The sequence below is a fragment of the Carya illinoinensis genome, chromosome 14, assembly GCF_018687715.1.
Source record: "Carya illinoinensis cultivar Pawnee chromosome 14, C.illinoinensisPawnee_v1, whole genome shotgun sequence".
Taxonomy (NCBI): domain Eukaryota; kingdom Viridiplantae; phylum Streptophyta; class Magnoliopsida; order Fagales; family Juglandaceae; genus Carya; species Carya illinoinensis.
The window spans coordinates 10,301,257-10,373,345 of record NC_056765.1 but is presented as its reverse complement, the minus strand read 5'-3'; the positions used below and the strand labels follow the sequence as shown (position 1 = coordinate 10,373,345).

The 72,089-nt window shown below is 34.7% G+C and overlaps 5 protein-coding genes across 10 annotated transcripts in view; 1 reads left to right on the top strand and 4 right to left on the bottom strand.

Moving 5' to 3' along the window:
• Nucleotides 1-1,215, bottom strand: part of LOC122295023 (probable protein phosphatase 2C 4) — a 3,598-nt gene extending 2,383 nt beyond the window's left edge. The window contains exon 1 of the mRNA XM_043104029.1: nt 1-1,215. This exon is cut by the window's left edge and continues 666 nt beyond it. Coding sequence (XP_042959963.1) covers nt 1-1,014 — 1,014 coding nt within the window. The 5' untranslated portion in view covers nt 1,015-1,215.
• Nucleotides 1,216-17,077: 15,862 nt separating this feature from the next.
• LOC122294881 (fasciclin-like arabinogalactan protein 4) lies at nt 17,078-20,479 on the bottom strand. 2 transcript variants are annotated; one of them, XM_043103865.1, is made up of 2 exons: nt 18,795-20,479; nt 17,078-18,548 (listed from the first exon to the last, which is right to left on the bottom strand). In XM_043103865.1, exons 1-2 carry the CDS (start codon nt 20,063-20,065, stop codon nt 18,536-18,538), a joined length of 1,284 nt encoding a protein of 427 aa, XP_042959799.1. In that variant the 5' UTR covers nt 20,066-20,479; the 3' UTR covers nt 17,078-18,535. The 2 variants fall into 2 exon arrangements, with proteins under 2 accessions (XP_042959799.1, XP_042959800.1); XM_043103866.1 differs by having other exon boundaries at nt 17,078-18,487.
• A 27,812-nt stretch (nt 20,480-48,291) lies between these two features.
• LOC122294398 (mitochondrial import inner membrane translocase subunit Tim9-like) lies at nt 48,292-49,840 on the top strand. The gene is made up of 2 exons (XM_043103098.1): nt 48,292-48,481; nt 49,414-49,840. Exons 1-2 carry the CDS (start codon nt 48,387-48,389, stop codon nt 49,598-49,600), a joined length of 282 nt encoding a protein of 93 aa, XP_042959032.1. The 5' UTR covers nt 48,292-48,386; the 3' UTR covers nt 49,601-49,840.
• Nucleotides 49,841-50,003: 163 nt separating this feature from the next.
• LOC122294396 (CAX-interacting protein 4-like) lies at nt 50,004-52,732 on the bottom strand. The gene is made up of 3 exons (XM_043103097.1): nt 52,578-52,732; nt 51,246-52,241; nt 50,004-50,424 (listed from the first exon to the last, which is right to left on the bottom strand). The coding sequence occupies exon 2, from the start codon at nt 52,217-52,219 to the stop codon at nt 51,263-51,265; it is 957 nt and encodes a 318-aa protein (XP_042959031.1). The 5' UTR covers nt 52,220-52,241; nt 52,578-52,732; the 3' UTR covers nt 50,004-50,424; nt 51,246-51,262.
• A 4,037-nt stretch (nt 52,733-56,769) lies between these two features.
• LOC122294899 (non-functional NADPH-dependent codeinone reductase 2-like) lies at nt 56,770-71,476 on the bottom strand. 5 transcript variants are annotated; one of them, XM_043103885.1, is made up of 8 exons: nt 71,110-71,476; nt 70,782-70,953; nt 70,413-70,649; nt 58,877-58,922; nt 58,062-58,434; nt 57,662-57,905; nt 57,380-57,559; nt 56,770-57,239 (listed from the first exon to the last, which is right to left on the bottom strand). In XM_043103885.1, exons 1-8 carry the CDS (start codon nt 71,421-71,423, stop codon nt 57,015-57,017), a joined length of 1,791 nt encoding a protein of 596 aa, XP_042959819.1. In that variant the 5' UTR covers nt 71,424-71,476; the 3' UTR covers nt 56,770-57,014. The 5 variants fall into 5 exon arrangements, with proteins under 5 accessions (XP_042959819.1, XP_042959818.1, XP_042959820.1 ...); XM_043103884.1 differs by having other exon boundaries at nt 70,413-70,592; nt 70,710-70,953; nt 71,110-71,475; XM_043103886.1 differs by lacking the exons at nt 58,877-58,922; nt 70,413-70,649; nt 70,782-70,953; nt 71,110-71,476 and adding an exon at nt 58,729-58,870.
• Between the last annotated feature and the right edge of the window lie 613 nt (nt 71,477-72,089).

Sequence of the window (72,089 nt, the reverse complement as noted above, 5' to 3'; positions counted from 1 at the left end):
AGTCTGTGATAGAACAGGGGAGGAAGTGGCAGGGGCAGAAGTGATTGTGCTCGTCGCAGATCCAAATCCGTCGTCCCACAATAAACCCTTGAGCTCCTTGTGAACGGCAGAGTATAAATTCGATAGCAAGTAGTCGGGCGCGTCGGGGCCGTTGAATCCATCGTAAATCCCAACGAACACCCAGCCGCGCTCCTCCGAAACGACGACGTGGACCCGATCCTCCCCTGCTTTTCCTTGAGCCCAATGGAGATTCTGACTTTCGAAGTAGTCGTCGTCTTCTAAGCTACCATCGCTACTGAAATTCCCACTACTCACCGTCAAATTCTCATTGTGATGCTTCTCCGGCCCTAAAAACCAATCAGGCTCTTTCACGACGCCGCCTTTGATCGGAGCAACCATCGAGTTTTGCTGCCCCCGAGACATGGCCTTCGATATTGCTCGCTGAAGGACACGAACCAGCTTCCCCTTTCTCGAACTAGGTCTGAAAGCGAAACCCCCATGGGACAAGCTCCTTGGGAACTGATCAGAGTAACCCCTTTCGATTGGACCGGAGTACAGCCCGGGATCAACCGGGCCGGACATGAAGCTCCGCTCAATCGGGCCGGATAGGAATCCTCTTTCGAGGGGGCCAGAGCCTGGAACTCCGTACAAGCTACCAGAAATCGGGCCCGAATTCATCAGATTCCTCGGGATTGGTTGGAGAGGAATCGATGCGAACGAGGTGGAACTCTCGAACGTCACCGCTCGCTCGATACCGTTGAATGAATAGTCGTCGACGATAGCAGTGGAAAGAGGAGTCCAGGTGTTGGCGCTCACTGAAGCACCGGAGATAGTTTTAAAGGTAGTTGTCTCTTCGGAGTGGACCTTGGAGGAAGAGAGTCGTGTCGGGTCAGGTCTTACGTAGCAGAAGGAGTGGCCCTCTGGACCCGAGAGTAGAACAGGTATCTCCTGCCTCCGGCGAGCCTCTTCACCGCACGTGAAGCAGACTGTTATCTTTCCCAAGCCGTTTCCCATCGCCAAAAAGAATGAAAAAATTGGAGTCTTTTTTCTGTTTGAGCAACCCAAAAATATATATCTCTGTGACTATTATCTCATGGCGGTATCATGAGAAAGCCAAAGGAAGCCGAGAATGGGAAGAAGAAGAAGAGGAAGTTGAAGACAGAAGCGCTGACTTTGAAGCTGGAGCTTTTGAAAAAGATTGTAGAATTAGTAAAAAACAATCTTTTTTCCGTTTGTTTTTATTTATATTTTAAATGCTTTTGTGTTGGGTGAGGCGTTGACTAAGGGGTACGGTTTAAATAAACTCATGGGTTTAGGTCCAGATGAGTAGATTAAACCTACGAGCCCTACGTGTCACTTGAGAGCGTGGACCAAACTCTTCGTTTACAAGTGTCCAAGATTTAGGCGGTTCTGTTTCACGCCCACAAATAGCGCGTGTAGTTAGTGTAGGTGTCATTTATTCTGGTGGGGAATCGGGGATCGAAAAAGTCAAAGAGCAAAGCCCAATGAGCATGACTTGAGGTAAGCATGCCGTAATCACCGTTGGATCGGGCGGAGGAGATTTCATTAGAGCAACGGTTGACTGACACGTGTGCGAACTTATTCCCTCCCGTGTTGTCCATTTGTCAACTCTCTTGGAGGTTTCCGGAGCAGCAGCTCGGCTTGACTTTCCTTTTTTGTTTTTCAGTTATATTTATATAAAAATAATAATAATTATAATAGAAAAAGATTTTGGTTGGGTTTGTAAGATGGAGTTTTTAATTGTGTGATAAATAGAGTAAGGTCGGGGTGGTTGCACGTTACTAAATATTCATATTTTACATTTATTATTGCGTTCGACCTCTCTTTTAAATTTTCTCATTGTAATTAATTATTTCATCCCAAGAAATGTTATTATAAGGCCTCTCGACCACATATTATTCACATAATATAATTTAATCTATAATATTCAAATTTTAAGATTTATATTTCAAATCAAATTAAGTCATATTGATGATGTCTAGTGTAAAAGTCTCATAATAGAATTTCTATTAGACTCTATTTGTAACTTGGACTGAATTGAAATCAACTTAATTCAATCTAATTTTAAATTAAATTTAACATCAAAACATCCAACTTTCAAATTACTAAATTCATTTAACATCCGAACATATCTAAAATCATCTTAAGTGGGTTCTATAAAACTCATTACATTATCTCAACTCAATGATATTCATAAAAAACTCAATTCAGCTCAACATTTAAACGGAACATTATTCTTTAACTTATGTATAATAAATTATTATTTAAATAATTTTTATATAAAATCACCTATAATATATCATTAAGTATGATTGAAGATAATAAGTATTAAGATAAAAGGTAGCATTTTAAATAATAGTAGACAAAAATCAAAAGGCCTCGTTTTGGTGAGTTTAGAGTTGTATATAATATTAAGTCCATATTTTGATGTACTAATTTTCTATATACAGTAGAATAGAATCAATAGATCTTCATTTACATTAAAAAAAAAAAAAATTGTTTTCAACTATTTTTTCAAGACTTCTATCCAAAGTTTTGAATTGACAATTTGGATTAAGATATTGAAATAAAATATTTTGATATCGATACCATTTTAGAATAGATTATATATAGATAAATTAATTATATATGTATAAATTATATTTCAAAATAATATCAATATAAATTTTAAAAAATTAAAACACATATTTATAAAACTCAATAATACTTCTAAGTTATCAATCCAACTATTAAAAAAAATCACTCATCTTCATCACAAAAATGGAAGTAAGAAATGATTTTCAATTCTCGGGAAAAGATGATTAAAAAAAATTTAGAAAATAATCTTCAATTGTTAGAATTGGAATGAAAATTAAAAAAAAAAAAAAAAAGTTAAGATTTTTACATTAATTATAAAAAATACATTAATTTCAATTTCAGCCGGTACATTAAAAATAAGTCAATATTAACTTAAACGCAACAATACAACCAATATTTAATCTGATATGAAACATCTATCTCTCATGTGACTATTACTATTAGCCTATTTAGACACGGTATTGAAAACCTTGCTTCCATGTTTTCTCTAACTTTAATCACAAGGATTTGGTTTCATATGTTTTCTTACTTACGCGTTGGAATGGACCTTTTTTGTTTTTTCTTCCTTGACAGCTCTAGATCTAAATTTATATCAAGATCGACCAATCTTATTGCTTGTGATCACACGGGCTCGGAAGGAAAAAACAAAAACAGCCAAAATATATTTGAAATATAAGGTAACCCAAGAGTTTATTCTCCTATCATTATATGCTGTTTTTGCCTCAATGTGGGTTGTTGCCGCGTGGCAATTAAGTCACCTAGAAATATCATGAGACAAAAGTAAATGGTTTTAGTTACAAAATCTCTTTCAACGACACCCAAAAAAAAAAAAAGTCTCAAATTTTTATTCGAAATTGAGTTGATCTTCAAGTAATATAAAATAGTTATTTTGATCAATTATATTAATAAAATATGTAAAAATATATAAAAATAGTTATATATAAAAAGTTAATAATAATAATAATAATATCTCGAATTCAAAGCAAACATCATTGAATGTTGTAAGTGGAGAAACCTTGCTAAGCCACCATCTCCACGATCCCTTTGCTTGCCCCCACCCACTCTTTCTATCCCTTATCTTCTTGTTTTAACAGCTACTCAACCTTGCATTATTAAATATAATAATCTAAACTACTATCATGAGTTGCACACTAACTCACTTGATTTATTAATTTATAAAACTTCATCATTTTTACATAATCACTCAACATTTAAAACAGAATTGTAAAATAAATATATGTAAAATAGATTACATATATATACACACATTGCATGTAGGGGTGTCAAATCGTGTTAACGGGTCGTGTTCGTGTCGTGTCAAATCGTGTTAACGGGTCATATAGGTCAACCCTAACCCGACCCGTTAAGCTTATCGTGTCAAAATCTCAAACCCTAACACGACCCATTAACATAACGGGCCGTGTCGTGTCAACCCGTTTTGACCCATTAATAAATATTATGAAATATGTTTTTTTATAAGTAAACAAATAAATTAAAAAAATATTACGAAATAGGTTAATACGACACAATACAACTCATTTTAAACTATTTATATAAATAGGTTGAATAGGCCTGAAATTAACCTTTTTAACCTGATTAAATTTAGCATAATTTTATATAAATGTTAAAATTACAATATTTATAAAAATTATAAAACCAATTATAAGTCCAAAACTACAATCCAAATAATAAAAATATCGAAATTGAAATTCTAACAATTTTATTTTTAAATATAAGGGTATAATTGTAATTTTAACTTTCTTAACGTGTCATAACGGGTTATAACGGGTCAAAACGGGTTAACCCATTATCAACCCGTTAAGCAATCGTGTCTTAACGGGTCAACCCGTTTTGACCCGAACCCATTAAGGCTAAACCCTAACCCGCTATTATCATGTCGTGTTCGTGTTGGGTTAACGGGTCGTGTGACATATTGCCACCCCTAGTTGCATGTCTTTATTGCCTCTCAAAGATATAATGATAAAAAGTAGGTTGGTAGAAAAAGAAATTTTACAAAAAGATTTCAGAAAATTAAATTCGTTAATTGAGATGATTTTATATGATATATTAAATTTACAATAAAATTAATTTTATAATCTAACATACTGCATCAAGTTACGTCAATTTGCGAATTTATATTTAGAGCGCTAGCACACTTTGGGATTTTTATTTTTTGGTTCTTTTTTTCACATTTTTTTATTTATTTAAATATTTTTAAAAAATAAAAAAACACACCAATGCACTTAAAATTACTTCCTTAATCATTAAATAAAATAATAATTTTGATGAGCGGTCACGACAGCAAAGTAGTGTTTTCCCTATTTTTATGATATGTCTTTGTTATTAAAACATTTCTTTGAATGAAGATTCTTAATTTACTATTTGAAAATTATATGATTCAATATTTTTGTTAGTAAACGAACGCTTGATTACATATAACAGAAGATTTCAAAATCTTGGGCGAAATCATGAGTGACTAAATTATTATATAGATTAATTAAATATTAGATATATTTAAATAATTGAATCAAGCCAAGAGACTTCCATCGTGTGTGCTGCTTTGAATATATAGTGGCCATCACATTCATAATTTTTCTTGGCAAACGTCATTGCCATAGCTTTCATAACAATTTTTTTATTATTATTTTAATTAAGTAGCTTTTCTAACATTAATTATAGATGAAACATCATGGGTGGATGCATTGACTCTCATCAACTTGAACAAAGAATAATATTGTCTGTATTTCTTTTTTACCAGATGCTCAACCTCACATAATAATATAGTGTAGCACACTATTTATCGATTAGACATTACTTAAACGACTCTTTTTTCTTTGATAAATGTCAACCGTTAGTAAAAATATTTCTTAAAAATAATCTCATAAATTATTTTAACTTATAAATTAATAAGATCTCACAATATACGAATGAGTTCTGTTACGTATAGTTATTTTTATGTATTTTTTATAAATTTTATTGATGTGATTGATCAAAACAGTTATTTTATATTAAAAAATATGACTCAATCAATTACATTAATAAAGTATGTAAAGAATACACAAAAATAATTACACATGATAAAACTTTTGTATACGGGATTATTAACAAGTAAATAATTTTTTTTCTTTCTTTCTTTGTTTATTTTCTTTCATGGTGGGAGATAATGTAATGAAACCCAAGAAACTTGTATGGCACGTATGATCCTGAGCAAAAGGATTTGCACACCCAAATTCATCTTTTGAATTAAGCATAAGTTGAATGACTTTTTAATCGCTTCTAGATGAAATTAAAATAATGATCCAATGCATTGACCCATCAACATGATCATCAAGAGAATAAAAAGATTAATATTGCTTGGGATCCCCTAAAAAATATTGACTTTGATATAATAATAATAATATCATAAGCTGTAAGAGTGGGTGCTTTCATCTTTTCAAAGCAATAAATCTTAATCTGCAAGTAACAAAAAAAGAAATTAAGCCAAATTAATGAGAGATATTTTAAAAGAAATGCTAATAAATCATATTTTAATTAGATAAAAATATTTAGTGTAAGGCTTTCTCGTCAAATTTATGGAGTTTTAAACTGGAGATCAAGAGAATGCCGGCCACTGAGCAAACACAATCCAGATAGTTTGACTCAAAAAAAGGAATTTATCAGCCACCAGGGTGACTGTCATTGGCAATGCCATCACCAAAACCACCACAAATTACCACTTCCCAGGCACACAGAAACCAAAAGTTGTCGGAAACCACTGACTTTATGTACCATTTTTTGCCATTTATATGCACATGATCTTGGACCTTCCGCCCATATTGCCAAACTTTGACAACAATGCTTGCTGTGAATTCACAAACAACTCGTTGATTTTGATGGATATTGCCATTTTGTGCTGTGTAATATTGTTGATGCAATTGTAAGGCTAGACCGGTGAAGATCCTCTCTTTGCAAAATAAGAAAATTATTATCGAGATATTTATTACATTTTGGAATACAAAAACACATTAGTTAAGTATGTAAAGAATACCTAAAAGTGACTATTCCTAAAATGATTTTTGTTACATATAACATGGTAAAACTCGCATCTTGACTAGATCTCGATCTCATACCCAATGCTTTCATCACCATGCTGAAAAATGCATGGATTTGTGTCAAAATTTGGACTTGTCAAATTTCTGAACCAACATCTACGTAGTCAACATGCTTTTCATGTTGTCATTTGGCTTGTGCATGATTTCATACATGCAAATGGTCAACTGATAATTTTCTTTTCTTTTCTTTTCTCATTGCAAAATATGTGATCTCCACTGTGTATTATCCAGAGTTTAAGGGAAGTCATGAGAACGTACGCCATCTTTGTGGTATATATAGTTCAAAGTTTGAATGAGTCTCTGTCTCTCTTTTTTCAACGGGTAATAATACCTTTTGTTTGCTCAAATTCCCCAACTTTAGAGCCAATTCTCACTTTCAATGTTTTTCATTTTTAATCATGGTTTGGTTACATAATCGCCCATTTCAAACTCAACTGAATTTATGAGATTGACGATCACATTTCAAACCGAGACGTCAAGTTTTAAAACCTGAAATAACAAATGCGTCGTTGAGAAATATTGTTTTTCATTCCTAATTTTATCATTTCCGGTCATAATAGTAAGAGTTTTGTCATTCATCATCCATACATATTACTTTCTTTTATTCTTTTTAAAGTAATTAAATCCTTCTATTCATTATTCATATATTACGTATTTGATAAAAAAAAATGTAGAAAGTGTGATGGTGATTTATGAGAATGATAAATAGAATTTTTTTAATGGTTAACGTGACACATCTGAAGTGATTTTCCATCTAACAGTGTGACATATAAAATTGTTTAAAATGTATCATATAAGTCAATATGACTCAAAATGATAAAACAAATAAAAGAGTAGCATTACTTGATACGTACGGGACTCCAACGCGTAACGCCGTAACCTACATTTGTTGACCAACATTTTCCCACGACCAAATTCAATAACCACAGCAGAATGGTTGCTGGATTGCACCATGAGTTGGTTCATGTCTCATCCACTCAGCTGCAATTTTTTCCTTGAGTCACTTCTACGTTTAGATTGTCCAATTTTGTATATATTGCACATCTGAACATTCTGGGATCAGGATCTTCGTATGCTACATTTGGATAGTAAAGTGGGTCACTTTGGTTACACAAAATAGATAAGATGAGATAGTTTTTAAAAAGTTAAATAAAATATTGTTATAATATAATTTTTTTAATGTTAATTTATTTTGAGATTTGAAAAAATTAAATTATTTATTAGATTTTGTGTGAAAATTTGTAAACGTTGTAATGATGAAATAAGATGAGATATTTTTTGTAACCAAACAGGATGATCTGTAAATAATAGTGAAAAAGTAATAATGAAATATTGAATAATAGTGGAGTGATTTGACTATCCAAACACTGTCTAGGGCATTTGGATTGAAAATATTCATCTCATATCATTTCATCATTTTAACTTTTACAAATTTCTACACAAAATGTGATAAACAATTCAGTTTTTTTAAATCCTAATTCAATTTTTTCAAATCTCTAAACAATAATAAGATTAAAAAATATTATTTTAATAATATTTTATTCAACTTTCTACTTTCATATAAAACTCTGTCATCTCATCTCATTTCACTATCTAAACAACCTCTTAATCTTTCAAGTCTCGGGACTATAGTCACCACTTTTATTAATTATATTGAATTGCCTCTTAATTTCAAGAAGAACTTAACTTTTCAAAATGAAAAATGTTTTAGTTACAAAGAGATTTTATAAAAGTAAACCCACAAACTGAAGTAGTTTGATATGATATGTTAGATTGTAAAATTACTTTTATTATAAAATAAATCTAACGTATCATATAAAGTTATGTCAGTTTTTGGGTTTAATTTTGTGAAAAGTATAGTAACTGTAGCACTTCTCTATCAAAATTAAAATCAAACTAAAAAAAAAAAAAAATTAAAAAACAGATTTGATGATCAAGATTTGTAAGTTTTACCTAACAAAGTGAATGGAAGTAACGAGAAAAGGGCAAAGAGTAGTTTGATGGACCTGAGAGAAGCTAAAAGCAGGAGGACAAATTCAGATGCATCTAGGCTGTTTTCCCTCTTTGTCTCTTGCGTGATCTGACCAAGAAAACAAACAAAAGAAACACAAAGTCAAATGAAATTATAGACGAAAGTGATCAAGGAAAAAAAGTCGAAAGTCCAGCAATTAATAGGATAATGGGAAAAAGAGTTGTATCTTATGTTAAACTAAATCGAAAGCAATGTTGGGAGCAGAATTTTCCTGATAGTGATGGTTGAGATGTGAGCCAATAGCCATGCAAGGGCTTTAGCACCAAAGGCCCACAAAGAAACATATATGTTGTGTGTGAGAAGTATATAATATGCATGTCTATAGCCATGGCTATGTTTTCGTGGGCTATATATATAATATGCAAATGGGCTCATTAACATTGAGGTGCACATCCCAAGTCTTTGCACTTTGCCTTAAGAAATAGTTATGATAGCATCTTAAACTGGTTACGTATCGAGTGTTATTCTTTAATTTAGAGAAATAATATTTTTAACTTTAAGATATACAAATAAAAAATAGATAAATTTAAAATTTACAGAAAAAAATTATTTTTTTAATGGTAGATTTTATTTTATTTCAAAAGAAGTACGTAAAGTTTATTTATCTTAAAGTTGTATCTATCATTACTCTTTAACTTATGGTTTTAAAAAAAATAAACATAAAAGATTTTAATGTTGCTTTTTTTTCTTATTTTTCAAGTTATCAAATGCTAAATCTATAGCTCTTAGTCCACCAATTCATTACATGTTTATAGGAGTGTGCATTCGGATCCGTATCCAGATTTTTAAAAACTAGTGGACTGGTTACAACCTGCCAACCTGGCCAAGTAACCGATTTTAGAACCGGATGTCCAAGTTGTAACCGGTATCTAATTTGAACTTTACTTTTTTTAACTTTATTTTTTTAATTATAAATTTTTACATACAAAATGAAGTCGTTTTGAAACAAAAATTATGTTTTTTAAAAAATACATGGTTATGAATAACCAGATCCAATACGGATAACCACCTAGATTTTTGGGATTTAGACCCGAATGAAAAAAAACAAAAAAGTCCTGGTGTGTATGCACACCCCTAGATGTTTCAGTCATCTGCACGCGCACCTTTGCCCCCCTTCCACCATTGGCCGTCTCCACCGTCCATCCTGTGGGCAGCCACATGCTCTGTAAAAATACTTTGGTTTACAGCTATTTTTGACGTGAATGACTTCTAAATGGTAGCAACTTAGCGTATTGATCCTGTTATGTGACAGTCACACACGCAATTAGGCCGAGTCTCACCCTCACATATTGATCACCATGTTAGTCACACGCGTCGTCGCCTATGCTCATGGATAGCACACACTGCTGCGTTCTTCTGCTATAGAAATTGTTGTCCCTTTTTACCAGGAGTTTCGTACTTCTCTTTATCAAGAGATACCCCTATATGCTCTATTATCAAAACCAAGAGACAAGGGACGAATTTCTCAACGACTGCCTCAACTACTAACAATTCCAATGCACATCTTAATGTTGCTGAACTATTATGCAGTCAAGAAAACCCACTTCATAGTGGCAGCCTTTTGTAATACCTCATTCTTATAAGTGATAAGTGTTGTAAACTCTAAGCACAAAACAACTCAGAAAAAAATATCTGAAGTCTTATTGAATTCAAAACAAGCTATTGGCTTATATAAGCCTTACAAAGAGATAAAATTGAAAACAAACAACCCACGTTTTACTGATCTTAATAACGTAGTAAATGACTAAGGAAATGGTCAGACTCTACTTACTTGTCTTGAATAATAGGATTTATTAACTGAATGAATTTTGACAACTTCAACTATAACAACCCCAACAGTAAGGGTATATGATATATGAGTAGGGGCGGACCTACTTGATGCTTGCCCCCTCCAAAAATTTAAAAAAGATTATTTTCATACATGATTTTTTTTAAAGATGTCCTAATACAAAGATAATCTGCCACCCTAAAACATTTTCAAAAATCTTACTTAGTACTTAGGAGTGAAGGCAAAGATAAAACAACATAACTAATTTTTATCATTTGTTTCAACAAGTCTTACATAGTTGTTTCTATCATAATTTCGATCGTTCACTTAAGTCTGATAGATCTCAAGTGAGAAGTTTAGATTGTCAACTTCAATAATTTAGTTGTCCCTAGATAGCTACATTGTGTTTAATGTTAAATGTCGGCGACACACTTTGCTACCTTAAATGTTGGTTGATGTTCATAACCCCTACAAACGACACACTTTGCTAATCGCTCTCTCATACACCAAATCCTAGTTTCGCCTTTGTATATGAGATCTCACATTATTTGAGAATGGAAAATTTTTACTCTTTATAATGTTTTGTATAATTAATTAGTTTTTTTAGAGTATAGACAATGTGATTTAAACTTTCTATTAGGGCATTATAAATTGTATCGGAGCTTATTTCAATAAAAAAAAATAGAACTTGAGCCATGTCACCTACGACGGATTGACCCAAAAAGGATGTCGAGAATATAATAAGGAAAGATTGCGATGCCTTATTTTTTTTATAAATGATAATAATAGGTCGTGTGTGATATCTCACATTATTTAAAAATGAAATATTTTTACTTTTTGTAACGTTTCAATAGGATTTTAATTATATTATTAACTAATCATTTTAGAATATAGACCACATGATTTAAACTTTCTAAGAAGGCATTACAAAAATTCACGAGTCAAAAACTTATAGATAATTACCCTTAGGATTCATCTTGGGAGTTATTTTTATTTAGTACATGGTAATATTTGCTTTTATGATGTTAAATGGGATTTTCAATTGAGAAAAACTCACAATCGGTCGGGTGTAATACCCAATTTCACACCGGCCAATTAGATCACAACACGTAAGAAATTTATTTCTCTTCAAATGTTACCTACCTCACGGAATAACTCAATTTCCCTCTCCCGTCTCGTCCCTAATCCCTCCAATTTCCTTTCCCTCTCCTCTTGAATCCCTTCTCAGCGATCATTGTCCCTTCCAGCTTGAAAGTCCGAATAGTTTTGGCAAAAGGAAGAAGTGAGAAGATCCTTAACAGAACAGCAACCCATCCCACAATGGTTAAACCCCTATAGTCCATGTAAATGAGAACAACGATCAAAGCTATCACAGCTAGACTCTCGGTAAACCACCTTCAAAAGCTGGAATTGTGGACTTCAAATAGTCAAGGAATAGAACTGGGTACAGAGCATTATCAATAACCCCACTTAGCCATTTCATCCAACCTTGCTGAAACCCCAGTAAGGACCCAATGTAGCTGAAAACCAAACCACATAACCACCCTTTCCAGGGAATATGGTACCCATCTCCGCAGTTAGTAATGCTTCAAGAATACTCCATATGAAAGGGAAGATGAAGAACCCGAGAAGTGCTAGAAGAGGACCGGCAGCACCAACAGCATCCTCGACCCCAAACAGCCCGTCCTATCCCTTTCTGCAATACAATGCAGAATTATACAATTATACTTTTTGCTCTCGTGTACAAGAAATCGTGTGCAATTTAAAGAGCTTGACTGAATTAAGAAAAAATCCACATACAAAGTCTCATGATTTCTCACAATTTCTCAGTAACCAAACAAATTTTAATAAGCAACCTCAAGTATTCTTCAATCGATGGAGGTCGACTGTTTTTTTTTACATAGAGCATAGAGAGACGGGAGGAGGCCGATGGTGGGGCAAGGAGGAGAGGCACATAACTTTTATAGAGAAACGAATATTGCTATAATTTCAATGAAGAATTTTCCCACACTTTATTGATGGAATTTCCGTTCTATATATACAGAGTGATCAAGAGAGTAATTTAGGAAACATATACATATTAAGGCTAATTCTATGCTACTATTACATTATACAGCTATAGAAATTAAACTTAGAAACAGCTCCCAATCTAGAAATAAATGAGAGAATATTTGACTTGATTTTAGGCTAGACAGGTTCTATTTTGGTATGGGCAGGATCCACGCATGCTTCCCTTATACGCCCCCGCAAGATGGGGCTACCATCAGCAAGACCAATCTTGTTCCGTAGTAGTTCCGTGCGCTGTTTTGACAATGACTTTGTTAACAGATCAGCTAGTTGATCTTGAGTATGAACATGTCTCACTTGAAGGCTTCCCTTTTGCACTAAGTCACGCACAAAATGAAGATCTATTTGAATGTGTTTCATGCGTGAGTGATTGACCGGATTAAAACTGAGATGTGTGGCACCAAGGTTATCACATAGCAGCTGAGGAGATTCTTTGACTGGAAAGGCTAGTTCGTTGAAGAGAGTGGACAGCCACATTGTCTCGGAGGCTGCATTTGCTAGTGCCCGGTATTCAGCCTCTGTTGAGGATCTTGCAACTGCTCTTTGCTTCTTGGAGCTCCAAGAGATGGGATTAGAACCCAAAAAACTAATGTAGGCAGAGGTGGAGGTACGATCATCCACATTGCCAGCCCAATCAGCATCGGAATATGTGCGTAAATGTGGAGTTCCAGCTTTGGTGATCTGAATGCCATAAAAGATGGTCTGTTTTAAGTATCGAATGAGCCTTTTTGTTGCTGTCCAGTGATTTGTAGTCGGCTTGTGCATGAATTGAGAGAGTTTGTTGACAGCAAAGGAGATATCCGGACATGTCAATGAGAGGTATTGAAGACTGTCAATAATCCTACGGAACTCAGAACTGTCCACTGCAGCAGTTCCATCAATTAATTGAAGAGGCTGAGTAGTAGAAAGAGGTGTAGAGACATCCTTTGCACCACTCATACTTGCATGGGCTAAAAGTTCACGAACATACTTATGTTGTGGAAGAAATAAGCCAGCCCGTGTAGGAATTACTTCAATGCCTAAGAAGAAATGAAGAGAACCCATATCCTTGAGAGAGAACATGTCACCCAGCTTCTTAATAATGGAGGCTACAAATGAGGAGTTATTGCCGGTGATAACAAGATCATCAACATAAACTAGGAAATAGCTGAGAGTGGAACCTTTATTGTAAATAAAGAGAGAGGAATCGGCTTTAGAGTTGTGAAAACCCAGTTGAATAATTGCATTTTTGAGTGCTGTGTACCAAGCCCGCGTGGCTTATTTAAGCCCATAGATGGCTTTGTTTAACTGACAAACATGAGTGGGTTTTGACAAATCTTTGAATCCAGGGGGTTGTGCCATAAACACAGTTTCAGTTAATTCACCATTTAGAAATGCATTGTTAACATCCATTTGCCTCAAATCCCAACCATTCATGACTCCAATAGATAGAACAGCTCTAATAGTTGCAGGTTTCACAACAGGACTAAAAGTTTCTTTGTAATCAACACCAGGGCATTGATTATAACCCTTAGCAACTAGACGGGCTTTGAATCTGTCCACTGACCCATCAGCTTTCCTCTTTACTCTAAAGACCCACTTACAACCCATGGCTTGACAATTTGAAGGTGGTAAGACAAGATCCCAAGTCCCGTGTTTCATTAGAGCAGTAAGCTCTTGGGACATGGCCTCACGCCAGTGAGGTTGAGAAATGGCTTGACTCACACTTGTTGGTTCAATGGTCTGAGGTAGTGGGTGTTTTGAGACAGTATAAATCTGTTTGGGTTTGAATATTTGGTTCATTGAACGTGTGGTCATATTGTGAGTTCTTTGAGGAGAGTTAAGGGTTTCGGTAGGGGCTGTAATAGAGGAATTTGGAAAAAAAGGAGGGGGTCCCAGATTTTGATCCGGAGCATGAGATTGTGAGTGTGCATTTAACAAAGAACCAGTCCGATTGAGATTTAAAGGAGAAATTGGGTTTTGATCTAAAACAGGCAATCGGTCATGAAGTAAAGAGACAGGAGTGTCGAAATTACTTGAGGAAGATGCAACAACAGCAGGAGAACCATCCGGAGGCAGCAAAGATGTTGACGTGCCGGACATCGGTGATGGAGGCGCAACGGGTGGATGAGCATCGAAGAAAAAGAAAGGAAGGAGATTGTGAGGTTCACAGGAGGTCTGGGCTGTTACGGAAGGCTCGGTTTGGGACAGGTTGGAGTGGGTTTGGGTTTCATCGAAAAGCACATGACGGGAGATGATGAACTTTCGGGTTTTAGGATCAAAACACCTGTACGCATTTTGGGTCTGAGAATAGCCGAGAAAGATGCAGGCTTTGGACTTGGGTTGCATTTTATTGGAATTATAGGGCCGGGTGAGAGGGTAACAAATACATCCAAAATTTTTTAATTTCAAATAATTGGGTTTTTGATCAAAAAGAATTTCAAAATGTGACTTTTCCTTGAAAAGGGGTGTGGGTTGTCTATTTATGAGGTATGTAGCGGTTTGAAAAGCATAGGGCCAATACGAGAAATCAAGATTTGCATCATGAAGAAGTGTGAGACCCATTTCAACTAAATGACGATGACGACGTTCAGACACACCATTTTGTTGTGGAGTGTGTGGAGTTGTGGTGTAGTGAGTTATGCCATGAAGTAAAAGAAAAGATTTTAAACCGATGAACTCACCACCATTATCGGAGTATAATGTTTTGATTGATTTTTGAAAACGGGTTTCAACAAATTTTTTGAAATGCGGGAAAATAGTAGAAACACTAGATTTAGCGACCATTGGATAAAACCAAATGTATTTGGTATAGTGATCAACAAAAATAAGATAATATCTTGATCCATCAATTTCAGTATAACTAGCGGGACCCCACACATCCGTGTAAATAAGTTCAAGGGGCGCACGACTTTGGAGACTAGTAGCACGAAAAGGTTGTTGATGTGCTTTATTAATAGAACATGAAGGACATAAGGGAGACAAATTTTTGTTTGATGAAATAGGAAGTGAAAAATTGTTGACAAGACGATGGACAATTTTAGTAGAGGGATGACCAAGACGCTTGTGCCATCCATCAATCGAAGTCCGTTCATGCACATTAGCAACCTTTTTTGATGCCGTTATTGATGCCGGAAAGTGGTAAATGCCGTTGTTACATGCTCCTCTTAGTAGAATCGCCCCCGTGATCTTGTCCTTCACAAGAAAATGAAAAGGGTGAAATTCAACGAAGACATGGTTTTGTTTGGTGAGATGATGAACAGAAATTAAATTTTTGTAAAGATTTGGAACACAAAGAGTGTCAGGTAATGTAAAAGTGCGTTGAGGAGAGTGCAAAGCCAAAGAACCAATGTGTGAGACTGCCAAACCTGAACCATCACCAAGGATTACTTCATCAGTTCCATCATATTCAGAATGAATAGATAAATTAGAAAGATCGCCCGTGATATTGTGAGAGGCAACAGAATCAAGTAACCAATTTTTATCTTTAGCAGTAGAGGTTGTAGCACAATTGATGGAGACATTCGGTGAATGAAATTGAGGGCATGACTTTGCAATGTGGCCCAATTGGTCACAAATCTGACATTTGGGCTGATAACGCCTATTTGAATTGCTGGGCCGGCCAGAGTTGTTGGTGAAACAGCGTCCATCACGTTGGGCTCCATGTGAGGATCGGCTGGGATTAGAGCCTTGTGGCCCATGGTGAGAGTTATGCGGCTTGGAAGACCACGATTGACTCCCTCCTTGCACAGAATGCTTGGTCTTTGTAAAATTTGCAGAAGCCACCAGGTTCTGCATTGCTGCGTCCAGACGCCGTAAATATGCTTCATGTCCAACCAACAGATCATGCAGCTCCTCAAAGGCCAGAGATGATTCTCGGGCTCGAATAGGCGGAGCAATCTCCCAAAAATCTACACCTAAACCATTCAACACATAGAGAGTTAGGTCATCATCAGAAATTGAATGATCAATAATGGCTATTTCATCAGCCAGGGCCTTCACGGCATGAAGATATTCGGTAATCGAGCAATCTCCTCGCTGGATTAAGGTGAGTTCCTCCTTCAACTGCATAGCACGGGTTCTTGATCGGCTAGCATACAGGGTTTTTAATTTCTTCCAAGCTTCATGGGAAGTCTTTGCCGTAGCAATGAGAGGGGTGATTGAAGGAGATGTGGAGGCTAGAATGGCACTCAGGATAAGTTTATCCTGTCGGACCCAGTGGGTCTTGCATAATTCATCAGCTGGGGTAGCCGTAGAAGAGGGACACTGAAGAGTACCTTCGACATAGTTGAGTAAATCATACCCAATAAGGAGTGCTTCAAATTGAGCACGCCATTGAGGAAAGATGGAGGGAGTTAATTTTTCATTGATTTGGGAAGTGATATTGAGGGCAATGAGGGGTTTATCGGCTGCAGAAGGAGGTTGGGTGTGGAGGGTAAAGGTTGGATTTTGATCAGAGGAAGACATAGTGTTGGTTTGGATCGGTAGCTCGTTTGAGATCGGCTCTTCTGATACCATATAGAGAAATGAATATTGCTATAATTTCAATGAAGAATTTTCCCACACTTTATTGATAGAATTTCCGTTCTATATATACAGAGTGATCAAGAGAGTAATTTAGGAAACATATACATATTAAGGCTAATTCTATGCTACTATTACATTATACAGCTATAGAAATTAAACTTAGAAACAACTCCCAATCTAGAAATAAATGAGAGAATATTTGACTTGATTTTAGACTAGACATGTTCTATTTTGGTCTGGGCAGGATCCACGCATGCTTCCCTTATAACTTTAACGTTGCTCAATACAAACTTTTGATCTGCTTTGAAATTTTCAGAAATCTTTAGCCGTGAAATTTTGATCACCTGCATGTTCACCTATTCTCAATGTAGCTGAAATCTGCACGTGGCACGTGTTTAATTACTGATGTAAATCAACGTTTGACATCCGACCGGCTCCAAGCGCCACTCTTTTCAATTTTCAACCCCCACTATTGTAACTTCTATCCTTAGTAAGTTAGTAACTCATAAGGAGGAAAAACAAAAGAAAGATCCTTCACTACTTCTATTTGAAAAAGATGAAAGGAAGATCTTATCATCCGCCTAATCTGGCTTTACCGATCAACTCTCTCCAACTTTTGGTACCAAAGAGGGTTTCAATTTTCAAAGCTGCTGGGTCCGGGACCCACGCTTGCTCTGGTGAAATCTAAACAAATGGAAAGACAACCCAACGGGGTGGCATGCATCTGATCCGAGTACTCAAAACAGTAGATCTGATCGTACACTGTCTTGTGGGTGTGACAGTCCAATAAGCATCGGTGCGCGGAAAGAACTGCGGCTTTCGAACTTGTCCTGGATCAAGACCGTCCATTTGTGGGCCCACAGGAGGTGCATGCCATCTGTCACCCGTTTTCCCTTCACTAATTACTTTACCCCACCATCAATTAATTAATTAAAAAAAAAAATTTAGCAAAGCAAATTGCATTGCCCATTACCGTCCAAAGGGAATCCATGGATTGCCCTATTCATATTGACAAAAGTGCCTACCACTTCTTGTGATATTGACGAGACTCGTACAGTTCAAGCCAAGTGGTTTGGTTCGTGACAGCAACTGAGGCATGGATTAATGCAACGCGACAGCCTCGGAACTGCAGGCTGTGTTTGGCCTTCGATAACTTCAATCTCTCATAAAACTCGAAACCCATTGTCTTCGTTTCTCTCTCTTTCCCACAGAGAAAAAGGAGCCCTAATCTTATAAACCACACTCAAATCGAATTGAATCAAACCACTATGGCAAAGGATGCTTTATCATAACTTTCTTCACTCTTCCGAGAAAGCTGCAGAATTTCCTGCATCTGGGGTCAAACGCGTTGAAACCCCATCTCTTGACTGCTTTTAAGGGGTTGAACACTTATTTCTCACCAGTTACGATCTTTTTTATCGGTTACTGCATGAAAGTAGAACGGAAAAGTAGCGGATAAATGCAAATTAGCAGTCAAACGTCCAGACTGCAAAAAGAAATACATCAACAGAATGAACAACAAAGCTTCATATCCCGGAAAGTTGAAACAAAATTGCTGCTTTTTTTTTTTTATATATGTTATTCAAACATTAACACAATTGACATTCAATAAGGAAAAATTAAAAAGAAAAAAGGGGGGCTGCTTATGCATCCCAATTTGCCAATTCAATTCACCGTGTAAAAAAAATCAATAATTATGAGGCAAAATAATTAATCTCATACAACTACGTACAATGCTATACAGCACAGAGCGACTACCAAGCTCCGTAGGTCAGCACCATTACCGGTGGCTGCTCCTGATGTGATATCTTCACGGAAACCTGGTGGAGACGACAGATGTGAGGGCGGATTATTCAGTCCCGGAGAGTTCTTTGGCGAGAGACCGTTATTGGGCGGTTGAGCACCGGACATTACGGTGTTTCCAGGCTTGACATTACCTATAGGACCATTACTAAAGATCTCCCTCGGCAATAGCACTTCCGAGACACCGAAGATTGCCACAGGGTTCTGATCGAATACGGTCTGAGTCACCGAAGCCTGAACGATTCCAGTATCGATCGCGACAGACCCATTAATCCTAGAAATGTTGAGGGTGAAGCTCCCGGCCCCCGTGGCCTCTGTTGCCAATGTGGGTTGGACCGGGTTCACAATTGACTCCAGAGAACCCAGTGGATAGTAGGAGTGGAGCACGTGGAACTTCAAGACCACCGCTTTCTTATCTGCTGGGAGAGACTGAAGCCTCACGGTGGCCGGAAGATCGGCGAAAGCTGTGTCGACAGGGACGAAGAGCGTTATTCCAGCCCCGCCCTCGTCGGCCTCGAACTCTTCCACCACGCCAGAGGCCAACAGCATCGATGCCGCGACGTTGAAGTTGTGCCCGTCGATCAAGGCCTTGGTGATGTTCAGCCCCAGGGTCGGGCGGGTCTCGGAAGCCATGAGATCAAAGTTGGAGGGGACGAGGAGGGAATTGACGGCCAAGATGGTGACATTATAGGGAAGGGTTTTGACGAGGGAGAGAACGGTGGCGTTTGAAGGGGAGTAAGGCTCCAGTGAGTGGATCGAAACAACGCCGCTGGTAGGGTTGCGGGTAATGTTGACGGAGCCGTAGTTGCTGGTGGCTCGGCCAGTGGTCTGGAAGAGGGTGGTGATGAGGATGCCGGAAGGAGGAATCTTCTGGAGGTCAGACCAGGAGAAGTACTGGAGAAGGACGTTGTAGCGAAGAACGTCGGCGAGGGAGGTGGAAGAGAGACGGCGCGTGAGGACGTCAGACGACGATACATAAGGGTTGGGGACGGCGAGAAGAGTTACAGAGGCACGGTGGGCGAGATCGGACGAGATATTGGTAGAGGAGATGAGAGATGCGAAGGAGGATAGCTCCGGGAAGGAAGAGAGCAGGGTGGTAATGTTCATGGCGAGGATGGGTAGAGGTGCGTGGTATATGAGGAGCAGCACAAAGAGCAGAGTTAAAGGGGCGATATGGGTAATGTGGATTAGAACAGCCATTAATTTTTCTAGGGTTCTTCTCTGTGAGTTTGATTCAATTCCCAGCTAGCATCCACCCAGAAACAGCTAGCACAGAGAGAGAGAGAAGCGGGGGTTACTGAGTGAGTGACTGAGTGGAGTACTGTAAGAGAGAATGATGTTTGATGTTGATGATGGCGATGGTGATGTTTTCGTTTCCCTTTCGCTCTCTTTATTTTTATTTTTTCCTTCGTTTTTCTTCGATTTGTGTTCTCTCTATCCGGTGGATATTCTGCGATGAAGGTAAGGGGAAGAGATAAAAGAAAGTGGAATGATCAGATTTTGGCCACTTGGTTTCAAAGGGATTGTGAGGTTGGAAAGAAAAGGAAAGGGAAGGGGGAAAAATGGTTACCGACCGACCGTGGGACATGACAGTAAAGGTGACGAAGAAGCCAGTTGTTTTAAAGTTGAGAGTAGGCATTATAGTACTGTGAAAATGTACATATATCTGCACAGTGAAAGTCTCCTCGCAATCCAACAACTCCCAACATTTAATACTCCCACGAGGCTCTTTGCTGTCTACCTTTCTAGACTACTCCCGTAATTAGGTAACTTCGAAGTCCTTATTGCCCAAATTTACTCTTAAATTCAATCTATTATATCAAACTTATATATTTAAAATTTATTTTTAATGTGTTTTTTTATTTTATATTTTTTAAATCACTTTAAAATTTAAGAAAAATAATTTACAAACTCATTTTAAAATACATCCTTAAAAATTAAATAAAAAAAAAAAGAATTAGTAGTTTTTATCGGAATGCATCCTCAATGGATGCATGATAAGTTTAAGAGCGTAAGTCCCATATAAATTTATAAAAAAATACAAGACTTATTAAAATAATTTTTTTTTTAAAAGATGATATAATCTAGCAAGAAGAACAAGTAGGTAATAAATAATAACTTAATAAGTAGTGCTATGCTTACCTGGTGAGTTATGTTGGTTTCTGGATAAAATACTCTTTCAACAGCAACTCTTTTATGGGAACAACTTGCATATGAATATTCTCACAGCTTGCTAATGCCTGTGCCCCAATAATGTGTAACTTGAACTAATATTATATATAACCGTAAATATGTAAATATTATATAATTATTTTAAAAAATATAAAATTTATTATTAAAAAGTTAATTTTTTTTAATATAAATTTCGTATTTATTTATTTTTTTAAAATAATTGAGCAAAATTTGCAGACTCACTATAATTTTTCTTATTTTGATACCAAAAAATAAACAAAAAATAAAAAAGAGACTCGTGGCTTGGCTGCTTACCACTCAACCAGAGTATTCTTTTTTTTTTTTTCCTTCCATCGTGATTGGTTGGGCGGTCGTAATATTTAATAAACTACAGAATACGACGTAGTTTTGTTTTTCATTTTTCCAGAACGAACATGATATGGTGGAAATCATAATTGGGTTATCATCATCAAAGGTGTTAATTCAGTGGTATTTCATATATATATATATATATATATATATATATATATTATAGATAAGAGGTTATAGACTCACATGGTAATGGAACCCATACAAGTTACAACTATTTTATAATTCTGATTTGAATGAATGATATATGAAAAGAAAAATGATATTCTTATAACTTTGTTTTAATAAATTGCCCCTATTTTTAAAAAAAGAATTATAAAATAGTTGTAAAAATGAGTTGTATCTTTAATTTTTATCACTATCCTCACTCTAGTTTCATAAGAAGAATATATCAAAATCAGAGTTATGGAACTTCTAACTTGCTAAAAATTAATGATTTTGTCAAAAAAGGTTATGAATTTTTTATTTTTATTTTTATTTTTATTTATTAAACAAATACAAGTGAAAAATTGTGGGCTCTTTGTACGTTTTAGGAACAAGGGAGGGGAGGCCTGAAATGGATAAATGGGCCAATAATTTTGATATCGGTAACATGAAAAAGAAATGGTTTCAGATTTGAGTTTGGCCCCAACAGAAAAAGTCAAAGAGAAGTTGGCCCACCCTGGCCATTGAGGCAAATGACACTTTTTGCTGGGTCCCAACAAGGGTAACGCCAGGTGGTAACCTCTTTGACAGGCAAGTGTGTGTATGCTGTACAAAGACAAGAACCATCAAGAAAGAATCTCAAAGGTTGACATTATCAAATTATATTAGTCCTTGATTCGTTATAACGTTAATTCACATCCGGTAATGTGTTGGAAAGTCTAGTTTGGGTAAGTTTAGATAATTTTACGAGAGGTTAGGATAGTGAATTAAGATGGTATGAGAATTGATTAAAATATTATTTTTATTTTATAATTAAAAAATATTAAATTATTTATTATATTTTATGTAAAAATTTAAAAAAATTATAATGATAATATAATATGAGATAAATGAATTTAGATTTTCTTTTTTTTGTCTTAGTATACAAATAAACCCAGTGTGCCAACTACGCCAAAATGAGCCTTCATCATTTTCCCCCCATTTTTTTTTTTTTTGAGCTAAATGTTAAAAATAATCTCCACCATTAGCCTCACTAAGTTAGATTTATAGCCCGTCATGTAAAAGTTAAGTTTTTTTTAGGTGCATCCAGTAATGTTTTGAATATCGTATCGGTTAAAGTACTAGAATGAAATATTTCGATACCAGTATCATTTCGTGTACTGTTTCGAGATAATCGATATATAAATAAATTATATTTCAAAATTATATTTCAAAATAATAGTCTATATATGAATAAAGTATATATGAATATATATATATAAATTATAAAAAGTCTGATCTAAATTAGAAGTCAAAAAATGATATTACAGTTTGAAAAAAAAAAAAGGTAAAAGTCGAAATACTGGCCGGTACATAGGCCAGTACATGTTGAAATATAAGCCGGTACGAAACAGGTACAGTACTTGTACCGGACCAGTGACCGGTACGGAATGTACCGGACTGTCGGTACTGTATAGTATTAAAAACATTGGCATCCAGTCAATGGTAGAACTAGTAATTTTTCTATGATGTGATACATTTATATAAAATAAAAAGAGATTAAAAAATCATAAAAATATAAAAATATATAAAATTAAATCTTGATAATTTGCTACATACACGTAAAATTGAAATTCTAAAAATAGAACTTAATATATGTTTTAGATTTCTAACTATAATGTTCCGTTGAATAATATTCATCCATTATTATTTTTTTAGTGAAATATTTATAATTTATTTTCATCATAGAACCTATCAAGTGATCTGTTAGGAGATAGACTTTTATTCTAATATGTAAGCTAGTCTATCAAGTTTCATGTAAAATTTAAATATTTTTATGTCACATTCAACATATAAGGATAATGATACACTTACCACTCTTTTACCACTATTTTACCACTTGTAGTGTATTTATTTTTTTATCATTTTCTTTTAAGTATTTTTTTACCATCTTTAGCCATTAAGAAAAATTTTTAAAAATATATAATTTTAGTGATAGTCACTTACTTAATCATTAAGTAAAAGAAAATTTAAAAAAAAAATTAAAAAATTAAAAAGAGTGGTAAAAAAATGGTAAAATAGTGATAAGTCTATCATTATTCAACATTATAATGCTATAATTGAGACCATCTTAAATAATTTTTTTTTACTCAATGAAGTTTAGAGGATAAAATTTTTTAACTATTTTTCATATAGATCATTAACTTTAAATGATTTTTCTTATATTTTCACTTTGGATTCCATATTAAGAAGTCTCATATTGTATAATAAAAAACTTTAGAGTCTATATTAGTAAGTTTATTATTTATCCTAAATTTAATTTTGATGAGATCACGTCTTTGAAAATAGACAATATATAGAAATTATATAAAATTTGGAGATAATATGAAAAAAAAATTGGAGAGAGACATATTTAGGTATACTGAAATTTTAGAAAATCTTAAAATTACATGAGATTTATAACTTTTTTGGGAGTATTTTTTATATTTATAAAATTATGAATAAAATGTATGTGGTACTTTAAGTTTTCCAACAATTATGAATAAAAATGGATTTTAGGTGCTTTTAACATTGTACAACTCATTTTTTTTAGACTGAAATATCAAATCAATTTTACAATAAAAAAGATTTAATAGTCTGGAATAATGCATTAAGATGCATCTATTTATATTTTTAAAAGATTTTTTTAAAATGAATATTTTTCTAAATCATAAAACATATATATATATATATATAGATATACTAGTGGAGGCCAAACGTGCTCTGTAGGTTTGCTTAGTTGTGTTTTTTGATTGTCTTATACAAAAATTTGTTCAGAGCAAATTTGAACAAAAAAATAGAAATACAAACAGAATTTTTTTTTTTCATGATCATTGTAGTTCTCGACCATATTGCACAGGGTCAATAGAGAGAACATTGAAATTTTTGTGTTGTTGCTGATTGAATATTTTTGGATCTACAGTAAGTTGAATCATCTACTATTTTTCTGAAACTTGTACTGTAACCGTCTCTATAAACGGCAGATGCTCCTATATGTTAAATATTTAATAGGATTAAAGAATAAATAAATGTGTAAATAATTAATTTACAAAAAAAGCTAAATAAAAAAATAATTAGTATTTTATTATAATTTAAAGTTGAAATGTTTCATGTATAGTATAGAAACTGTAGGAATGAAAAAATTTATTTTATGAATTTTAAGTTGTAAAATTTATTTTGATGTTTTTTCTTAGTATTAATTATTGTTTTACATTTAAATTGATCTTTACTTTAAATTAGTTTAATGTTGGACATTAATTATTTTATTTTATTAATATTGAGTTGTAGTGTTTTTATTTAGCTCTTATTTATTTTTTTATTGTGTATTTTTCTTTTGTTGAACTCTTCTATTTTCGGACTGAGCCTGTTTGAATGTATTTTATTTTTCTTTTGGGCCCAGCCCAACCCATGAGCCTTCAACCCAACCCACTAAATTCCTCCCAAACGGCGTCGTTTGGTCCAGCCCTTAGGGCTTCTTCATCTCTTCTTTTATTCTCCTTCTTTCTCCTGCGCGCCGTTGTTCCTCCACCTCATTTCCGTTGTTTTCATCCCCTTCATCAATCCATGCACTACTGCTTCTCTTCTTCTCTTTCTTCATTTTATTTTGTTTCTTTTCTCTGTTTTTCATTGGGTTTTCGTCTGCTACGTTCCTCCTTCCTCTCCATTTTATTTTCGATTCCTCCCATTTGCAAGTCAACGATGGTTGCTGGGAGTTCAAACTCGGTTCTTCCCCGCATCAAGGACTTCACGCCATGCACGACAACCTCCACCCAGCCGTGAAGCCATGATGGAACCATCGTGAGTCTCCATCCCACAGCCATCTCAACGCACGGCCTCAACTCTATTTTCTCATTTAAAAACGGACCAAAAGTTTTACTTTCTCACTATGGATCTCCATTGAGCTTGCCCACATCGGTTTTCTTAGCCATCCAAAACTGAAAAGCACCTAGCACCACTCGGATCTGAAGTGAACAACCAATGCAAGGAATCTGACGCCATGGACAACCTCCCGTCTAAGGTCTGGTCTCTCCCGTTGCCCAGCCTCCACGTATAACCCTCGTCGATCTAAGGACCTAACGTTTTTGCCGTCGCATGCACCACCCTCAATGTCGCACCTTTGTTTCCCTCGGCGTCGTTGTATTTTGTATGGAATGTAAACAGAGTAGTGTAAATCTTCTATGTACATGGAAACAAAAACGGAATTAGAATTTACTGTTCATTCATGTAGCAATGTGATAGACACTTATTATATGTACTAGATTAAAGCAACGTGCAAAGCACGTTTGTCTAATTAGATCAAACATGATTTTCATAATATTATTTTGTAATTTTTAAATTGTAAAATTTAAATAATATACTTTCTTAATATTAATAATTACTTTTACATTTGAATTACACTTTAGTTTAAATTATTTTATTGTTAGAGATTTTTGATTATTTTATTTTATTAATATTTAATTTTAATGTTTTTATTTGATTTTTCTTGATTTTTATTGTGACTTTTTACCATATTGAATTTTTAATTTCGGATGGGTTTTGTTCTAGTAGTTTTTTTTTTTGGCCAAATTCTTTCAGTTTTCGGGCCCAGCCCGTGTGCCTTAAGCCCAACCCCCTTTCTCCCCCAAAACGACGACGTTTGCTGTCTAGCCCTTAGGGCTTTGCTTCTTCTTTCTTTCCTTTTGCTGGCGCCGCTGCTTCCTCTATCTTCTTCTTCTTCTCCTTTCTCTATTTTCTTTTATTCTCTCTGAGGATCCAATTTCCCAGTCTGCGTCCTTCAAGCAGCCATCGAAGTCCAAAGCCTATGGGATCGTTCAACTTCAAGACCATGTCGACGGGCTCGGCGGTTGTCGTGGCCTCCATGGTCACTCCGTTCGTACCGTCCCGTGGCTCCCACACCGTCAGCCAAGCTAGTCCCGATGCTTGGCTCATTCTTCGCCCAGAGGACGGCGCCTGGAACCTGTGGGGCAGCCTCGAGGCATAGCGCGAGCATGGCTACTCTGATGTCGTCGGCTATCGCTTCGAGCTCTTAACCTGCACCGACACTTCCACCACACTTGCTGCCGACTCAACAGCTCCAAGAATGGCAGGAAATTCAGCATAGACAGAACTTTCGGCGTCAGCAACACCCCAGGGCACACCACCAACAGCAGCTGCAATCTTGGATTTGGGTCAAGATCGTTGCTCACTTGCGGAATGGAAGACTTCGAAGACGAGGTGTTGCAGGAGGTTTTCACAGTGATGAGAAGGGAGAGATGGAATGTGGTGGGATTCAGGGTTTGTGGAATTATACAAATAGCCACAGACGGTGGCTTAACTGCTGTTTAACGGGAAGAACAAAACTAACGGTAAAAATAATATTTTTTGTTAAAATAAGAAATTCCGTTTCATACACACTTTATATATATATATATATATATATAGATATCAGGTCAATTGCGTTGGAGTCACGCAGTCCAAAAGTGCATTTGGATACAACAAAGTTAGCTTTTCCATCAACCAAAATCAAAGCAAAATAACGTGGGTCTTGGACTCTTGGCAATATGTCGCTTCCCAAAAAGGAGATAATCCTTCACCATTGGTTTTGGGGTGTAATTATACTGCACTTGAGTTCCATCAATACCAAAAGAAAGTTGCAATATCTAAGGAATAATTCATTTAAATGGTTGATAATATAAATTATCCGACAAACAAACCTTTCCAAACTAAAGAGATGCATAAATTCGAAGAGGATAATCCATTTCTAGCTTACAGCGTCCAAAGCCAACTCCACAATCTGGGGATAGAAGTCATTTGAGGCCCACCATATGCCACCAAAAAATATAAAAAACTGAAATGATATTTACGGTTATACAATACGTCAATATACAAGTACTGCACATTTAAAAAAAAATTAAATATGAGACTTACATAAAAAATTAATTTTTTAATAATAAATCAGATTCTTTTTTTAAAAGAATTGTGCGGCATTTACATAACATATAACTATATCTAACATTATTCTTAAAAAAAGATAAGATCCATAATTAAAAAAATAATTTTTTTATATAAATTTTATATTTATTTATTTTTTAAAATAATTACGCAATACTTATGTATTCTATAATTACAAATATCATTTATTGAAGTTACCTTATTGTTCATCCCATTTCGTAGACTTGCAAATATGCATGAATGAGTTTTTGTTTCCACGTTACTTCATATGATATGAAAATAAATAGCTAAAGAAAACAATTATTTACAAACATGTTTATCGGTATATGAAATACACCGTTGATATGAAAAACCGCTAAATTTTTTACGATTATAATAAACCTCACAAAATGACAGATGTACACATTGACTTGTAAATAGCATATTAAAAAATAAAAATTTTAAAAAGAGTTGTTGTTAATCCATAGTCTGGATGAAGGTAGGGGTGACAAATTATGTTTTTGAGTCATATTCATGTTGTGTCAAATTATAAACATTTGATTATATATAGTCAATTCAAACCTAATCAGTTAAGTTAAATATTTTAAAATTCAAAACTCTAATTCAATCTATTTAAATAAAAAGTCATGTTGTGTCACCCGTCTTAATCTGTTTAACAATTAATTATAAATATATTAACACAAAATGACTCATTTGGACCCATTTAATTCATGTAAATGGGTTGTGCTAAAACGCATAATTCTTTTGATCTAATTAACATAATTTTACATAAAACTTAAAATTTTTATTTATTAATAACCACAATATCTTAAAAATATATATAATCAATATTTTTCAGATTTTAATAAATATAAAGAAAGCCAATATTACAACACATACATAACAAATATAAGCATAGGTCTAAAATTACAATCCTAACAATAAAACAAAAAAAAAAACATAAACATATTAATATATACCAATATTACAACTTAAAAATAATAAAATTTAAATTTTAATATAAATTTTAAACAGATCAAAATGGATTGATTTGGTGTTAAGTAGATTGATTGGTTAATTTTGTATCTTAACGGATCAATTTGTTTTGACCAGAACCATTAACATTAAATTTAAACTCGTTAATTTTGTATTATGTTCATATTAGATTCACAGATTGTATCACGTATTACCATTCTAATTGAATGATGACAAAAAAGCATGACAAAACCCATTGAAGCTCGCACATTAGACGTAAGTATAAGAGAGTATTTATCTTTTAAATTTCTTATAATTATGAGAAATTATAATTGTAAGGAATCTGACAAACGGATATAATATATGGCCCTCTCAATGTTATTGTTAAAATTTATTGTTAGGATATATATATATATTTTTTTTAATGATTAAAAAAGTGACTATTAATAAAATTATGATTTTTTTTTTCTTAATAGTTAAGAATGTTAAAAAAAATGTTTTTAAAAAAGTTCTCAAATACACTAGGGGCACATCAAGCGGCACATGTTGGGCTGCCCCTATAATTGTCTTATTTATATTTATATAAGAAATAATATTTACAGTCCTAAAGTGTCCATGCTCCGCACACTCATTTTCAAAATGTGGATAAATCTAAGAGCATTCTCAATAACTTTTGTATTATACAAAAAATGTAAATTATTTGAAAAATTGCTCTAAAAAGGAATTCCATCCAATTCTGTAAAAGGCATTGTAAAATACAGTTAGCTACAGTATCCCGCTACATGTATCGGGTACTGTTCATCTTGTAAATTTTTATTATTATTTATATTTCATTTACTCCCTCATATTAATTTTTTTTTTGATTTTTAACATGTAAGCAAATTATTTTTATTGTTCATCATTTTAAACACATATATTTCATTTTCTTCTAAAAAAATATCTTGGAAATATTTTTAAACCAATTTTTTTTTTTGATTCTATTTTTAATTTTTATTGGCTTATATATTTTTGTTTTACGTGTATAAGACTGAATTATTTTACATTGTATATAAAAACAAATTGCAAATATAAAAAATTATATGGATATTGTAAATTATATTGGTAGAAATGAAATATTTAAAAAGAATAAAAAAATAATATTTAAATGATATAAAGAAAAAATAGATAAGTGATAGATAAGATATTATAAAAATTAAAATAGAAAAAATAGATTTTGATAATTTATTTTAAAAAATAGGATGAAAAATCTATTAAGAGTGCTCTCCACACACAAAAAGTCATGGTTTTAATGATGAGTCTTATTTTTTTCAAGGAATTACATGAAATTTGTATATCCTAAAATTATATCAAATATTATTATTTATACATTAACATGTAAATAGTAGATTAAATAATTTTTTTTTTAAAAAAGAATATTTTTTATGCCTGTATAGTGTTCTGCCGGTTAAAGGGATGACAGGTGGCGCGGCATAATTAACTGGTACCGCTTATTTTGTGGAATAAGGAATTTTCTTATAGAAATATCATACCTAAAAGTCAATCCATTCATTCCACCTATCTTTGTTTGCCCCTCTACCTACAACACATCATCATATGATTGAAATGACATTAAGTATATATGAACGTGTGATATCTACCAATTGCGTGCTCAATCCATCGATTTCAAGATTGGACAAGTCCTAGATTTATTGAAAGAAAATAATTAGTTTTTTTTTTTTTAATTTTTTTTATGATAATGATTATTTTTTATTAAAATAAATTTATTCTCATCATTAATTATGATTTTCTTCATAAATAATTGATTACAAATATTCTTTTTTTTTTTCTTGTAGTGTGCATATATATATATATATACACATATCTGCCATTTATTAAATCATTATTTATATAAAAAAATTTTAAAAAATAAAAATATAGATTTTTAAATTATTTATATTTTATCTTAACATTTCTCTTCGTATATAAGTCAAATCCTTGTTTAATAAGTAGATTTAACATGTGGAATACATAATTAAATTGTGTATAGCGTAAAATTACAGGTTGGAATTAAAGAATTTAACATCAAATTAAGTTAACATTTATCTCAAAAACTTATGATGGTGGCACAAAATACATTTATTTAAATTTTGTTTTAAAATGGTTGAACTCAACAGCTGAATCAATTAGTTTCTGTGAAGCGCAAAGCAATAGCGAATTTTGTATTTTGGGTAATACATTCAATTTCTTAAAGAAGAATTTTCTATAGATCAGTTTATGGATACACCAAACACGATGCGTGTGTGTGTGTCTATATTATATTAACAAGCATGAAAAGTACTATTGATTTTGAAAGTGATCGGTGGTCAGTTTATAAGTATGAGAAAAAGTCTTATCTCTTAAACTAGCTTTTGAGGTAGAGAAAGGTCCAAAACCACCTAACATTGTTATCAAAGTTAGGTTTACTAATAGTCTCAGGCTCAACAGTCTGCGGGAGAAACGGATTGTCGCTTCTTCAACCCAGCGCCCAATGTGTAAGGGAGAGATTGTTGGAGTTATCCTACATGGGTTATGGAATTTATAAGTGTTAGGAAAAATCTCACATTTTGAACTAACTTTTGAAATCGAGAAAGATCAAGATTCAACAAAAAGTACATAGGATTTTTATACAACTATTAATCTAAATTCTACCTTAAGTAACTTGAAATTAATACAACTTATTTTTCTAAGCACAAGAACAGTAAATATTTTATTATTTTGACTTTTTATTTATTTATTTATTTAAAGAACAAAGAATGTGAGGAAATAACCTTTTTGGGTAGAAGACCATATATATAATTAATTGCCGCGTGCATCTATTAACTCCAGAAAAGCATGCTTCTTGCCTCTTCGATCAGTGCTGCGCGCATTTAGGTGGATTCAATTTCTTCTTCATATCTTCTTATATAAAGTCAAATTAGTACTCAAAATTATGTATAATCTCATGGAAGAAAATACACATAAAGATGTGAAGATGTATATGTTCATGTCTAACTCTGGCGAGTCTCTCTTCTCTTCTTTTTTCTTCTAATTTTTCCCATCACTTTGGCACTTTCACATCCATGCTCATATATGGCTTTATTTTCAAGACTTGCAAGTAAAATGAATGATGACTCTTTATAGATTAATATAATTTTTTTGATAGGATAGATTAATATAAATGATTGTGTTTATATTAGTTAAAAATTATTAAAATGTAAGGTTGATTCAGACAGTTGGAGTATCTCAAAATTTTGTAAATATTAATAAAATAATTTGAGATAAGATACTTTATTAAATTTTGAGATATGAGAAAAAAAAACTCAATAAAATATTAAAGTTAAAAAATTATTTGAATATTATTTTTTAATATTATTTTTGTTTCAAAATTTTAGAAAGTTGTATTGATTTTTGTGTTTTGTTTTGAAGTTTGTAAATGTTATTATGATTAGATAATAATTAAATGAAAAAGTTAAAAATTTAAATTAAAAATTATTTTGTATTTGAGTGATATTTCAAAAGAAAATTATGAGAAAATATAAGAAGTTTTAAAAATTACTCGTATCATCTCATTTAAATAAAGTACCTTGTAGGTTTGGATAGTGAAATGAGAATTTTTTTTATTTTAGATAAAAGTTTAAAATATTATTATTATTATTTTAAGATTTGAAAAGACTGAATTGTTTATTATATTTTATGTAAAAATTTAAAAAAATTATAATAATAATATAAAAATTTTATAACTCATCCTATTTGTCAAACCTGTCCAAGTACAACTATGATAATATATGCATTATCTTTTTTTAACATCAAGTTGAATTAACTTAATGGATCATATATGTATTGGGAATATCAAAATGGGACAAAGGGTCAGGGGTATTAAAATGAAAAGGCATATATACTGAAAGCAACTATTATGTACCTTAAAAAAATTAAATAGATAAATACGTTATCTTGAATGTCCACTTCCTTTGATACTCGACGAACATACATTACATTTAAATGATCCTCTTATCCACTTGTTCCTGACTAATTACTCTGTACGGTCTTGTCTTCAGGCAATTATATATATATACACAAAATTTTATTACGTACAAGTAAGGTTGCGTATTAATTTACATATCAATATTAATTTATTCATATTTAAAATTTAAATTGGTATTATTTTTAATAAAATCTATTTTTTTGATTAATCACATTAAATTAATATACATATTAATATATAATTGTACTTATAATAAAATTTTTTCATATATATATATATATAATATATGGTGGAGAAAAATAAATAAATTTATTGATATTCCCAAAGCATGCATATGGACAGTAGCTATTTTCCCTTAAAAATGCTTTATTGAAGGAGATGATCTTTGTCCCCCTCCTTTTACTTTCTTGTTCTCATGATTTTTCCAAAAAATTGACTAATCCACGCATATCTTCCTGCCAAATGGTGAAAGGTGCCCTCAAATTTCCTTTCCAGAATTGCTATATATATATATATATTATATAAAATAAATTTATAAATTTATATAATTTTATAAAATTAGTTAGAACTACTTTAAAATAGAATAATTTTATAATTTGACATAATACATCAAATTATATTAATTTGTGCGTTTACTTTTACGTAATCTTTTATAACTAAAATAATTGATGTGACTTTATTGAATCATTTAGTTCTACTTTAATAAATTATAGATTTCACATATTAAAATTTTTAATAATTATAATGGATTTGACAATAAATTATGTTTAAAACACATCGATTTCTAAATAAATGTAGACAAAATAAGAGACTTATATAAGACATTTTTGGTATATGATTCACCCACGTGTAGGGTGGATGCCAACCCCTACTTCCCTCACCAGCATTATAAATAACAGCTCTATCTCCACTTCAAAACTCATCAAAGAGTCACAGAGTTCAATTCCCAATTAAATATTTTCCAATCCTTCCTTACTAACTCTTAGAAAAAGAAAATGTCTTGTTGTGGAGGAAGCTGTAGTTGCGGTTCTGGCTCTGGGTATGTCCGACGGAATCCTTTAGCTATCTCTATATATTGCCTTTTCATAAATTTATGCATGATACCTTTCCCGTTTGTTCGTTTGTTTTTTTCAATCATTTTTCTAGAATTATTAGAGTTTAATTTCTTTTACTTTCCTTCTGCTATTTCTTTGTTTCTTGAGTAGCTGAGTTTCTTGTTCATGATCTGTTGTCTCTCGTGCTTTTGCAGCTGCAGCAAGCACCCTGACCTGGGTCACTCAGAGAAGACCACCACTGAGACCATCATTTCTGGGGTTGCACCAGTGAAGATGTTAGTATATTTATGTTCAAATTGAATCTAAAAAACTTAAGCTGATTGTGGAAGAGATGGATGAAATATTATTGAGTCTGGATTCGATTTCAGTTCTTATATATACTCTTATTCTAAATACATAAATAAATTTAATTATTAGAATTATATTCTAATAAAATTTGGCCATATCTCTGCAGTAACTCTGAGGGATCGGAGATGAGCTCCGGAGCAGAAAACGGGTGCAAGTGTGGATCGAGCTGCAGCTGCGATCCATGCAACTGCAAGTGAGAAAAGGAGCAAACAAAGCATAAGAGGCTGTCGGATAATATGTAATAAATAAAACAAAGGGGAAGATGAATATGCATGGAATGCATTGTTGGGTCTATGTATGACGTAAATAAGACAGCCGATTCTGCCAAATCCGTGTTTCCTTCAAGTTGTGGACTGTTTCATGGCCATCAGCTTGTTGTGTATTAAGTTTATGTGCGCTTTCTACTGCTTTTGTTATGTGAACTGGCCTTTCAATATATATATGTTTGAATAATTTCAACAGTTCTATGGAACCAAACTTGTCTTCATCATCTTCTTTGTTGGTCCTTCTAGCACAAGGACAACAAGCTAGCCTAGCTAGTTACATGAAACTAAGGATAGTTTAAAGAATATTCCATACACTATATATATATCATCCTTTCCTTAGTAGGGTTTATCCCTAAACAAAATACCTATTTAAGCCAAAGTTTTGAAATTTGTTCCATTCACTATTTCGGTTGAAGTACTAGAACGAAATATTTCGATACTGATATGTTTCGATGTACCGTTTTGAAATAGACATTAAATAGATAAATTATATATATAAAAACTATATTTCAAAATAATATCAATATAAATTTTAAAAATATAAGAAACTTAATAATACTTTTGAATACAAATCTTAAAAATACATATATATAACACATATTAATTAATATATTTATTTTCTTATAAAAATCATAAACACACCGAGTTGACTTGATGTAAATTTTTTATAAAATATTATAAATTTAACTTTTTTCCAATTTAGAGTTGGTGTCAGAATTTTAAAAATAATTATATATATATATATATATATTTGTTATGAACTCAATGAAAATGAGAGTTTCAAGAGATTGAGAAAGAGCGAGAGAGGAAATTCTTTTATTGATCTGTATATCATATAACATCAATATACTCATATATATAGGGTTACAAAAGAGACTATGCTTTTGACGACTAGCACTATGCATTTGACTGCTAGCTAACTATGTTGTTGACGACTAGCACTATGCGTTTGACGGCTAACTAAATGTGGTCATACAATTCAAGATAGTTTATAACACTTCCCCTTTGGATGACCATATTTAAAGAATATGCCTTGTTAAAACCCTGTCAAGGAAAAACCCTGTGGAAAAAAAACCAATGGCGAAGGAAAAAGAGTACAGTATTCATGTGTACCGTCGAGTGTTTTAGGATTGCCTCATTAAAACCTTGCAAAGGAAAACCCAGTGGGATAAAACCTTAGCGAAGAAAAAAGAGTACAATCAGCACAAGTCTTCAAGACATTACTTCCCCTAAAAAGTGTATGATAACAGGTCTTTAAACCTCCGCATTCCAATGTTCTGCACAATTTTCTTAAATGTTGCAGTTGGTAATGCGCGCTTTTGTGAATAAATCTGCCAGATTATCACTTGATCGTATCTGCTTGACGTTAATTTTACCTTTCTCCTGAAGTTCATGAGTATAAAAGAATTTAGGTGAAATATGTTTGGTTCTATCACCTTTGATATATCCTCCTTTAATTTGAGTAATACAAGCAGCATTATCTTCGTATAAAGTTGTTGGACTATCATTAATCACTGGAAGACCACACTTTTCTTGAATATGTTGGATAATTGATCTTAGCCAAATGCATTCTCGACTTGTCTCATGAATTGCAATGATCTCTAAGTGATTTGAAGAGGTAGCAGATAGTGTTTGTTTGACAGATCTCCATGATATAATAGAATTTCCATAAGTAAATACATATCCAGTTTGAGATCTACCTCTATGTGGATATGAAAGATAACTCGCATCTGTACATCCAACTAATTGTGGACTTGAACCATGTTGATAAAATAATCACAACTGGATCTTTCTGCTCATCACTACTCTTCTGGAGTTGTACTCTTCTGGAGTTCTTGTAAATAACATAGTTAGTGGAGAATTCATCAACATTAAACCGCTAACCTCCTTTTTCAATAAAAACGGTGACCAGCCTTTTTAGATCAGACAAGCACCGTGGATTTTCAACTCCTCTGTAGGTTTCAGGCGTGCTGTCAGGTGCCGCAGAGCTATGAAGCTATATTTCGTTTCTTTTCTCTTGCTTCACGAGAGATGCTGTATCATAATTTTCTCTATAAAAGAGATATTCAGCTCATCTTCATTCGCATCTCATCTTCTTCACTTTTCTATAATCATACTGCAGTTTTACTCTGCAATCTCTTTCTGCATTCTTATCCTGCAATCTCTTTCTGCAATGGCTCAGCAATCTTCTCAGGGTCAATATATGAGGTATTCTGCACCTCGTTCATCAGTTGTTCCTGCTTCTACCACAGGTGCTATCATGCAATATAATGATCTGACTCATAGGTCAGATAATGAAGCTATCTATGAGCTTGTGAGTCTCGGTACCCGATACTCATCATCCATTTGTCGCATTTTCTCAGCGACTGCAATTTAGAACTTGTGGAGTTGACAAACTCCACGAGAATATTGCTATCCTTCAGCGACTTCTTTTGGAGTCCAATATGAAGATAGTAGCAATAAAGCAAGAGAATAAGAATTTAAAATCCTTACTTAAATCTTCTTTTCGATTGCCCACCCCTTTAGATAGGGATGCCATGCAGATTCTTGAAGAATAACGTTTGAAGAATGAGGCAAAGTGCCTCAAATTTCTGTAATTCTTGCTTCAAGATAATAAAATAATATTTTACAAATATTCATATTTGTGTATCTATCATCTGGTAGATTTCTGTGTGCTTTTTTTTTTTTTTTCTTCTTTAATAATGCATACTTCATATCAAACCCATAATATGAATCTGAAATACTAATTGTATTTAAAAGATGGTATTTCATGATTAATAACATCATTCATCTTTCCCTCGAAGCCGCAAGGGTTTTAGATCTATATTTCAAATATGTGCAGTTTTCATGAGCTCTTCTGGAGCCTAAATGACATTTAAATCATATATATAAACTGCAATAATAGCTTGTTTCCATTTGCGTTTGGATTGCTTTAGATCATATAAGGATCTTTGAAACTTGATAGAATACATATTTCTAGATGTATTCATATTAGAAGTTTCAGACATTTTCTATCCTTCAGAGATTTTCATATATATATATATATCATGATCCAATGATCCATATAAATATGCAGTTAATCATGCATATCCAAACTCTCGGTAACTTTCAAGCTAATAAAAATCTCAAAATGATTTCAACCACTTTAAAATCATATCAATATTGTTTTTTCGAGAAACTAACTTGTGATCTCTATATCACATTTTCATATTAAAAGTTTCAGGCTTTTTATATCATGTATATAAATATCCACTGATATTTAACAAAAATCACCTCTTTATGTGTTTGGACTTCAAGTCCATATTTGTCACATTTTACTTAGTGATATCAATTCTGCAGGAATTGAGAAACTGACTCGTGATTTATATATCACATTTTTTATTTCCTTTCCATAAATCCCCACTGACATTCAACAAGCATCACCTCTTTAGGTGTTTGGACTATAAGTCCCGATGCATCATATTTTACTAGTGAATCAATTCTGCAGAAATTGTTTCTTTCAAATTTGGCTAATATTTTACGTCGGTATTCTTCGACGGTTCTTGATTCACTTTCATCATTACTTCTGGTAATGTCAATTGTCATCTCATATGGAAATACGTTGTCGACAACGATTTTATTTTTATCCATAATTTCTCCATTACTCATGAAATGTATCGAGATCTCGTTAATTTCAAGTACCTGTCCCTCTTCAAGGGAAGACATTTTCATGAAAAACCTCTTCAGGAGGCACTCTTTAGGAGATTTATATAGGAGAATTTTATACAGAAAATTTGGATGGACTTTATTGCTTGTTCTGTGGGTATGACCTCTTCAGGAACACCAAATTATTTGTGTCTTTCTCTTTTGAGATGCAGTATCTTTTGTATCAATAGGTCTCACATGCTTTTAGACATGTCTTTAGACTGCTGAATTTCTTAATTGTCCTACAGGGACTTCAATCCTTGCTGGGATCTTAGCAGCTAGAATATGAGACATTTTTATCTTATTGCATCCAAAATTTAATTATCATCTAAACTTCTGGTTCACATATGATAATCAAGATAACGTCGAATTATTTCATCTTATTTGCTTCTGGCAAATTTTTCTTTCCACTTCTGGTGGTAAGACTTTATAGTAAAAGAATCTTCTGATTCTTTTATGGACGTCCATATGAAAATCATTCGACTTATCATAATTGATTTTGGATGATCAAGATAACCATTAAAAGATACAAATATTTTGAATCATATCACCTTTTGATGCATCATAATTTTTGATTCAATAATTTGTATAATATCATCTCAAAGAGAAAGTTTACAACTTTTCCAATACGAGCTTCTGGCCCGAAAAGATATTTATTATCACGTCCAATCTCTTAGTTTCTTTGAATGAAACACATCATTCTTTTCACTTCAGGGAATAGAATGATATAAATTCATTATCATTTATTTTAGGGAATGATGTAAATCTAGTAAGACGTGACTAATGATTCTTATCAAAAGCTCATTATTTTGCTCAGTCACTGAAAGACCAGATATAAATTTAGAACATATTGTGAACGTTTGCATTTCATATTGCTATTTCAGGAGCATACTCGATATTGCTACTTCAGGAGCACATTCGAGACGTTCATTCAAATATATATTCTTTCCACAATTTCAATTATGTAACTTTAGGTGCATAAATCATAATGAGCTTTTGGTACACGTATCACTCATTTAAACTATGAGATACTCACAAGCTATTATTGATTTAGGGCGATCCTTCAAGGATGCTCCATTTCCATACTCAAATAAATCATATCATCAATAAATAAAACTTGTATCTAAACAATATGAATAAAATTAATCACATATATAATTAAAATGTGAATTATAAAAATTTTAATTCACCATAGATATAATTTGAAATGTAATAATTAATAATAATAGTAATCACTTACTAAACCCAAAAACCTCGTAGTTCATATTCATCATCCGTAAACACCCACCAACCATTGACTAGTGCACCTTGATTGCCACTGTTTTCCTTTTTTTTTTTTTTTTGACAAGAGCCACGACATAAAAACTTTTATGGCTGGCATGCCACTATTTGAAACTTTTTATGATTGGCATATTTGACTAATGATAATGTGTTGAATATTGGCTTCCAGCACTTTCAGAGAATCATTGAACCATGACCTTACCATGCTTGTGATTTCACCCGACGGGCCAACACACATATTGAGGGCCCACGGCATGCCATATTTGACCTTACCAACCCCTTTAATAACAATAAAGAGAATAATCTATGACGACAATAGTTGAATAAACAATACCTGGTATTTGCTTTTGAAAAACTGTTTTTGATGACTGACAAAACCATTATCGTAGTCAATGAAATGGGGAAGAAAGATCAGGCCATGCAACTGAAGGTTTGCTTGAGATCTGGAGATTGCGAAGCCATCTGGAAGCTGCAACGTCCGAACCAGAGACCTAAGGATGGCTTTCAATCCATTTCTATACAGTCCGTGTAGATGATTCCAGAGATGGGATCCTGCTGGATTCACGTGCGACAACAGCACACGCGTCGACAATATCTGAAATTTCCTCTCTCCGACGTCGACACGCATAGATCCTGTGAACCCAATTTTCTCCTCCCTAATCACAAAGATTGGCAAGAAAGAAAAACATGAAAGAAGCGTGGAGTAATAAAGAAAAGAAGAACGAGGAGGGAAATAAATGGCTATGAATTTGAAGGAGAGGGAAGCTGAAGAAGAATAGCCCTGTAAAAGTTGTTTTTCTTTCCTTCTCGTCACGACGGGGACGATGACGACCACCACGTCCATGATCTTCCTTTTGAGCGAGCACAACCGAAACGTCTACCAAAACCACCGCTTTCTCCTTCCTCGCTCACGCCTCGGCTCGATAGATCCAGATTCTGGTGGCTACGAGCTTGGCGCAGGTTAGCCTTGAACATGTCAAAAAATATCTAGAGGGTGAGTCCGATGTATATGGGCCTGGTGAAGAGCGAGTCCCCTGTGAGGACGTCGAGGATGCCGTTATGGTCATCCCCTGTGATCCAAATCCGTATTTTGGCCAGAATACCAGAATCCGGTAAGAATTGATCGAAATTGGTAGGAACAGTTAGAATTTGACCTGAAACGGAACAGGTGCCTACCCCTTGCCGGTTCCTGTTCCGACATGAAAAATTCTGACCATTCCAGCTGGAATGGAACGATTTTTAAAACTTTGATTCAAGCCCCTTTATTAGGTCACAATTTTGGATTTCGAAATATATGAAATATTAAGATATGAGAGAATACCGACTGAACTTCTAGAGCTCCTTTTCAAATAAGAAAGCTTGTTTGTCTCTGATACAAGTGAGGAATGCAATATAATATAGTAGTTTCCATCCAAAGGGCCAGTCCTATACCAGACTGGTCCCCAAGGATCAAGTCAACTTGCTACTAATTGAGCATGAAGACACTCTGCTTTGAACATGAATGAAATGTGCGTTTAAAGAAGGAAGAAATTGTTGGTTGTTCAAGCTATCACTGATGTGAACATATGAACATTTTACACACGTATCGTATTAAAATCCTCTATAGTTCTCTGATTAAAAAGAAAGATAGATTGTATCACATTAAATATTAATCGGCTTACCTGTGAGCAGTATATATAAATTAACATTAATTAGAGTAATGTTTGTATATTATGTTTATACCACTTTGAGCCATTGAAAGTGTTTGAATTAGAAAATTGTAAAAAATATTCGTACTAATTAGCTTTTTAAGCTTATTCATTGTCTTGTTGATTACAAGTCACATCAAGCTGTAAATGAAACTGTTATAGACCATATACTATGTAATGAGGTGATCAGTAATATTCAAAGCTAAAGAAAGAAGGATCTCTTTGCCTTTGATTGGCTATTTTGACTGTTAATAATTATTGGAAGGTGTTAACCTATTAAAGGCAGACCAAAAACATCTTCAAATAAGTGCCACATTCTATCTAGTAGGATGAAAATCTGATAGAAGTATGATATGTAACAAACATTATTGATGTCTACTCTAATCTTCAAGCAAGGTCTTACATAACGCTACAAAGTAATAGAATTGAAATTATAATTGTTTATATAGTTAATACGAGTTATGTTCAATTAATAAATGAATCTAAATTGTTGTTCAAGATTGGTTGGTTAAGGAAAATAAAGAAGTACCTAAATTGCACCATATTGTTAGGATGGATTATTATCACTCTTCACAAGAAAAATACAACATGACTTTCTTTCTCGAAATTTAAAAGAGATCATTTAGAACCATAAGTTCAAATGACAAATGAGATAGTTGATCAGGCACTCTGCCTCATTGGTGATGGCGCGACTGCCCCTAATAGCATCCATCACATCCTAATCTTTGTTATGGTTCCTGGTTGCAAATATCAGGAATATACAAGCCAAACAAAATCAAAATTGCAAATGGATTTCTGGATTGTATAACAAGATGAGAAAAAATGTTTGGTGCTTGAAACAATTGTCATAAAAAAGGAAAACATACCAAGTCTCTTGGCATTTTTCTTCTGCTTCAGTTGTAATAAGAGTAGTTTCCTTTAGTGGAGCAAGATTGACATTTCGTATTTATGTATTTCTAACGTTAGTGAACTTGTAAGAAATCCAAAAAACATGTCCAAATGACATTTGAACTATTAATTTAACAACAACAAAATATTAATCCATATGTTCCAGTCAACAAAACCTCAAGGACATTGTGTAAGATTTGGGAGAAAATCTAATAAAAGATAATCACTAGAATACTAACCTCTTGCCATTGTTGATCAAGTATTCGCAAGAATCGATTATTTGTGGATTGTGAACCCTCACAGATTTCTATATAGAGAGTATTAGATAGGAGTTTTCAGCCGATCTTTATTTACATTAATAAATATAACTAATGGAGAATCACATGCCTTTATATATAGATAGGTCAAGACCCTTATCCATAACTTTCTAAGTGTTGCTTCTTTTCATCAATGAATGCAACTGTTCATTTTTTAATGAGTAGTATCTTTATTTTAATTACCCAAAGTTTTAATATATATATAACTATTAAAATATATATATATATATAATATATATCAAAGGGTGTGGCATGTAATCCACCTTTAAGTCTCCCACAAGGAGATGTTCTTTCATTCTTTCAATTGACTTACATGACAGTCATTTAAAATCATCTAAGCGGTAACTAAAACCAAATATGGCCATAAATAAAACTACTCAAACCATAACCTTTAATTAGAAGATAGATATAATCAATGAATTAGAGCGGTTATGTTATTATATTAACATTTCCTTCCATATATTATATTGTATTAGTCTCTCTAAATAAATTTTCATATGTGAATGATTTCCTATAAATCATTTTGGGTCTATACATCATATATTAAGTGAAAATACTTTATATGCACAAATAAAAATATTATTCTTGACAACAAGTACTATATACAATAATAGAATCAAATATAAAATGAGTTCATTAACCCCATGCTCTCTACATGTTTCAAAAACATTTTTATTGAGAGCCCTTTTGTTGTGGGATCTGCAATCATAAATGATGTACTTGTATGTTCCATTGAGACTTCTTATTTTTTAACTCTTTCTCTGAAAGTAAGATATTTTATGTTAATATGTTTGCTTTTGCTCCCACTCTTGTTATTCTTAAAAAAGAAAACTGTCGCCAAATTATCACAATAAATTCTTAATGGCTTAGATATCTAATCCACAACTTGAAGCCCCTGTGATAAAACTCCTAAACCATTTCGCCTGTGATGTTTCTTCAAAGCATGTTATAAATTCTACATCTATAGTAGATGCTGCAGTGATTGTTTGTTTGATGCTCTTTCATGATATGGCACATCCTGCTAACATGAAGACATATCCTGAAGTGGATTTTCTGGAGTCTTAACAACTTGCAAAAAACAGAATCGAAATATTTAATTTATACAAACCATTAATCAAATTCCCAAACCTACAAATGTGGAGTTTTTTAATACATAAATATTTGAATTCACAAAATTAAATTCTAATCCTAAAGGTAGTAATCTAGATATAAAGACCAAGTTTCTAGAAAATGAAGGTACATAAAATGTGTTTTCAAGGTCTAAAATATAATCATTATTTAAAATACGTTAAAAAGTTCTTACATCCTCGACATGTGAACACATCCCATTTCCTGAATAGATGCCTTGTTCACTTCCCATCGGTTTTCTTAGGTTGAGAAATCCCAACATGATATTGACAACATGGATTGAGGTACCCGAATCAATCCACCATGTATTATGATGAGAGTCTACAAAATTGGACTCATAGCACATAAGAGAATTGAGGTTACCATTATTCTCAAGACATGATTTATACTTTATGTAATCTTTCTTTTTGTGCCATTTTTTCTTACAGAAGAAGCATGTATCATTATCTCTATATTGTTTGAATGGTGTTTTTCTATCCTTCTTCCACTTATTAATATGAAACTTTTGTAATTCTTCCATTGTCCATTCCTTTGAGTAACAAAATAAGCACTCTCAATATTTTCATATTTCAATCTCTCTTGTTGTAACCACATGGTTAAAAATTCATTAATGGACCATTTTTTTTATGTGTGTTGTAAGAAATTTTAAATGATCCATAATCTGTAGGAAAAGAGTTGAGTATGAAATGGACAATGAATGACTCTGAGATCTCAATCTCTAAAGACTTAAGTTGGGTTGCAATATTCCTTATTTCCATTATGTGCTCATGCACGCTTCTGGATTTGCCATGCTTCATAACTGATAATTTGCTCATTATGGTGCTAGCCAATGCCTTATCAGAACTAATAAATTTCTCTTCAATAGCCTTTATGTAGTTCTTGACTTTATTACAATCTGGAATTGAACCTCTAATTCTCTTACTCACATGTGACTTGATGAGCATTAGCCTTAATCGGTTAGACCGCTCCTACCTTTCATAGGTATTTTTATCTAGCAATGAATTTGATTTAGTAGGTATAGGTGGTTCATCCACACGAAGTGCCAAGTCTAGGTCCATGCACCTTAATATTAAAAAAACTTTTTCCTTCCAGTTAGAAAAATTGTTCCCATTTAGAATTGGAATATTAGAAGATTCACTATTTAAAAAAGAAGTCATAGTAGCTGCAATAATATAACCAAGAACATCTATCAATGCTTTAAATCAAACATTAATTATAGTTTGAATTGACAAATGTGTAATTCAAAAAATAAATCTAAATCTCCCTGTGGCTAAAGATTGTAATATGCATAAGATTTGCTTATATTTTCCTTTATAATAAGACTAGTATTTTTTTTTAATTTTTTTAAGAAAAAAAGATCCAGCACCTATGGGTATAGGAAATCTCTTTTTCCTATTTGCTACTTTGCTAGAACATATTGAGTTAGAGTTATTAGAGGAGGTGATAGTGATTTCAAAGAAGATCTAGCAACTTAGGAACAGTTTTATCTTTATAGGTTCATTCAATCATCCAAGGGAAGTAAGGGAGCAAGTAAGACAATTTATGATAGACTTTTAGGAGGCAAATAAGGCTGTGAACTGCAAGGAGAAAGTATTAAATGTGGATACTAGTACATGGGTGCCCCCTTCAATTGAGGTATACAAGGTGAATTGGGATGCAACTCTTTCTAGTACTCTTAGAATGGTGGGCATTGGAATTATAAATAGAGATCATGAAAGGCAAGTTATTGCAACTAAAAGGAAGTAGAGAAACTTAGATCAAGACCCTCTACTTGCAGAATCTTTTGGTGTTGTTCAGGCTGTGAGCTTTGCTTTGGAGATTGGTATCAAGAAGATTGTTATTGAAGGTGATTCTCAGACTATAATTAGAAGAATTATAAACCAAGAGATGTCTGATAATTATTCAAGTGTGTATATAGGGGATACCAAGCAAATTCTTCTACATTTTGATCATTGGGAGGCTTCTCACATCAGAAAGGGAGCTAATAAAGTTGCAGATGTCTTAGCAAAATATGATTTAGGCATTTTAGAGCATATGCTTGAGTTAGAATCTTGTCCTCATTGTATTCTTTCCCTCATTTGAGGTGTTTATGAATAAAGAACAACTGTCTTATTTGAAAAGAAGAAGAAGAAGGAAATCTCATTTCTCTAATATCATTTTCACTATCTTATTCCAATTAAATCATTATTTTTCTTAATACTTACCTCCCTATAGGGCCAAGTAATTACTATAATGATTTAATTGCAATATAAAATGTCATTATAAAATCATACAATCAAATATATTAAAATACTATTATGTCTTAAGATGTTGTGATCATTCTTAATACATAATAATATTTATGCTTTAATATGACATATTTTTTTAAAAAAATAAAAATAAAACCATCACAACATACTCATATATTACAACATCAAATAATTAAAGATCAAGATGAAGATGTAAGCTAGGGTATGAGAGGTGTTTTGTGGTAGATGTAGTGGGTAGAAGTGGGGGTTTGATCCTTTTGTTGAAGAATGATTTGGAAGTGGACATTATCAACTTATGCAGAGACACATAAGTGGATGGGTAGAGGATTATACTGAAAAATGCAAGTGGATGTTCACTAGGTTTTATGGATATCTAGAGGTGAGCAAAAGAAAAGGAAGTTGAGAGTTATTATAGTCTCTGAGACCACCAGATCAACATCCTTAGTGTGTGCTTGGAGACTTCAATGAAATTGTATCTTAAATTGAGAAAGAAGGTGGAAGGCCTAGAAGTGAAGTACAAATGGAGCAGTTTAGGAAGGTGTAGAGGAATACAGATTGTTTGATTTGGGATGGAGGGGAAGTTGTTACACTTGGAACAACAATCATAGTGATGACTCGTTTACAAAAGAGAGGTTAGACAGAGCGGTAGCTACTCAAAAGTGGATAGAATTTTATATAGACAATTGGGTGGAGATACTAGCAGCTTGTAGCTCTGATCACAAACCACTTGTATTACATATGAGCGATAGTCAACACAGGAATCAATCAAAAGAAGTTCAAGTATGAAGTTTGTTGGGCTATTGAGGAAGATTGTAGCAAAGTAGTTGAAGAGGAATGGAAGGAGTTGCTAAATCCAGTTCCAGTTTGGATAATAGAGTAATATGAGAATACTTCATTACTATTTATTATTTTATTATTACTTTTTATTACTATTCACTACTATTCAATATTTTATCAGTTCTTTTTTATTACTATTTATAAAATATTTGAGATAACCTTATTACTTAAATGCAACCTAAATCTATGCAGGGAGGCACTTAGTAAATGGAGTAAAAGGACTTATAGGAAGAGGGAGGAAATCATCAAAGAGAAGATAAAAAGATTACGACAAAAGCGGTTGATTGAGGGGGCATGAAATATTGAAGAAGTAAATTTGCTTAAAAGATAGTTGTGATACATGCTAGAGTGGGAAGATCAAAGGTGGAGACAAAGAGCAAAAACACATTGGTACCAACAAGGTGATAGAAACACGAGATATTTTCATGCTTGTGTTACTGTAAGAAGAAGAAGGAACTACAAAAAACAAATTAGAGATGTTGAGGACAAGTAGCAAGAAGATAGAGCAGGCATTGAGAAGGCTTTCAAAGAGTATTTTGAAGGGATTTTCTCTTCAACCTCACCCTCCAACTATGATATAGAAGCTTTGACAAATAAAATCTTCTAATAATCAAATCTTCGGAATCACACTATCTCCAAAAAATCTTCATTTTAACAAATTCATAAATATTTTGATAAACTCTCTAACAAATAACAACAACCCACAAATCAAAATAATCATAGATGCCCAAACACGTATTTCAACAAACAATCCTCGTAACAATCGAAATTTATACTAAACAACGTGGCACAAAAGTTCACTTTGATACTACTATTGTAAGATTTGGAGAAAATCTAATAGTAAAGAATCGTTAGAATACTAACATCGGCCATTGTTGATCAAGTATTTGTATGAACCGATTATATAAATGTAATTGATGGAGAATTACATGCCTTTATATATAGATAGGCCAAGATCTTTATCTATAACTTTTTAATTGTTGCTTCCTTTCATCAATGAATGTAACTGTTTGTTTTTAAATGAATAGTATCTTTATTTTAATTATTTAGAGTGTTAATATAAATATAAATCTATTAAGATAAATATATCTAATATATATCAAAGAGTGTGACACGTAAGCCACCTAAGTATCCCACAAGGAGATGTGTTCTTTCACATTAAAAAAATATTCCCTGAAATCATCATGCTTCATTAGAAGAGAACTCGTGACTATTATCTTAGCTGGTGAAAATTTCCAAAAGAAGAAACCACAAATAAAGGGCTTGATTCATGGTTTTTCATTTTATGGGACAAATCTAACGGATTGACATAGTTTTAGCGAGATTTCATAAAAATAAATTCATAAATTGACATAATTCGATGTGAAAAATCGGATTATAAAGTTAGATTTATTGTAAGTAAATCTAACGGAATATATAAAATTATGTCAGTTTATAATTTTACTTTTATGAAATTTATTTGTAGTCGTTAGCACTTCATTAATGGGTGAAAGAAAATTTTCTTTTTGAGTTTTCCCAGCAACTACATTAATGGGTAGAAAGAAAAAATAAAAAATAAAAACAAAAAGTTTTTTAAGGGACATGGTAAGCATCCTCTGCAGCTGTTGTGGCTGCAACAGGAGCGGGATGTAGTGATATCCAGTATATTATCCAGAAAGAGAGAGGAGGAAGAAGTAGAAAAATAAGAGAGACATAAAAAGAGTGCAAAGGTCAAGATGAATGTCACGACTCCTAATGAATTTATCCGAGAAACTTCTGTTTTTTTTTTTTTTTTTTTAATTCACTGTCACGACTCCTAATAAAAAATAAATCTCCAAATTATTTTAATATTTTTTTAAAATTTCTTATAATCTTCTTCTTTTTCTTCTTCTTTTGTTTTGTTTTTGTTTTGTTTTGTTTTGTTTTGAAAAATTCTTATAATCTTCAATAATCAAACATGTGCAGTCTCCTATTTAAGCTGGGCTTGGACTTTTGATGGTAATAAAGGTCGAGATGAATGTCCGCATAAGGCCCATATATTTTAACAAACCGGCCCAGAAGACTGAAGAGTATCGTCTAACGACGCCGTGGAGTGAGGTGACTTCTCACTGCACGAAAAGTCTAGGGCTTTGTCACTATAAAATGAACTAAGGGCTAGGTCGAAGTTGCAGAGAGAAGACATTTCGTTTCTTACTCTGTTTCGTAGTCGTGAGGTTGCGGATTAGTAATCGAGTATGGACAAGAGTATGCTAGGAGATCTAGACAATCTTCCAGAGGAAGATAAGATCAGAATGTCCTCCATGATCGACCAGCTCCAGATTCGTGACAGGTCCGCCCCATGTTTATTTTCTTCAGTACCCATCTAGATTCATGCATTCCCTTCTGCATTCTGTTTATGAAACTCGTTCTTTCTCAGATCAAGACCTTTTCCATTCATTAGGTCTGTAAATTACTTCAGTTACCTATCGAAAGTTCGTGATTCATACGCGTTGTGTCCGAATGGTATTTTGAAGTGTGCGAATGCTTCAGTCGGAAGTCTTAATTGTGGAAATGGTTTCTATTTAATATTTGTTTTAGGGGGTTGCGGCTTCACAGACTTGGCACTATGTGCTGTATAGCTTCCATTATCGTTCTACTATTCGTATGTGATGCTGGTTTTGTGAAGCCATAAAAAGGTTCTCCTTAAAACCAGTGCAGCTAAATATGTTGCTTCTGGACGTTTTGGGAACGACATTTTTACCTTTGACAAAACTAAAGTTACCAGCTTGGTTTTTTTTTTTGTTTGCCTGACAGTCCTCCTAGCTCTAGCGGTTTCCCTCACCCCTAAGTTTTTATCTTTGTAAATGGTGTTCTTCCGCCAAAAGGGATAACCATCTATTAAATTTGGTACCGTCCCTCTTCTTTAAAAAGAAAAAAAAGTGTTTTCCCTGACCATAGGAACACATACTGTTCTTAGTTTAGTGAACTGTGTATGGGACAAATAACCCATGAAGACAATTGATGTTCAGTTCCCTCCTTTCTAAGCAATCCAAGTATTGGTTATGTTTTCTATCTGATGAGTAACATTTGAAATATTGAAGTTGGAGTTCTTAGCTACATCAAATATCTCCTCTTTGATTCTTACTCGTTCCCCCTTTTGTGGGTTGGTCCTTACTCTGCGGACTATCATATCTTGGACTAATGGATATAGGCTACTCCTTGACCTTTCTGATTCGATTCTAGTCTAATACATGATGGGAACAATCTGTGTAATTGTTGCAGCTTGAGGATGTATAATTCACTCGTGGAGAGATGCTTCAATGATTGCGTAGATAATTTTAAGCACAAGTCGTTGCAAAAACAAGAGGAAACCTGTGTGCAGCGGTGTGCTGAGAAGTTTCTAAAGCATTCAATGCGTGTTGGCATGAGGTTTGCGGAGCTCAACCAAGGGGCAGCTACCCAAGATTGAAGTCTTTTAATGGCCAAGGATGGAAAACCCAGGATGCAGGGGTGGGCAGCGGTACTGCCTTCCTATAATTTGTTATAGTTCTGCTTACTCTTCTTATTTAATGGGAAACCGAACATCCTAGATACATCATACATGAATCCATGATTGGTGTCTAGAACAGTAACTGTTACTAATAATTTGAGGCGAGAGAACCCGTGTTGTAGACATATAAAGAGATTTGTTTGGTGCCTTTTATTCCAACCATTTTTTGCAGGTAACACAACTACAAAGAACACGCTATGGATCCTGAGAACCTTTTTTTAGCATAACTGGCAATGTTATATCATGACATCATTTGCAATAATGTATTTTTTTTCCCTTTTGTTTCAATAATTTTTTATATATTTAAACATTTAAAAAAAAATACTAATGAAAGCTTCCTTAACGTTAAATAAAAACATTAAAAAAAAAAATACAATAGGTCCAAAAGTATTTTCAGATCATCCACACCTTGGGTAAGTCTTGGACAGGAAAACTCATGATTCTCTCTGTAGAAGTATATCGTATTTGACCCGAAAATACTAAACAACTAGAATCATGTTAAAATGGCATCACAACTACAGTATAGTCGAGCAATTGCCGATTGGCCTTGTGAAGGCGAAATGTATTAAAGTAAAAGGCACTCAATACAGTCTGGATATGCTGGGGCCCCTCAACAGACAATGCAACACACAAACCAAGCAAACACCTTCAAATATTCCGTGTCCAACAGCAGGTAACGATTTGGTATCCACAGCTGGTTTGGCAACTTCAAGATAGATCTCACCATCCATTTTCCAGCATTTCTGCATATTCAACAGCTTTTTTAGCACAAAGTAACTGATCCATATCATATGCACGGAATTAAGCATGACAAAGCCATCCTATGGCATATGATAATATCCCACAGCATGAACTAGAAAATATAAAAAATATATTCCCAAAAACCAAATAAACGCAACAAACCTTAAATGCACCAGTCACAGTCATCATAACGTAGCATACCAGACAAGAAAATTCATATGATTTATATTTGGGCAACATGAGGATATCACAAGGTTTTGATTACCAAAATTTTTTTGCTTCTCTTCGTTGATTGCTCACGGGATAACTCTTAAATCAAAAAGAAAAGAAGCTCACTCAACGTTAGGTCCATGGGAGCACTCTTTACCTGCTTTCGCAAAGAAACTGAGCATGTATGCTTTGTTTTCAGATAATGGCGGCACACAGCCTCAACTGGAATTGGGAACACCCGTTTGCATTTACCGCTAGAGGATGAAGAAACGCATAAACAATAATGGTTGCCAGACCAAGTGCCAGCTCACTTGGATGGGAACAAATCAGTGAAGAAGAGGTGTTTTAAAATTGATTTAGACAGCACTTAGACCAATAAAGGTAAGAGGAAAAGAAAGAACAAAAGAAAAGAAGAAAAATAAAAAGGCCAACTCAAGCTCTATTAGCAAACCCATAAATGATTTCATCTTGTAAGAAAAAGGAGTGAATTTAATTCTAAGTTCCAACTAGCTACCTAACAAAATTATAGCAGAAGTTGTACATTCCTCACACAACTAATTGAGAAGACTGCAAAAATCCAGAAGAATAACCCATTGAATACAGACTTTAATACCTTTCCCTGGACATATTCTATACATCCTCATCATGACGGCGTTTCCTGTTCTTCTTCTCATGTCTCTTCTTGTCCCTACCGACCCATGAATCATCTGAGCCACTTGCGTCAGAATCAGATGGTGAAGCTTTCCTTCTGCTCCTTCGCTTCCGCTCTCTACCAAAGTCATCAGATCTATCAGAGTCAGAATTTTCTGAATGTCGGTGGCTCCGCCGCCTCCTCTTCTCCTTCCTACTCTTCCTATACCGTCCCCGATGCTCATGATCCTCATCCGAGGACTCATCCTTCTTTCTCAGCTTCTTTCTCCTCTTCCTACTTCCATCCAATTCACCACTTCCCCTCTTCCCACTCCTCTTCTTAGATCTCCCTCTTTTCTTCCCCTCCCCAGAATCTGTATCTGACTCATCTTCATCGAAATCCTTTTTCAAGGACCCTCTCTTACTACTTGTCTTCTTCCCATTTCTCTCAGCAATAACTCTCTCAATCTCGGAATCTACATCTGAATCCGAACTCTCACTGTCCTCTTCATCACTCTCTTCTGAGCTCTCAACTGCACCTTTTACTTTCACCTTACCCACATTCCCCTTCAACTTAGCCAACTCTGCCAAAGCCGCAGCCTCAATCGCTTCTGGGTCTTTATCCTTATTATCATCCTTAATACTCAGAAAATTCCGGCATTGAAAGGTGAGGTGTCCAACACGGCCACACTTCTTGCACGCCCCACGAGCCTCATTGGCATTTGATCCAGTTATACGGGCAAGCGCCAAGAGGCCTTGGAAGCTTGCATATGCATTATCAGTATCTGGTTCGGCGGTCGATGAGTTGGGTTTCAAAGCGTTCTTGTCATCGTCCTTGGTAGGTGCGTACGGATCATAACCAATCGCACTCTGCCATATACCATGGGTTTGGAGGGCTGCACTGCTGTGAACCCGATTGTTGGCGGGCATGCGAACCCTACCCGCTGTAGCCGGCATCCTTAAATTCAAGGATCAATACCTAAAAAAGGGAAAGGATAAAAAAAAAAAAAAAAACTTATAGCAACGCTTTTCAAAACTTATAGAATTTAGTTAATAATCGCACTCGAGGAAAGCCCCAAGTTTCCATGCAAGCCAATCAGATTTATTCTCACAATCAAGATCCAATTTCAACCCTAGGGTTAAAGATTTTTCTTTACCGAAACCTCGAATTCGAATTGTAGGGTTTCTACTATTTCTAGCATAGATCACCAAAAATACACCTAATGTGTTTCAGAAATAAAATCAACAATAAAAATCCAGCAGAAAGAACCTGACTCCAGGTTTTGCACAAATTGTTATAGAAAAATTCTCTTACCTGGGTTGGGGCGACACTTCTGGAAGAGCAAAAGCAAGAGGAACGGCGCAAGCGAGAGCGATTGGGAATTGAATGAAACGAAAACGGAATGCTTTTTCATCCCTTCAAAGCGATTGGGAATTTATATATTCAAGAGCCAAAGACTATTTAAAGTGTGACGTAAAACGACACGTTTGGACCAAAGATAATACGATACATTAATATTTTTTAATATGAAATTAATTACATCAATAAAATGTATAAAATAATACATAAAAATAATTATACACAAAATTTTTGTAAATTTATTATTTTTTATGAATTTTTTTAGAATATAATACAGTTAGAAAATTCATTTTTATTTTTTAAAAATTTGAGAAATCTGAAAAGAAAAATTCAATCAATTCGGTTAAATTTGGTTGTTAAGTTGGTTATGCCAACTATCATTTTTATCTGCAAATTGTTCACTAAAGATGCTTAAGATTCAATTTGGGGTAAAAGTATAAAGATAAATTATATTTGCAATCGTGGAATTTGTAAGTGCCATACAATCTCTTTAAGAAAAATAAATAAATATAAAATTTATATTAAAAAATTAATTTTTTAACAATAAACCTCATTTATTTTTATAAAAATTATGTATCACTTCCATACTTAAAATGAGATAGCATTTTTTTCCCTGCATGATTTAGTTGTCCAAATCACTTTTGAGTTAAAGAGAACAACGCCACTGCTTCTCTCCTTCGTTAAAAGTTGCCGTCCTTTTTCTATCTAATTCTTCAATCGATCAAGCATCGATAATCTCGTCGTTTTAGAGGTGTTTTCCTCATGATTTGTAATGTCCTGTTTGGTTGCTAAGAAATAGGTAAAGAGGTGTTTTCTCTTTGAACGGATTCCTCAATAGAAAGGGGAATTTGACTATTTTGAGATAAATTAGCTCTAATTTTCTTATTTTATTTTCTAATTGTATATAAACTGGTTGAGTTGGGATTAATAGATTAAAGGCTTGATCTCTATGGTTACAATAAATTAAAATCCATGATTTGAAACAATGTGGTTAAAAGAGAATTTCTTTACCTTTAGATTTAGTAGGAGTATATGTGAGATAACTGGGTTAGTTTCTTTAATTTTTGATGATTTTGGTTTGTCTTCTTATATTCTAATATTCATTGCTTAGGAGAGACATTTTCTATTCCATCTTCTGGGCCATCACGATTTTAAGGGCGAGTCCAGATAACTGGGTCTCAGACTCTCAGCTAAAGATACCGCACATGCTATAAATTATGGCCACATGCTCAGTACAGAGGAAGAGAGAAGCTAAAAAGTTGCCTACGGCCAGGGTGTTACGATAACCCTCTACTGACTAGATAAATCATAGGCAATAAAATAAATATAATAAGAAAAAATTTATTTATTGTCCTAATTTTCATCATTCTATGGTATGATATTCGATAATAAATTCACAAGTAAAATATAATAAATAATTTTCAATCATCTAATACCACATCGTAAAATGATGAGAGAAAGATAAGAATTAGAATGATGAGAAGCATTACTCATATAATAATAAGACCCAATTTAGTTTCAAATAGGAGATAAAGGCACTTATGAGTCCTTGAGAGGATGCCCATGGCCACTCTATATATATCCGACGACTAATACCCAAAGAGATATGCAAACATTTTCATTCTCATCTACAATCAATATTATAGCAATTTCCCTGGCTTAAGCATAAGAGGTGGCTCTGCACCTTTGAGCTTTTTCTTCTATTCTTCTTCTAGGTTGCGAGTGGTGGGAAGTGCAAAACACGTCCATAACCATTGCTTAAAATAATTTTAGAATTGGAGGACGTCATGGGCGTGTAAATTTCTTGACAACCAAACAGAAAATTATAAAGCATGAAGAGAATGCCTCTAGAACGATGAGATTATCATACTTGTTCGATAGTAGAGTTCCATGTGAATTGAAGGACCACAACTTTTGACGGTAGAGAGAGATGCAGTTGCGTTGTTCTATCGAACTCAAAAGTGATCGGGACAACTGAATCACGTGGAGAGAAAATAGAGAGAAAAAGATTCTATTCAATCATCTTTCACATCACGCGAGTACATCCTCAAGCGATAATTCCATAACATCCAGTCTTAAGAAGAGAGTGACGTGTAATCATTTCTCCTTTTTTTTTTTTAAACTACGTGTGAGAAAATTCTAAATATTCAATATCTATATAATTTTTTTAGCTCAAAACAATTATATTTAATTCATTCGTGATGAACAGTTACACTGATGCTTTTCTAGCATGACAAGATTATGAAGACAAGGAGGACCTCCTTCCATCCATACTCTCTCATCCTCACAATTTAAAGCAAACTTAACTAGCTAATTGATGGACTACCTTGTTCCCCTCTCTAGGAGTGTATTTAATCTGCCATGATGGTTTGCTGCTTAGAACTTCCTTAATATCTACCACCACACCATTTGACCATAATCAGAATAGTTCACTGCTGCACAGTTAACTTTCCTAACTACAACATGAGAATCCCCTTCAAACACTACCTCATTAAGTCCAATCTCCATGCAAAGAGTCAGGCCTCTCCATAAGGCATATAATTCAGCAATGATTAATGGCAGCTTAACATGCACTTGTGATCTGCAGAGTTACTGGTATCTCACCCTCAGCATCTCTTGCTATTAACCGTGCACCCATTCTGTACGAGGCGCCTTCATAAACTGCACCCTAATTCAATTTCACCCCTCCACGCTTTGGCTTCTTCCATCTCACCAACCTATTAGCTGAAACAGAACCAGAACCACTATTGTCATCATTAACAGCTCCTGCTTGGGTCTGCTGATATTCTTCATGCTCAATTACTGCATTATTATAAACCACCCTTGGACTGTCAAACTTGGATTCAAAGATAAACTTGTGTCTTCTGAACCAAATTTTTCTTAGAACACATGCTACCTCACCCAATTTTTGCAAATCTAATACTGAGACCATCCTCTCCCATAAACCTCTAAAATCTGCTTCTGCACTATCCCACTTTTGTAACAAACTGAGATAGTCTGCCCAGACTTCAGAAGCTACTGCACAACTCCACAATGCATGGCAGGTTGTTTCCTTTGCCAAGTTACATATAGGGCATAAATCTGTATCAGTTACTACCAATAAAACAAATTACTTTTTGTAGGAATTGCCTTATTAATTGATGTCCATATGAAATCTTCACTGCATGTGCCACTTTTAATCTCCATATATATACCTTGAGATCCTGCTATGGCTCGATCATTATTTGATGACTCACCCACCAACTGCTTCTTTTCCTGTACAGCTAAAAAATATGCACTCTTTAACACTATTGATCTGACTTATTTACATTGTAATTATAAAGCCCGTATCATAAAGGAAATACAATCGGCATTTAAATTTAAGATATTCTGACATAGAATATCTATAAAATAATACCATAATATTCTTAGAATTTTAGACAAGATATTAATCTAATTAAATTGAAAAAGATTTTAATTATAAAGAGATTTTATAAAAATAAATTTGACATAATTTATTAAAATATAAAATTACTTTTTATTATAAAACAGATATATTACATCATATAAAACTACATCAATTGAGAATATATTTTTATAAAATCTCTTTATTTTCATATTTGATTTTGATCTTATCGATTGATTTGGTATATATAAATTTGCTTTACATATCAAGAGTAATATTAAATACAATTATAGAGTGTGCAAGCATCGTACAGTTACTTTAAAAAATAGTGAGATCTACTATTAAAAAATTAATATTTTTTATATGAATCCTTATTTATTCATTTTTTTCAAAGTGGTTACACAACGCTTGCATAATATTTACACATTTATGACTGTAATTATCTTTTCTCATGTATCAATAATTTAGATAAAAGAATTAACTTCAAATACAACGTGTCAGCTAAACGATAACATTTAAAATGAATAAGAACACTTTCAAAGTCTACTAGAATTAGTCTAAACTAAAATCTATCATTTTTTGCAACTATCTTACTGTTTTCTTTATTATTTAGTAAAAAAGAAAAAAAAAAGAATTCGTCTCTTGAATATTTATTTGTAGTGATTGAGCCATATCTTTCCATGAAGGTTGAGATAGAGTCTATATTTAATGCAGAATATTGTCTCTTGAACTTTTATACGTAGATAATATCAATTGTAGTGAAAATTAGACCAATCATAAATATATATATAATATTAGTATAGTTTCAAATACATTAACTGATTTCTGAAATAATAGTTGATAGAAAGATATTCCAGTATATATTTAGTCATGAATGTAATTTTTTTTTATAAATAAATGTGGACAGCTTTCTTAAAAAAAAAAAAGAAAAAAAAAAAAAAAAACAACTTGAATAAGCTGGATCATGTCTTGCTTCTAGCCTTCTAGATCTCCCTCATGTCTTGCTTCTAGATCTCTCCATCCCAAAGCTCCGAAAGAGTCTTGTAAGGGCCTTCATCAGAGATGAATTCACTTGCAATAGATCCTCTGCGCTGTGGAATTCCAGCTATCTTCTGCAGCTCATCCGGGCTCAGGTTCCAGTCAAATATGTCTAGGTTTTCTTTCATCCTCTCTTTGTTGAAGCTTTTCACAACAACACTAACCCCTTGCTCATGTACCCATCTTAATGAAATCTTCACACAAACAAATCAATAAATTACCATCATGCTTCAAACTAGACAGTCCTTTTCAAAGTCCTAAAACCAAAAATAAATAAATAGTCCCTGATTTTTCTATGTTTTTGTTTGTTTTGAGAAGATAAGGCAATTTTTACCTGTGCAATAGTTCTTCCTTTAGCGTTGGCAATCTCTTTTAGAACCTCACATTCCATTATCCAGTTTGTTCCCCAAATTGTTCCCTTTCCTCCCAAGGGAGAGTAGGCAGTGATATGTATACCCTTTTCCTCACAAAACTCTCTCAGCTGCTTCTGCTGCCAATATGGGTTCATCTCCACCTTTGCAAACACAAATAAATCAGCTGCCGAACATGGCCAACCTTAAAGAACAACTTCTGTTTATTGGAAAGAGGAAAAACTTAAAACTAAAAGAGTAATTACTTGGTTGACGGCTGGATGGATCCTTGCTGTGGAAAGGAGTGTTTCAAGCTTTTTCCTGGTAAAGTTGCTTACACCAATTGATTTGGCCAAACCGAGCTTTTGACAGTTCTCCATGGCTTCCCATACAGACTTCATATCCATCGGAAGGATGTCCTCTTTCTTAAAGGATATTCCAATTTCCCCCGTCTTCAAGCTTACCGGCATGTGAATCAGATACAGATCAACGTACTCCAACTTCAGATTGCTGTACAAATGATATTGATAGCAAATTCACACTAAATCCGTGAACGGAAAGAAACAGAACAGGCCGGAGGAAAGAAATTAAACACCAGGGAAGAAAGAAGAGAAAAGAAGAAGGAAGAAAACAGGTAGAAGATACATATTTGTTCTGGTTTGTTACCTGAGAGTTTTCTGCATTGCAGGGAGGACACGATCGTGGTGGCCGTCGCTGCACGAGAGCTTGGAAGTGATGAAGAGTTCGTCCCTGGATTTGACTAACCCAAGGCTTAGAGCATCTTGTATGGCTTCCCCTAGGAGCTGCTCGGACTGGTAAATAGCAGCCGAATCAAAGTGCCGATATCCGAGTTTGATTGCATGGAGGAAAGTTTCTTTCATGGTTTCAGAGGAGCTTCCGAAGGGATATTCAGCCGTGCCGAATCCAAGAAGTGGCATGGCGTTGCCATTTTGAAGTGTGAACTCTGGAATGCTAGTACTCATCGTTTTCTTTGCTCTATCAGCCTGCGAAGTCCCTATCCCTTGTGGCGTATTTTTTACTGCAGGAATTGGGTAGTCAAGAAAACCCACCGGACCAAATAAATAAATAATATTAAATATAATTATAAATTATACAAACATCGCACGCTTTCTTTAAAAAAATATTTACAAAAAAAATAATAATTTTTGCCGCATGCAGTTCATTGCGCATGCGTCGAGCATATCTTTATTTTTTAGTTTTAGTTTGAGTTGGTTTAAAAGCCTTCTTAGGTGCATATGTTTTTGTCTCAAAATAAATATACAGATAATCTCTACGCGGTGATGGATTTGTAGAAGATTGAAGGTTCACATACTGACAATGAAATGGTAGAAGATCAAAATGATTCAAACTTTCTTGATAATGATTTGAAGCAACCAATTATTGATACTTCTTCACGTCATAATGGTCCCATTGAACCGTGTCTTAATTTGGAAATTCGATGACTTTTCTTTAGTCCTCACATTGTCGGCAAACACCTTTCCTTCCAAAGTTGGCAATTGTCACAATCTGGTATTTGAAAAAAAAAAAAAGAGAATGAAAGGCATCTTAAAAAAAATTAATTAACCATAAAAAAACAAAAAGAGTTGTGTATAATATGGCAATTTCTTGACAACCAAACAGAAGATTATAAAGCATGAAGAGAACGCCTCAAGAACGATGAGATTATCATCCTTGTTTGATAGTACTAGTATAAGAGTTTATACACAGTATGGAAAATGGTTACTGCAGTATGTTATTCATGACATGTTTGTACATTATATAAGCTATACAAAGACGTAAATGAAGGAGATAATAACGCTAGGCATTAAGCTGACAGATACGTAAAGAATATTTACATTCCATACAAGATACAAGTCCTAGAATTAAGGAGATTATTTTGGATGATTTCCTTGATCCATTACACGCCCCCGCAAGATGGTGGTGCCGTCAACAACGCCAATCTTGGAACGTAAAGTGTGAAATTGAGACCGTGCGAGAGGTTTGGTGAGAGCATCTGCTAACTGATCATAAGTAGACACATGGTTAACGGTGAGGAGGCCTTTGTTCACATAATCTCAGACAAAATGTAGATCAATGGCAATGTGTTTCATGCGACTGTGATGCACGGGATTTATGCTGAGCTGCGTGGCACCAATGTTGTCACAGAAAATTTTTGGAGGAGTTGGTGGTTGAAGACCCAGCTCTTTGAAGAGCCCCATGAGCCATGCAAGCTCGGAAGTGGTGGTGGCGAGTGCACGGTATTCTGCTTCGGTGGAGGAACGAGCAACGGCACGTTGCTTTTTGGTGCACCAGGAGATAGGGTTGTTGCCGAGGAAGATTACATAGGCACTGGTTGAAGTGCGATCATCAGCATTGCGTGCCCAATCGGCATCAGCGAAGGCAGAGACTTGGAGATCGGAGTTTCGATGAAACTGCAACCCAAAATTGATTGTCCCTTTCAGATACCGCAGGAGACGTTTGAGAGCAGTCCAATGCGTTTGAGTGGGTTTATGCATAAACTGAGCTAGCTTATTCACCGGATAAGCCACATCTGGTCTGGTAAATGAAAGGTATTGGAGAGCGCCGATTAGTTGTCGATAGATGGTACTGTCCACGGCTGGAGTGCCATCATTCAGCTGGAGTGTTTCCGAAGTGGAGAGTGGCGTCTGCACAGCTTTTGCTCCATCAAGGTGATGCTTGGTTAAGAGATCCCGAATGTATTTTTGTTGAGTAAGAAACAGACCAGTTGTTGTGGGGATGACTTCAACACCCAGAAAGTAATGAAGGGAGCCAAGATCTTTGAGTGAAAAATGTTGGCCGAGTTGATGAATAACCTGCTTATCAAACAAAGAAGAGTTGCTGGTTAAGATAAGATCATCAACGTAGATCAGTAAATATGCCTGAACCGAATCTTTGTGGTAGATAAACAGAGAGGGATCGGCTTTAGATTGAGAGAAGCCCAGTCGAGTGAGATAAGTGCTGAGGGCCGTGTACCATGCACGAGGAGCCTGTTTTAAACCATATAGAGACTGTCGAAGCTTGCAAATATGTGCTGGAAACTGAGGATCAACAAAACCAAGGGGTTGTTTCATGTAGACGTCTTCCGTGAGGGTGCCGTGGAGAAACGCATTATTAACGTCAAGTTGCCGTAGAGACCACCCTTTGGTTAAGGCTTGTGAAAGAATTGCCCGGATGGTGACGGGTTTGATCACGGGAGAAAACGTCTCTTTATAATCGAGGCCATATTGTTGATGAAAGCCTTTAGCCACCAAGCGGGCTTTGTAGCGATCGATACTTCCGTCAGGCTTACGTTTGACTCGAAAGATCCATTTGCATCCAACAGGTTGAATGTGAGGGGACGGAGGAACTAACTCCCATGTGCCGTGGCGTAGCAAGGCCGTGAACTCCTCACTCATGGCTCGTCTCCACTGAGGATCCTTGAGAGCTTGAGTGACATTTTGAGGCTCGAGAGACGCGGGAAGTGGATGCTTGGTGACCGTGTAGAGCTGTTTGGGCTTGTGAATGTTATTCATAGCTCGAGTTGTCATGTTGTGAGTCCTGCCAGAGAGTGGAGCAACAGACAGACCGGGGTGTTCACTGGTAGTGACCGGAGGCACAGGGACTTCTGGAGGACGTTGCGACATCGGGGGAGAGTTATTGGGGATGGTAGGAGAGGAAGAAGGTGAATTCGGTGGGTCCAAGAGTAAGGGGGGAGGACTGGGAGAACATACTAAGTGAAGAGGAGGTTGAGTATGTGTCTCGGCCTGGTTGGGAATGGGTGAAGCGGCAGAGTGATGATGAAAAGGAAAGTGACCTTCGTCAAACATAACATGACGAGATACGTAGGTTCTGTTAGTGTCAATATGAAGGCACTTATAAGCATGTTGAGAGGTGGAGTACCCGATAAAAACACACGCAGAAGATTTGGGTTGAAGTTTGTGAGAATTGTATGGTTTTAGCCAAGGAAAACACAAGCAACCGAAGGTCCGTAATTTAAGATAATTGGGCGAGGTGCCAAATAATTTCTCAAAGGGGGATTGATGTTGTAAAATGGGAGTGGGAAGCCGATTCATAAGGTACACGGCTGTTTGAAATGCAAGATGCCAATATTTTGTGGGCATATGGGATTGAGTGAGTAGAGTCATGCCGGTTTCGACGATTTGACGATGTCTTCGTTCAGAAAGTCCATTTGATTGTGGAGTGTGAGGAGGAGTGGTAAGATGGCCGATGCCATGAGAGGTGAGATATGATCGAAGTTTAACGTATTCGCCTCCATTGTCAGTGTATAAAGTTTTTATGGGACAGCCAAATTGTTTTTCTAAAAGAGAACGAAGTTGAGGAAAAATGGCGGATACATCAGATTTGTTATGCATGGGAAACAACCAGCAATATCGTGTGAAATGGTCGATAAAAATGACATAGTAGCGATGGCCATCAGCGGAGGAAATTTGCGTGGGACCCCAAACATCAGAAAAAATATATTCAAGGGGTGAGTTGCTTGTAATAGAGGTGGTACCAAATGGAAGTTGATGACTTTTATTAGAATGACAAGAAGAACAAATGGAGACTGATCGTGAGCTAGAAACAGGTAAATGAAATTTGGAAATAATATGTGACACAATTTTATTGCTGGGATGGCCAAGCCGACTGTGCCAAATAGATCCAGTGGTACGTTCACCAACATTTGCAACAATGGAGTGAGAGGTGGGGGATGCGGAAGGAAGAGGATAGACCCCGTTTTCACATCGTCCTCGAAGAAGCAGCGCCCCCGTTGTCCGATCCTTCACAAGATAAAAAGTTGGGTGAAATTCAAGTATCACATTGTTCTGTTTTGTAAAATGATGGACAGAGACTAAATTCTTATGTATGGCAGGAACACATAAAGTATCATGCATGTTAAAGACACGATGCGGCGAGTGAAAAGTGAAGGAGCCGATGTGTGTAACCGGCAAACCTGTGCCATCGCCAATAACGACTTCATCAGTTCCATCATACTCTGAGTTGATGGTCAAGTTGGAAAAATCGGAAGTGATATGGTGAGACGCCCCAGAGTCGACAAGCCATTTGGAGGACTGAGGTTGATTGGAGCCGACACAATTTGCAGCAGCAGTTTTGGGTTGAACAGAGTGTTTGGGGCAGAAGCGAGCTGAGTGACCAACTTCACCACACAACTGACATTTTCCTTTGTATTTGGAGCGGAACCCATTGGGTTTGTGGTGTGGAGCAGGCCGAGACGAGTCAGAACGTCGCTCAGGAGGGGAGGTTTTGTTCCAAGGTCGACGGTTGGTGGGATTGGCTGTTGCAACAAGGTGCTGTGTTGCCTGGTGGAGCCGCTGCAGATAGGTTTCATGAGATGTCAGAAGATCATGCAATTCCTCAAAGGTGAGTGGGGTCTCACGTGTGCGGATAGGTGCAACGAGATCACGGTAGTCGGGACCAAGGCCACGAAGAACATGAAGGGTGATGTCGTCGGAAGACAGAGGAGTATCGATGATGGCGAGTTCATCGATGGTGCTTTTGACATCTTGAAGGTATGCAGCAATCGGTCGATCACCTCGTTGAAGAAGGGTGAGGTGCTCCTTGAGTTGCATCACACGGGATCGAGACTTGTTTGCATATAAACGATTTAGTCGAATCCAAGCATCACGGGAAGTCTTGGCTGAGGCGATGAGTGGCGTGATCGATTCAGCAACAGAGGCAAGTATGCCATTGAGAAGGAGTTGATCTTGCCGAAACCAGGTGGAGTAGGCAACAATGTCTGCATCTTCAGCAGGATAAGTGGGCTGGGAAGGGGAGGGATGAGTTCCATCCAGGAAGCCCATAAGGTCATAGCCGAGAAGTAACGAGGAAAGAGTGGCACTCCATGAGGGAAAATTAGGACCAGTTAATTTTTGGGGAAGTTGGCCTGCAGCGTTGATGGAGATGGGGGTGTGGGTGGAAGGTTTTGCAGGGGAAGCCATAGGAACAGAGTTGGTCTCGGTGGAGAGAAATGGCTCGTGATACCATATAAGAGTTTATACACAGTATGGAAAATGGTTACTGCAGTATGTTATTCATGACATGTTTGTACATTATATAAGCTATACAAAGACGTAAATGAAGGAGATAATAACGCTAGGCATTAAGTTGACAGATACGTAAAGAATATTTACATTCCATACAAGATACAAGTCCTAGAATTAAGGAGATTATTTTGGATGATTTCCTTGATCCATTACAAGTTTCACGTGAGTTGAAGGACCACAACTTTTGACAGTAGAGAGAGATGCAGTTGCGTTGTTCTATCGAACTCAAAAGTGATCGGGACGACAGAATCATGTGGAAAGAAAATAGAGAGAAAAAGACTATTCAATCATCTTTCACGTACACCACACGAGTACATCCTCAAGTGATAATTCTATAGAATAATGCTAGTGGTACCGCAGGGAGATACAGCTGCTTGTTTTTTATTTTTTTATTAAAATAATATTTTTTAATGATATTATAAATATTTTTTAAAATAAAATATCTAAAAATATATGTAAAAAAAAATTGTAAATGTTATGGCAATTACATTTATTATTATTATGCTTTATTAATCTGACCTCTCTTGTTTCTATGTGTTACGTTTGGATGGATGTAAAGAAGCTTCTGGATTAATGAAGCCTCATGACCAGCACGTGACTGTAAGCTACTTCAAACCGAGGCCAAGTTTGAGCCGTAGGATCTGTCCACGTGGAGCCATCTGTCATGCCATATAAATGCATCGTTTCAGCCGTATTCTTTAACCTAATTTCATTTGTGTATTCGGCTGATCGAGAGAGGGGGGGTCCGAGAGAGAGTGAAGAGAAGGGGGAAACTAGGGTTCATGTTTGGGAAGAAAATCTTTGATTTTCTTGAGTGTAAATGAGTGCTCTGTAATCTGAGAACGTTTCTGAGGCTTCTCTGTGATGGATATTGATATCAATAAAGCTCTGAGGCCCATTCCTGCAGTGGACGTAGACCATTAGGGTCGAATCACGTAAATCGGTTGTGTTCATTCTTTCTTGCTTTATTTTGCTTATTTCTTTATCTTCTTGATTATTAATCTTGTTGTTATACGATTCCTGATTATTATTTGGATCTGTTAGCATATTAGGGTTTAGTCATAAATCTATTTGGTTCGTTGGTTCTGTCTTGATTAAATCAGTATATGTTTTCAATATCATTACCTGTAGTACAGTTTGTATATATATATGCTTAAAGGTTACTCTGAACATATCTGTATAGAGTTTTGCATTTGTGTTGAGACTTTGGTAAAAACAGAGTGTTGTACTAAAGGAAAGACTCATGCATATAACATTACAAGTGGTATCTAGAGCCTAGGTCGATGGGGACCATGAGGTTTGATATTGAAAAATTTACTGGGGAGAATGATTTCGGGCTATGGAGGATTAAGATGAGGGCATTGCTAGTCCAACATGGACTGCAAGATGCCCTCCTAGGTGAGAAAAAGAAAGGATCTTCCTCGAAAGAGGAAGACAAGGAATCTGTCCATAAGGACATTCTCCAAAAGGCACACAGTGCCTTAATCCTATCCCTTGGGGATAAGGTCCTGAGGGAAGTGGCCAGTGAGGAAACTGCTGCTGGTATATGGCTCAAATTAGAAAACCTGTATATGACTAAATCCCTAGCAAATAGACTTTATAAGAAAACCAAACTTTATACTTTTAAGATGACCCCTGGAACTTCAATAGGGCAGCACCTTGATGAGTTTAATAAAATCATCATAGATCTAGTAAATATAGATATCAAGATGGAGGATGAGGATCAAGCTATTCTTTTACTTAGTTCTTTGGACTCATCTTATCAAAGCATAAAGGAAACCATGATGTTTGGAAGAGACTCTCTTACACTAGATGAAGTATAATCTGTACTTCATACTAGGGAACTGCAATACATAGGGGAATCAAAACAAAATCATGGGGAAGGTTTGACTGTCAGGGGTAGAACAGAAAAAAGAGAAAAGAGGGGCAAGAATGAGGGCAAGAAGTTTAGGTCTAAGTCAAAAGGAAAACACTTTAAGTGTTTTCACTGTCATAAAGAAGGACATTTCAAGAAGAACTGTCCTGAAAGAAAGAATAATACAGAAAATAAGAATAAAGAGGCAGGAGATGCCTCTGTAGTATTAGAAGGATATGAAAGTGCTGAGGTACTCACTGTAAGTGAGGTTGACTCAAAAACAGAGTGGATAATGGACTCTGGCTGTTCCTTTCATATGTGTCTAATCAAAGAATGGTTTGAGACATTCTCTGAGTTAGATGGGGGGCAAGTAATTCTAGGAAACAATAAGTCCTGCAAAATCATGGGTATAGGGTCAGTGAGACTAAAAATGCATGATGGTACTGAAAGGGTTTTAAGGGAGGTTAGATTTATACCTGAGTTGAAGAGAAATTTAATTTCTCTTGGCATGCTTGATTTATCAGGCCATACCTTCAAATCTGAGGCAGGGGTTCTTAGGGTTACAAGAGGGTCCTTGGTTATTATGAAAGGAGTGATTAAGAATGGTTTATACACACTACTTGGTAAAACTATAGTTGGGGAAGCATCTTCTGTACAGAATACTGTACAGAACCAATCTGTGTTGTGGCATAGGAGGCTTGGGCATGTGAGTCAGAGGGGACTTATAGAGTTGCAAAAACAAGGTTTGTTAACTGACCATAATCTAGGCAACCTACCCTTCTGTGAGGACTGCATTTATGGGAAGGCCAAAAGGGTTAGCTTTAAGCCAGCAATCCATAATACCAAACAAACCTTAGACTATGTCCACTCTGATCTATGGGGACCTGCAAGAGTAAATTCACACAATGGAGGAAGCTATTTCCTATCATTTGTGGATGATTACTCAAGAAAGGTTTGGGTTTATATACTGAAAAATAAAAGTTACACTTTTGAGAGGTTTAAAGAGTGGAAAAACCTAGTTGAAAACCAAGTAGGTAGAAAACTCAAAGTTTTAAGGACTGATAATGGTTTAGAGTTCCTGTCAAATGATTTTAACATGTATTGTAAAAAGGAAGGAATTATTAGACATAAAACAGTGAGAGAAACCCCTCAACAGAATGGACTTGCTGAAAGAATGAATAGGACTATCCTAGAAAGAGTGAGGTGTATGTTGTCAAATTCAGGGCTGCCCAAAACCTTCTGGGCAGAAGCAACAAACACAGCAGTTCATCTTATAAATAGGTGTCCTTCTTCAGCAATAGGGTTTAAAACACCTCAGGAACTATGGTCTGGAAAACCTCCCACTTATGACCACCTTAGAGTTTTTGGGTGTGTAGCTTATGCACATTCAAAAACTGACAAATTGGAACCTAGGGCACTTAAGTGTATTTTCATAGGGTATCCTGAAGGGGTTAAGGGATACAAACTATGGGTAGAAGGACCTGGTAGGTTTAGATGTATAGTGAGCCGAGATGTGACCTTTAATGAGTCACAGATGGCTCGGGTACAAGAGTCACAGTCAGTTAATAATAATGACAAGTTCCTAGAGGGATCTCAGATTGAGGTGGAGCAGGTTAATACCCAACCTGAATCTGTAACTGGTAATGACAGTGACTCTGAGGGTCAAATTTCAGAGGATACAAGTCAAGGTGGAGCTAGATCTTGGAATCTGGCTGGAGATAGACAGAGGAGGGTGATTAAACCACCTTCAAGATATGGTCAAGCTGAACTTACCATATTTGCCTTAACAGTGGCTGATGAAGTAGTGTATCAGGAACCTAGAACTTACAAAGAAGCTGTGACCAGCAAAGACTCCTCTAAATGGGTATTAGCCATGCATGAGGAAATGGAATCCCTGAATAAGAACAAAACTTGGGTTCTAGTACCAAAACCCAAAGGAGTAAAATTAGTGGGATCCAAGTGGATCTTTAAGAAAAAGGAAGGCATACCAGGGATAGAAGGGACCAGGTTTAAAGCTAGGCTTGTAGCCAAAGGCTTTACACAGAGAGAAGGGATTGATTTCAATGAAATCTTCTCTCCTGTGGTTAAACATAGCTCAATTAGGCTACTTCTTGCTTATACAGCCTTTGAAAACTTGCATCTAGAACAGTTAGATGTTAAAACTGCTTTTCTGCATGGAGAACTTGAAGAAAAAATTTATATGCAACCTCCTGAAGGTTTTACTAATGAAATTAAAAACAATCAAGTGTGTCTTCTTAAAAAATCTTTATATGGTCTTAAACAGTCACCTAGACAGTGGTATAAAAGATTTGATACACACATGATTAACAATAATTTTAAAAGAAGTTGTTATGATAGCTGTGTCTATTACAAGGAGGAAAAAGGAATATTTGTTTATCTCCTATTGTATGTTGATGACATGCTGGTGGCTTGTAAAGACACTGTTATAATTGATCAAGTTAAATGCATGCTGAAATCAGAGTTTGAAATGAAAGAATTGGGCCCTGCTAAGAAAATTTTAGGTATGGAAATTGAGAGGGACAGGAGTGCTAGACTGTTATACCTGTCTCAGAAAAATTACATCTCTAAAATTCTTAAAAGATTTGGTATGGAACTTGTTAAATCTGTTAACACACCCTTAGGTCAACACTTTAAATTATCTACAAATCAGGCCCCTAAAACAGATTCTGATATTGATTTTATGCAACAAATTCCCTATGCTAGCATGGTGGGAAGCATAATGTATGCAATGGTCTGCTCTAGACCTGATCTGACTTATGCTGTGAGTGTGGTTAGTAGGTTTATGGGGAACCCTGGTAAACCCCATTGGCAAGCTATTAAATGGGTACTAAGGTATCTAGTGGGCACTACTAACTTAGGACTCAGTTATGGAAAGGGTGTTGAGAAAGGATGTGAGTTAATTGGTTTTGTAGACTCTGATTTTGCAGGAAACATAGACTCTAGAAAATCCTTAACTGGATATGTGTTTACTGCTTTTGGAGGGGCTGTTAGTTGGAAGTCACACTTACAATCTGTTGTGGCTTTGCCACAACAGAGGCTGAATATATAGCATTGACTGAAGCAATAAAGGAGGCCATTTGGTTAAAGGGCATTGCAAATGAGTTAAGTTTTTTTAATGGTAATATTTCTGTGCACTGTGATAATCAGAGTGCACTTCACTTAGCTAAAAATCAAGTTTTCCATGAAAGGTCTAAGCATATTGATATAAGGCTTCATTTTGTTAGGGATGTTATAGAGTCTAAGGTTGTGGGTGTGGAGAAGGTCTCAACTGAGGATAACCCCTCAGATATGATGACCAAGTCACTCCCAAAGTCTAAGTTCAGACACTGTCTGAACTTAATTGGCATGGAGTCTAGAGTCTGTCCCCATTAGGGGGAAAGGTGCAGGAATGAGCCAATGATGAGGATTGATATATTTGGCAAATAAATGTTTTGCCAAGGTGGAGATTTGTAAATGTTATGGCAATTACATTTATTATTATTATGCTTTATTAATCTGACCTCTCTTGTTTCTATGTGTTACGTTTGGATGGATGTAAAGAAGCTTCTGGATTAATGAAGCCTCATGACCAGCACGTGACTGTAAGCTACTTCAAACCGAGGCCAAGTTTGAGCCGTAGGATCTGTCCACGTGGAGCCATCTGTCATGCCATATAAATGCATCGTTTCAGCCGTATTCTTTAACCTAATTTCATTTGTGTATTCGGCTGATCGAGAGAGGGGGGGTCCGAGAGAGAGTGAAGAGAAGGGGGAAACTAGGGTTCATGTTTGGGAAGAAAATCTTTGATTTTCTTGAGTGTAAATGAGTGCTCTGTAATCTGATAACGTTTCTGAGGCTTCTCTGTGATGGATATTGATATCAATAAAGCTCTGAGGCCCATTCCTGCCGTGGACGTAGACCATTAGGGTCGAACCACGTAAATCGGTTGTGTTCATTCTTTCTTGCTTTATTTTGCTTATTTCTTTATCTTCTTGATTATTAATCTTGTTGTTATACGATTCCTGATTATTATTTGGATCTGTTAGCATATTAGGGTTTAGTCATAAATCTGTTTGGTTCGTTGGTTCTGTCTTGAATAAATCAGTATATGTTTTCAATATCATTACCTGTAGTACAGTTTGTATATATATATGCTTAAAGGTTACTCTGAACATATCTGTATAGAGTTTTGCATTCGTGTTGAGACTTTGGTAAAAACAGAGTGTTGTACTAAAGAAAGACTCAGGAATATAACATTACAAAAATCATAAAAAAATATAACACATAATCAGCAGTAACTCCCAGTAGGAGTCACCAATAGTGGCCGTAGCATTATCCAAATTAAAATCTTTTATTTTTTCCATCTATATTACTGTTTTCTTTGTTATTTAGTAAAAAAAATTCATCTCTTAATATTTATTTGTAAAGATTGAATCATCGCTTTTTATGAAAAATAAAATGGAATCTATGTTTAAGTAGATGTTATCTCTTAAACGTTTTTATGTAGAGAATATCAATTATCATGAAGATGAGACTAATTATAAAAAAAAATAATATATTAGTAGAGTTTGAAATGCATTAATTGATTTTTGAGATAATGATTGATATGAATCTAATCATAAATGTAAATTTTTTTAATAAATAAATAATGACAGCTTTCTTAAAGAAAATAAAAAACAGAAAAAACTTAAATTAATAAGCTAGAACATGTCTTGCTTCTAGATCTCTCCATCCCAAAGCTCCGAAAGAGTCTTGTAAGGGCCTTCATCAGAGATGAATTCACTTGCAATAAATCCTTTGCGCTGTGGAATTCCGGTTATCTTCTGCAACTCATCGGGGCTCAGGTTCCAGTCAAATATGTCTAGGTTTTCTTTCATCCTCTCTTTGTTGAAGCTTTTCACAACGACACTAACCCCTTGCTCATAAACCCATCTTAATGAAATCTTCACACAAACAAATCAATAAATTACCATCATGCTTCAAACTAGACAGTCCTTTTCAAAGTCTTAAAAACAAAAATACCCAAAAAAGGAAAAGGAATATTCCCTGATTTGTCTATATTTTTGTCATGTTTTGAGAAGATAAGGCAATTTTTACCTGTGCAATAGTTCTTCCTTTAGCTTTGGCAATCTCTTTCAGAACCTCACATTCCATTATCCAGTTTGTTCCCCAAATTGTTCCCTTTCCTCCCAAGGGAGAGTAGGCAGTGATATGTATACCCTTTTCCTCACAAAACTCTCTCAGCTGCTCCTGCTGCCAGTATGGGTTCATCTCCACCTTTGCAAACACAAATAAATCAGCTGCCGAACATGGCCCATGAGATGAACCAACAACCTGAAAGAACAACTTCTGTTTATTGGAAAAAGGAAAAACTTGAACTAAAAGAGTAATTACTTGGTTGACGGCTGGATGGATCTTTGCTGTGGAAAGGAGGGTTTCAAGCTTTTTCCTGGTAAAGTTGCTTACACCAATAGATTTGGCCAAACCGAGCTTTTGACAGTTCTCCATAGCTTCCCATACAGACTTTATATCCATCGGAAGGATGTCCTCTTTCTTAAAGGATAGTCCGATTTCCCCGGTCTTCAAGCTTACCGGGATGTGAATCAGATACAGATCAACGTATTCCAACTTCAGATTGCTGTACAAATTATATTGATAGCAAATTCACACTAAATCCGTGAACGGAAAGAAACCAACAGGCCGGAGGAAAGAAATCAAACACCGGGGAAGAAAGATCGAAGAGAAAAGAAGGAAGAAAACAGGTAGAAGATATATATTTGTTCAGGTTTATTACCTGAGAGTTTTCTGTATTGCAGGGACGACACGATCGTGGTGCCCATTGCTGCACCAGAGCTTGGAAGTGATGAAGAGTTCGTCCCTGGATTTGATTAACCCAAGGTTTAGAGCATCATGCATGGCTTCCCCGAGGAGCTGCTCAGACTGGTAAATAGCAGCCGAATCAAAGTGCCGATATCCGAGTTTGATTGCATGGAGGAAAGTTTCTTTCATGGTTTCAGAGGAGCTTCCGAAGGGATATTCGGCTGTGCCGAATCCAAGAAGTGGAATGGTGTTGCCATTTTGCAGGGTGAACTCTGGAATGCTGCTCATAGTTTCTCTGCTCTATTATCACTTGATGTCTTGCTTGTGTTGTAATATATAGTCTTATTTGTGACTGTAACATAGATATAGGTAATTTTATTTTTAATAAAAAGTCTGTATATGTAGTCTTTATTTAAGGATTGTAAATAAAATTTTATATAGTTATTTTTATATATTTTTTTATGTATTTTACTGATATGATTGGTTGTATATTAAAAAAAATTAATGCATCTAATCATATTAATAGAATACTTAGAAAATATACAAAAGTGAATATACGTAATATTTTCAAATTGGTTACATAAAATTAAAAATCTCATTTCATTTTAACTCATTATTATAACTTTTTTAAATTTTATATAAAATATAATAAAAATTTAACTTTTTTAAATTTTAATATAAAATTAATATTAAAAAAATATATTATAATAATATTTTATTTATTATTATTTAAAATATTTCATCTCATCTTATTTTATTTGTGTAATCAAAATATCAAACAGGCTTAATCTATTCTAAATATTCCATAATTCAATTATGTGTGGTATTGGTTTTTTTTTTTTTAATTGACACCTTCATTCAACCAAATAATCGTTACAAATACTCATTTACAAAGCAGCACTGCTACGTATAGTTGAGCTTGTGGATGAAATTGTGCACACCCTCATCCTTTGA

Bases quoted from the DNA above. Each gene is read 5' to 3' on its own strand.
- LOC122294396 (XM_043103097.1), bottom strand. From the start codon at position 52,219: ATGCCGGCTACAGCGGGTAGGGTTCGCATGCCCGCCAACAATCGGGTT.
- LOC122294881 (XM_043103865.1), bottom strand. From the start codon at position 20,065: ATGGCTGTTCTAATCCACATTACCCATATCGCCCCTTTAACTCTGCTC.
- LOC122294899 (XM_043103884.1), bottom strand. From the start codon at position 71,423: ATGAGCAGCATTCCAGAGTTCACCCTGCAAAATGGCAACACCATTCCA. The intron at 70,593-70,709 runs GTAATTACTCTT...GTGTTTGCAAAG, and splicing joins TCCATCCAGCCGTCAACCAA to GTGGAGATGAACCCATACTG. The intron at 57,906-58,061 runs GTAACAAACCAG...TCATTTGTACAG, and splicing joins GCAATGCAGAAAACTCTCAG to CAATCTGAAGTTGGAGTACG.
- LOC122294398 (XM_043103098.1), top strand. From the start codon at position 48,387: ATGGACAAGAGTATGCTAGGAGATCTAGACAATCTTCCAGAGGAAGAT. The intron at 48,482-49,413 runs GTCCGCCCCATG...TAATTGTTGCAG, and splicing joins CAGCTCCAGATTCGTGACAG to CTTGAGGATGTATAATTCAC.